The 72,089-nt window shown below is 38.2% G+C and overlaps 1 protein-coding gene and 2 pseudogenes across 2 annotated transcripts; 2 read left to right on the top strand and 1 right to left on the bottom strand.

Moving 5' to 3' along the window:
- Positions 1–428: 428 nt before the first annotated feature.
- On the top strand, positions 429–2,953 carry LOC143553913 (pentatricopeptide repeat-containing protein At3g23020-like; annotated as a pseudogene).
- A 25,688-nt stretch (positions 2,954–28,641) lies between these two features.
- LOC143553914 (ATP-dependent zinc metalloprotease FTSH 1, chloroplastic-like) lies at positions 28,642–32,734 on the top strand (annotated as a pseudogene). Its single transcript, XR_013138916.1, has 6 exons — positions 28,642–28,664; positions 29,341–30,476; positions 30,829–31,075; positions 31,664–31,847; positions 31,940–32,111; positions 32,393–32,734. The product of XR_013138916.1 is annotated as an ATP-dependent zinc metalloprotease FTSH 1, chloroplastic-like (transcript).
- Positions 32,735–37,490: 4,756 nt separating this feature from the next.
- On the bottom strand, positions 37,491–44,643 carry LOC143553915 (serine/threonine-protein kinase BSK1-like). The gene is made up of 9 exons (XM_077043801.1): positions 44,332–44,643; positions 42,004–42,139; positions 41,712–41,845; positions 40,700–40,805; positions 39,800–39,885; positions 39,544–39,732; positions 39,234–39,398; positions 39,033–39,146; positions 37,491–37,948 (listed from the first exon to the last, which is right to left on the bottom strand). Exons 1-9 carry the CDS (start codon positions 44,617–44,619, stop codon positions 37,706–37,708), a joined length of 1,461 nt encoding a protein of 486 aa, XP_076899916.1. The 5' UTR covers positions 44,620–44,643; the 3' UTR covers positions 37,491–37,705.
- Between the last annotated feature and the right edge of the window lie 27,446 nt (positions 44,644–72,089).

The raw sequence follows: 72,089 nt of genomic DNA, 5'->3' as shown, positions 1-72,089 counted from the left end.
CGGTTTAAAAGCTATATGAGTTTGATGAGACCCAAGACCCGTTTATTTTTTTAACTATAAATTTGGTTTTGTAATTATAAATAATATATATCTTTTTTAAATAAATCATATATTATTTTTAGTATATCCTACTTTTTAGGATTTTTATATCAAATATTTGGTGAGATTAGTTTTAATTTAATGAGATGTTATAACCCGTTTAAGAAATATATGGGTTTGGTAAGACCCATACCCATGAATTCGGGTCAAATGCATGAGAAGCCTCCATTTAAAAATCAAGGAAATCTGGTTACTCCAAACAAAGAGGAAACTACCCGCACATAAGATTTTTATGTCTTCGATTATATATATTATAGATACATTCCCAAGCAGTTGATTCAGATACTGATTCATCAAAAAGTTTTCTGAAACAATAATTAACGTAACCAATGTTTGTAAAGCTTCAACATTTAGAATCAACATGCATCCCAATTCTCCATCCACTTAAACCCTCAAAACCCAACAACAACAACAACAACAATGGCGGCCAAGTTTCAATTCCTCTTCCACGTCGCCAATTCATCAAGAAACACCATAACCCACCTCCAAAACCACCTCAATTACACAAAAGACAAGCTTTTGTTAAACCAAAACCCAACCCAGATGAAATTACAAAGGTGCACACCAACTGTTCGACCAATGTCATGAGTCAAAATGAGGTTAAAATGTGCACACCAAGTGTTCGACAGAAGTTCTGAGTGAAAATAAAGTGGTTAAAAAGGTGCAAACCAGGTGTTCGACGAAATGGGCGAGTTATGGAGGGTGTATTCCGGCTATATTACGTGCTTTGGAACGAGTTGATAACTTTGACGTTGCGTTTAAACCGTGGGAATTTACTCTAACCAAGAAGGAAAGAACAATAATCTTGAAAGAGCAAAAGGATTGGCAAAGGGCTATGGAGATCTTCAACTGGTTTAAAACGAAAGGATGTTATGAGTTGAATGTAATTCATTACAACATAGTGATTCGCACACTCGGTAAATGTAAAAAATGGGACGAGCTCGAGACGTTAAAGGATGAAATGGAGAAAAGTGGAGTTGAACCGATTAATTCCACGTATGGAACGTTGATTGATGTTTATAGTAAGGGCGGAATTAGAGAGAAAGCAATGTATTGGTTAGATGTAATGAACAATAAAGGAATAAAACCCGATGAGGTCACGATGGGGATCGTTGTTCAAATGTACAAAACCGCAGGCGAGTTTGAAAAAGCCGAGTCTTACTTTAAGAAATGGTCGGTCCGCCAAACCACACCAACAAAGATTCAACCTTTAAGCGTGTATACGTATAATACCTTGATTGATAATTATGGTAAAGCCGGAAGACTAAATGATGCGTATGGCACGTTTAACCAGATGCTTAAAGAAGGTATTGTTCCAAACACGGTTACACTCAACACGATGATTCATATGTTTGGTACTCATGGTCGGTTAGATGAAGTTACATCATTAATGAACAAAATGGAACAGTTTCAGTGTGTACCGGATACACGAACGTATAATATACTCATTTCACTTCATGTTAAACATGACAATATAATTATGGCAAAAGGGTACTTTAAAAAGATGAAAGAAGCGTCTCTTGAGCCGGATCATGTGACTTACCGTACACTTTTGTATGCTTCTTCGATAAGATGTATGGTTCCCGAAGCAGAAGAGCTGGTAACTGAGATGGGTCAAAAAGATCTTGAAATAGATGAATTCACACAATCTTCGGTTACACGAATGTATATCGAATCGAGTATGCTTGAAAAAGCATGGTTGTGGTTTAATCGGTTTCATATTAATGGGAAAATGAGCCCCGAGTGTTACTCCGCGAGTATTGACGCGTTTGGAGAACGCGGTCACATTTTGAAAGCCGAAAATTTTTTCAAATGCTGTCAAGAACGAGGAAATTTAACAGTGCGCGAATTTAACGTGATGATCAAAGTGTATGGAGTTAACAAGAAATACGATGACGTGTGTCGGGTATTCGATAGTATGAACGAACACGGTGTGGTCCCGGATAAATGCAGTTATAATTCAATAATCCAAATGTTTGCAAGTGCTGATCTTCCAAAAAAGGCTACATTTTATTTAAGGAAAATGCAAGAATCTCGGTTGGTAACCGACTGCATACCGCACAGTGTGGTTATTTCAAGTTTTATTAAATCAGGTCAGTTAGAAATGGCGGTTGGTGTGTATGAAGAAATGATTGAATCTAACATAAGTCCGGATGTGGTTGTTTATGGCATGTTGATTAATGCGTATGCGGATGTTGGAGACGGTAAAGAAGCGTTGCATTATGTGAATCAAATGAAAGACGCGGGTTTGTGTTTAAATGGCATTATATGTAATTCTTTGATTAAACTGTATACGAAAGTCGGGTGTTTAAAAGAAGCAGAAGAAGCATATTATATGCTTAAAAAGTTAGACGTAGACGAGGGTGCAGATTTTTATTCTTCCAACTGTATGATTGACCTATACACCGAACGGTCAATGGTCAAACCCGAAGAGGAAATTTTTGAAAAGTTAAGAAGAAACCGGACCGCGAACGAGTTTTCATACGCAATGATGTTGTGTATGTACAAGAAAATTGGTAGCTTTGATGAAGCTTTTGAGGTTGTGAAAGAGATGAGGGAGTTAGGCTTTTTGACCGATTTGTTAAGTTATAATAATGTTCTTGAATTGCATGCGTCGGATGGTAGATTTAAAGAGGCGGTGATGATATTCAAGGAGATGGTTGATTCGGGTGTTCAGCCAAACGAGTTGAGTTTTAAATCGCTTGGAGTTGTTCTTATGAAGCTTGGTGTTGCAAAGAAAGCGGTTAAGAGTCTTGAAGTTAAGTGGAGAGATGATAATGAGAGTGGTTTGAAGGCATGGTTAGACATTCTAGATTCAGTTGTTGGTATGGTTTATTTTGATATTAATGATTAGTGAATAGTGATGATTTAGTTGTATTCAAAGTTCATAATTTAGGATGTAGGATTGTGTTGTATGTTCATATAAAATTGTTTGTTGTATCATTATAAGTTTGTTGTTTTAAACTAATGTAACTTGATATATATTTTAATTGAGTTTCATAAATGTTGTGAAAGAGGGTGGCTTTGAATGAGAAGTAACAAGGCAACATGTGTTCAAATTGAACCTAATGTAAATGAGATGTATCTTATGGAATACCCATGGTTAAGACATCTTGTACACAACACAAGTGTATGTTTGATCTAGTCAAACACCATTCGTGGAAGAATTTAGAACATGTTTTGAGGTCGGTGAAAACTCTCTTCATCATATATTCTATTCTATTATACTTACGTTCTTGGTCTTCAAATTGGCCACAATAAAGTTAAATATACACATTAAACTTGCTACATAATGAATATAATCATAATGATTATTGAAGAAACACGGTGCCTATCCTCAGTTATGGGTCCTAGATCCAATGAGTATACAAGGTAAAATACGATAACTATTATCACAGTATGAGCACAACTTCCCAAAGTCCAATGTCTGGAATCTGCAAAACAAATACCGTGAGTCTCGTTACAGGAAGGACAAGAGGGGGGGTCTTCCTGTAACCACCCTGCGGCGTGAGAATCAGTAACGTTCGTAAAGAGAGAAGTATTGAAGTAAACAGACTAAGAGTAGTCAGAGTATATGTGAGTTAGAATACCAGTGAGTGAATGAATATCTCATGCAGGTTGACAAGGTATTTATAGCCGAAGGATGTAGGAAGGTGACTGGGCCAGCTATCCTCTTCTAGAAGATCTTGATAACTATCTGGATGCGTGTCCTCTTATGATAGGTTGAGCTATACGTCCCATGTGCATGGGTATAACAACCTAGACACGCGTCACCTAATGATAGGATGAATTGCACCCTAGCCATGTGCACGGTTATAACAAACTGGCCAGGTGTCCTTCTTCTATTGGTGGGCAAGTCACATACTCCTCAAGCAATACTCGTGGACGTTCTTCTGGAGTGTAGTTAGTTGTTGACATCTGTCCCGTTGGCATTGCCTTCTGATCATTTTGGCGGACAGATGTCCCGTTCTGCGGATGACCTCTGAGGGTGCCAGGATGCTTCCGCACGTGTTACGATGATGTTCTTCCTTTCCCAGGATATGCGGGTGATCCGAATGTCCCGCGGGCGATACATGAGAGGTTCTTTAATGACCCGCGGGTGGTACTTAAGGGTATTTGGGTCTTTTTGGTACTCTACCTCTATAAGTCCCCCAGTCCAGTGTTTCTTCCGTGTGAAGTCTTTATGCGGGTGAAATTCTGGACTTAATGTATTTCGGGGGGTTTTGGATTTTGAAGTTAGGTAGAAAATATCTTCTGTTGGTATAGATAATCATGAAAAAGGACAGGTTGATCACTCGCAAGCGCGTGAACAGATGATGGAACGTTTATGCCGGCTGTCACTGTACCCGACATTTATGCCGGCTGTCACGTGGCGATTGGTGATTAGGCGATGAGTTTCTCTCTCCACTGTTCATATCCCATCGCATTAATTGCGATGGGTATTAAAGGAAGAGAAATCTTCTAATCAAAGTTTTATCGCCTTTATTTTCTAATTACCTTCTTTTCTTTCTTTCTAATAAAGCATTGACTTTCTCATATATCCTTTTACCAAATTCTTCTGCGATGTCGAACGTTCAAACTGAAGTTGACGAGATAGAAATTTCATGGGACTATTCAGAATACGAGAGGCTGCTAGAGACCTATGGCATTCCACCGGAGTGGGAGCCGGAGTTTCCTTCTCCGGGCTCTATAGCCAGTTTATCTCCTCCTGGTAAAATGGCTGTTTATGCTGATTATTTCAACTGTGGGAATTTTCGTCTTCCCTTGACGAAGTTCTTTATGAAGGTATTAACTGCCTACGGGATTCATTTATCCCAGCTACACCCACGTACTGTAATGCGAATTCGTCATTACGAATTTGTATGTATAGCACGTGACCTGGTGCCACATCTTGACCGTATTCCGGTTTTTTACCGACTTACCAACCGTGACGGTTTGTATTCATGTCTAGGATTCTCCGACCGAAGCATTGGGTATGAGGTTGAGAAGGTGTCCGCCGATTGGCGTAGTAAATTCTTTCGGATTTCTGAGGACGTGGTGCCTGTTACCATGGTCCGTCGTCCGGTTAACTCTCATCTTCCGGATGTTGTTACGGCTGCCCATGAAGGACGCGATTGGTTCCGCACTCTAATGGCGAAACCAACACCGATGCGAACACTACCTGAGGAAGCCCTGGTGTGGGCAGGCATGAGCCGTTTATGGGCCTCGGAGTTTATGGAGCCCATCTTCGTTGACTTACATGAATGTAAGTTACCCCTACTATTCTTTCTTCTTCTTTGAAGTTTTTTATGATTAAATTCTTATCTTTTCAGGTCGAGGTTCTATGCCCAATGCCCTTTTTAAGGACAAGGGTTGCGTCCGCCAAAGCATCCGGGATGCGGGCGACCAACCTATTCTTGAGAAAACCAAATCCCGATTCCTTTTCCCAAAGAAGGTGCGGGCTGAGCCCATTGTTTCTGACGCAACCTTTGAAACAGGTGCGTATATTTTAAATCCTCCCGCTTAATGCTTGCACTTCCGATGGGACGATCGCCATTCTATTATCGAGTGATGATGATGGCGATGCCTCTGATTTTTCCACCTCTCGAGAAGAGAGGGATTATGATGGCGGTGTCCCTGAATCTTCTGTCTCCCATTTATTGGCAGAGTTAGAGAAGAAAAGAGCCTTTTCAACTTTTCAAGTGATTCAGGCGGCTGCGAAGACTGCGAATGCTGAGGCGGTACCTTCGAAGAAGAAACGAAAAACCCATCTTCCCAAGAAGCCACAATACAGTCTTGTTGATCGTATTGACACGATAGACGGTATGTGTTCTTCTTTAAGTACTTTATTATTTTTAAGTTCTTTTAGTTGAGTGTAGCTTTTTGTGCATATCCACTAATCTTACCAGAAGATGTGTCTGAGAGGTTGCCTACTCCAACTCCTCAAATGGAAAGGCAACCATCTCCTCCTCCAGAAAGGGAAGTGGAAGACCCGCATTCTACTCTTCCAAGTAATATTAACATGGAAGATCAACCGACCTCTCCTCCGACTGAGACTATTACAGAAGAGAGGGAGCCGACTCCTCCGGTTGATACTTCAGCGGAAGGACCCCACAACCAGTCTAGGACTGATAATCGTTTTGATTATCTTTTCCAGACTGGGAGTATTACTGGTGACCAGCAGACCAATCCTGCTGTTAATGAGGAAGGCTTTAGGACCGATGAGTCTCCTCCTCGACCTCCTCCTCAACAATCATCATCTTTCCCAGTTCGCCTAGAACCTTCAGGTTCCCGCTATTATGGGGCACGAACCTGGGAGATAAGCATGATATGTTTGTCCCTCCATGGGACATTACCAATGGGTCTCGGTTTACTGACTCCGAGACCTGTATGAGTTTTGTTAAGCATTGTACACCACCTGCAGAGATGGCATATCAACGTGACCTCTCCCGCCACGACCTTCATACGAATGTAGCTTATCATCTGGCTAACGCTTTAGCTGGTAGTCAGGAGGTTTTATGTGAGTGGCGTACTCTAGGCGGGAAGGTGGGAGAAGCTCATCGGCCAGCTGAGGCCGCGAAGAAAGAAGCTGAGGAGCACCGTGTTGCGGCCCATACTGCTAAATGAAAGCAGGCCGATGCGGAGAACGCCCTTAAGAGTGATCAGGATCGCAATGCTGCCGCTGCTCTTCGATGGAAGGAAGCTTGTGAAAAGCAAAACTCCCTTCTTGAGGCTGCTCGGGCAAAGGCTCAAAAGGAAAGAGATGACTTGGCTCGGGCTCAGAAAGCAAACTCGGCCTTGTAAAATCAAGTGACTCTTCAAGGCACTCGAATCCAAGAGCTTGAGGCGGAGCTAAATCTACAGAGGGAGCAAACTGAGCTTAAAGACAAAAGTGCCATTGAGGTCCAAGTTGCTTATGACTCCCTCCTGCAATATCATGAGGAAACGGTCGCAAGATCTCAAGCGCTCCAGGCGCGAGCTGAACGCGCGGAGCAGGACCGCCAGTGGTTCCTCACTCGGGGAGTTGATGTTGTAAGTTTTTTCCTCTTGAATGTTCATTGCTTACTTCTCATTTTCGATATTGAAAACTTGTATTTTTATTCTGACAGGTCGTCGGCCATATCAAGGGAAGTAAGGAGCTTACTGATAGCTTTGCCAATCTGATGGCTGCCTCTTCTTCACTTGGGCGCGTAATGGGATTTCATGAGGGGATGAATTATGCTCAACGTAACCGAACATTTAAAGATCATCCGCTTCATGGCCTTGACGTCAAGCAAGTACGTTCTATACGGGTGAAAGAGCACGATGCCTTGGTCTTCCCTTTGCAAAATATTCTTCTGGAGTTTGCGTCTGCCGAAGATGGCGTGCAGCAGCTGAGGAGTTACTTAGGCGATGACTCTGAAGATGATTCCTCAGAAGATACATCGCTGAAGGCTCCGGAAGGCGAAACGACCTCAAACCCTTAGGATAGGTTTAGGTGTTTCATGACTTGTAGTTTTTCTTTCCACGTATGTAATATTTCTTTTGAATATTTAATGAGAAAGAGCTTTTTGTCTTTTGCGAATATCCAATTGTTTTAAAGAAAATACCTTGAGAAGATATTTTTGAATTTTGAATTTTGAAAGTTGGATAACTTGTATGACGTGGCGGAGAGAGAAATTTCTGGTGACAACTGACAAGACGTGTATGACGTCTTTGACAATCTGTCTACAATTTCTAGAGTCTCCCGCCTGACGTGTCAATCATCTGGCGGTCCGCAGTTTTTCTCTCCTCTGGCACACCATCAATCGCATTAATTGCGATGAGTATAAATATACCGCTTGAGATTTCATACAACTTTTATTGCTTTCAAACTTTTCTTCTTTCAAACCTTCAAGATATAAAACTTTCTAGGATTTCCTTCTCCTTCATATTAGATGGCCGGAGAAAAGAAAGGTACTCCCACCATTGGTGAAGTTATTGTAGGCCTTAAACAGAAGGATTTTGATGACTTTGTAAATGTCTACGGTTTGGCCCCTGAATGGGAGCCAGAATTTCCGGCAAAAGGTTCTGTTGCCACCAGTCCACCGCTTAAGAAGATGGCTGTATACATAGACCATTTTACGACCGGAAATTTCCGAATTCCGGTGACGAAATTCGTCCAGTCAATATTGACGACTTATGGGATCCATTTATCCCAGGTCCATCCTTTTGGGATGTTAAGATTCGACACTTCGAATTATGTTGTCAAGTTCGAAACTTCGAACTGTCCGTCGGCATGTTTGTCGTATTCTACAAAATGACCTTCCGCGATGGATGGTATAGTTTGGCTTCCACCGAGAAGAACGTTATAGGCACGGAATGGATCCGCAGCCTTCATGGCTGGAAGCCTAAGTTTTTCTGGATCCGGGAGGAGGTTATTCCATTCCCGATGTCCCGTCGAAAGGCGGAAGAGACCATGCCAGTGGTTCCGGCTGCTGCCCACGAGGGGCTTGCTTGGTTTACAGCCCTAACTGCCACTCCAACTCCCATGCGCCCGATCTATGAGGGGGCAATGGTGAGTGCGAAGATGAGTCGTCTATGGCCATTTCCTTCCTTGGTTTCTCTTGTTTTAATATACCTCAGATTTCTGACTGTTATTATTACTTGTGTAGGTGAGGGTTCCGCCTTCAGAACTTTGTTAGATCATGAGGGGGGAATGATGGTGCGCCGCTCAATCGATGAAAGGGATGTGCCTTTTCTTGGAGCACCCGCCCTAATTTTGTGTTTCCCACTGCGTTTCGCTCGGAACCAATATTTTCTGAGGCGATGTACGCCAAAAGTGAGGACTATGTTGAAGAATGCATTCAAAAAGGTGAGGGCTTTATACAACCTCGACCTGTGACTGCTATTACTTCTAGCAGGGTGATTGTACTCTTTTCGTCCAGCGAAGAGTCATCATTTTGCGAAGAAATTTTTACAGTAGATGTTAATATCGTTGTGGACTCGATTGCAGGTCTTACCCGCCATAGAGCCAATACTAGTCAGGCAGCGGGTCAAGATGATGTTGACACTGCTGCGGGAGGGGACCATCCCCAACTTGATGATGCCACTACTAAAGGTGGACATCCAGTTGCTGATGCGGACGTTTCAAAGGTGGCTGGCAAGCGCAAGGTGAATCCTACCAAGGCCGCTCCTAAGAAGAAGTCTAAGAAGGCGAAACCTTCTACTTTGGAAACGCGTTTGGACCAACTTGACGCGGACGATCCTTCGTTAGGTAAGCAAAATCTTTTTATTTGTTAACTGTTGTGAATTAGAATGTGTCTAACCCACTGTTAATGTTCTTCAGTGAACCTGGATAACCTTTCTGAAGGTGTTACAGGTTTGAATGGTTCAACTTCTCTTCCGCCACCGCCACCTCCTAACACTGCTAAAGATCCGGTTATTGTGGCGGATGATTCTCCTCTGAAGAATAAGGAGGTCGACAATACTGAACATGTCAGTATGTCACCTTCTTATAATGTTCATCACTTCAAGGATCAAGGAGGCGTGAGCATGTTTCCTCACGCTCCTCAGACTTCTCCAGCTCCTCAGGAGGAAGATCCTACCCCGCATCAACCGCGTTGGTCCTTAAGTCGGGATTCCATATTCCGTGACGTGGACCTATGTTTTGAATATTTGCGGGAAAGTCTTCCTCCCGGTGAGAGGGATCAACGTCGCCGTAGTATTCGCCAAGAATTATTGAACTCCAATTCTTATTATTTGGCGAATACTATTTCCACTAACCAGGAAATAACCAAGGACTGGTTGGCGATGAATGAGCAATGGGACGATCTGGCGGCCTATGCGTCCGAGGCCAAGGAGGAAGGTCTTAAAGCTATAAACGAGGCCCGAGAGGCCCGCCAGGCTCTAGAGGTGGAGAAGGTTGCTCGATCCGCTGCCGAGGATGCCAGGATTGCTCTCCAGAAACAATTGGATGAACAAGCCAAATCAATGGATGAGCAAGCCAAATTGGTGGAGGCTCTGCGAGCTGAATCGGCGGCCAAGGACAAACGTTTTCCTGACCTTAATGCCAAGAATCGAGATCAAGCCTTAGAGTGCGCCGGTCATAAGATAGAGCTTGTCCAGGCCAAGGCGGACCAGAAATGGCTATTGGCGGAAGCGATCCCCAAGGCATGTACCTTGTTTTTGTTGTAAATAATCTAAGTGTGTAGAGTTACTTATGCATAATTGTTTCAACAGGTCATCGTCGATGTTCGGGCGAGTGATGAGCTTGGGAACTGTGTTGCTGTTCTTCTGAAGGCATCCAAGCAAGCTGGCCGCCAACTGGGTTTCAAGGAAGGTTACCAGTTTGGTTCAACTTCCAGGATTCCTGAGGAGTATATTTTGGTTGGCCAGGATACTACAGCTGTCCTTAAACAAAAGACAAAGGATTTTGATTATTTGAAATTTTCTTTGACGGAGCAGATATCCGAGCTTGCGGATAAGGAGGACAACATCAAGCAGCTAAAATCTCTTCTTAAGCTTGACGAAGAAGATGAAGAAGATGCTGAGGATGTGGGAGGAGAAGGTGCGGGACATAATGATGTCGCACCATAGATAGATTTTTCTTTTTCTTTGTAACTAAACTCTCCATGTCTTGTAATCCCTTTTGTATGAATAAAGAAGGTTTATTTTTATATCCGGTACACTTTGTTTATTTTTCATAATATAAGTGTTTGGAGGATCTTCTTTGTAGGCCAATAAAGGATTACATAACAATATAAGTCTTAAACGACTGAAATGATATAAATGAGGCATAAGCCGAATTACAAGAGGTGAAATTACATAGGTTATGAATATCTAATTAGGCACGCAGGCCAAAAGAAAAAACAAACTATATGTAGCATTTATTTAGTTGGGCCCCATTCCAAGTTCTAGGGATCTCAGTCCCATCCAACTTTTCTAACTTTTAGGCACCTTTAGATAAAACTTTCTGAATTTTATAGGGTCCTTCCCAAGTTGGGGCCAACTTGCCCGGAGGCTCCTGCCAGGAGGCTTCATTGTTGCGGAAGACAAAGTCTCCCGCATCGAACTCACATCTTTGGACCCGCGAGTTATAATACTTTTGCAACTGGCGTTTGTAATTGTGCTCGCGGATCGATGCTAGTTCTTTCCTCTCCTCGAGTAGGTCAAGGTTCATCCGGAGTTCATGATCATTTTCATCGATCAGTAAAACTCGGGCGGATGGAATTCCAGCCTCGGCTGGAATCATGGCCTCTGTGCCATAGGTTAGACTAAAAGGGGTTTCAGAATTGATAGAATTCTTTTGGGTGCAAAAGGCCCATAGTACATGGGGCATTTCGTCGACCCAGCCCATCCGTTTAGTCCCTAATCTTTCTTTGATTCCTTCCTTTATCGGCCGGTTGGTTCTCTCAACCTGACCATTCGCTTGCGGGTGGCTACATAGGTGAAAATTTGAGAAATGTGTAACCCTTTTAACCATTCTTGTAGCCCACTGTCCGCGAACTGAGTTCTGTTATCGCTATCGAGTTCTAGAGGAAGACCAAACCGGCATATTATGAATTCCCACAGGAATTTCTTAACACTTGCTGCTGTTATGGAAGCAGCCGGTTTAGCTTCCACCCACTTTGTGAAGTAGTCGATGGCTACTATCAAGAATTTGACACGTCTGGGGTCTTCGGGGAAAGGTCCCATTATGTCAATCGCCCATTTCTAGAATGGCCAAGCCGAAGTGACTGGAACTAACTCGTTCTTTGGTCGTAGCGTGTTAGGAGCATGACGCTGGCATGAATCACACTTTCTGATCTCATGCACAGCTTCCAAATGCATTCCTGGCCAATAATATCCGGCGTTCATTAGTTTTGCTACGACCATGCGCGGGCCAGCATGAATACCACATATGCCTTCATGAACTTCTCTGATTAGATAGTTCGCGTCTTAGGCATCTACACATCGAAGTAGTGGTCCGAGGAAGGAACGTCGGTATAAAACACCGTCATGTAACTGATAGTTCAAGGGTTTGTGCTTTATCTTCCGGGCCGCTGCTTTTCCTTCTGGGAGTGCTCCGGATGACAAGTATGCTATAATGGGTGTCATCCAGGATTCTACTCCTGTCACACCCTCAATTTCCACATGCGGGGTTTTACCGCGAGGCGCATGACAAACCAGGATCTCAATCATTAGTTACAACAAACAACGTCTAAATATTTTAAACAAACTTTATTGTCCCATATTTGGGAAAACCGTTCAGAGTTAATGTCTTAATGTTTTAATATGCGGAAGCGTAACATAACGGGAAACATCCCTAAACAAAACCAAATAGTCTAAGGAGCCCAAAAACATGCGCAAGCTATAACATTATTAAGTAAAAAGGATCCAACTTATGATGCAGTGTCTATTGGTGATCATGAATGCAACTCCTATCCTTGCACTCTCAACGACCTGAGAAAGACATGCTAAAACGGGTCAAAACGACGGTTGGTGAGTTCACAGTTGAGTTTAAAAACAAGTTTGTCAAACAAACCATTTAGTAAGTAAACGGTGTAAGCAGTAAAGCATGAATAATGTATGCATTAGTAATACCACTAGTTAATTAGGCTAGCAATCATGTTACATTAGTGTGTTCCATTGTGACCGAGGCTGACTTCTTAGTTTGTTTGCCACCCACGAAGTCTAATATAAGACTAGTGTGTTTCTAGTAAATGAGACGCCCGACGACTCCCTCAACCGAGAGCCCCGTCAAACCCAGTAGTACTACCTTTCATTACCCAGCCAATATACAATTGTTAACGGTACAATGTGCATGGAGGACTTCAGTAAAGATTCACAATGTACACAAGAGGTATTAAAAAGTTTACAATTATTCAAAAAGTTTGTATGCTGCATGCTTTCCCCCCAAAAGGAGTAAGTAAAAAGTGGGGTAGTGAAACTCACCTCAAATGCGGTTCAAATTGTAAGTCAACTTCTTAAGTCAAGTTGTTCTAGTACCTAAATCATACAAGCACTATAAGTATTTGCTAAGCGATTCCTAGAACCCTTAGTATCCAAACAATTCCCTTGTTTATTTGAAGTTTGACCAAAGTTTGACTTTTTGTTGACTTTGACCAAAGTTTGACTTTTGTTGACTTTGACCAAAGTTTGAATTTTTGTTTGACTTTTGACCAAGAGGTCCAAGTTGTTGGCCGTTGACTAAAAAGTCCAAGTCTCGATGACCGAAGACTAAAAACTGAGTTTTGTTGACCGTTGACCAAAATGTTGACATTTGACCAAAATGTTGACCGACGATCAAAAATATTGATCGACGGCCCGTTGATGACTCTTGACCAATTCGTTAGACTTAGAATGTTTACATTATGTTCCTAGTCACAACTTTAACAATAATCAAGTAATGTGCACTTAGTCATTTTTCATGCAATTCTATGACTAAGTCCAACTCCTATTACGTTCAACATTTCACAAGTAAGACTAACCACTTAGTCAATTAGTTCTAAGTTGACCCATAAAGTCGAAATTCAAATTAGCATAGTCAATATATTACAATTTATAACTATTTTAATTAATCAATATATTGATCATCCTTAACCAAATTTCAATCATCCAAAACCGATTTTTATCACCAACCAAAACTTGAAATTAAATTACCAAATAAATCACACATATACTCACAACTATTAGGTATAACATAAATTTTTCTCATAATTTTAAAATTCACAAAAACATACAGAATATTCACACACTACATCAATCTAATTTTTACCTCTATTTCAACACAGCACTACACAAATATATGTCAAACATTATATATTTGTCCAATTGATGCAAGACCAAATGAATTAGATTCCTACTTCAATTTACAACATACTAGAAGTGGAATCATATCCATATCTATTTTCAACATCAAGTTATGCAATTTAAAACATAACTCCGAAACTTTATCTCTAAATCATGTTTGCATCCCGACTTTATAAATTAATAAAAAGTATTCAAACAAAATCCAAAAATTAAGATTCTCGACTCTCTGAAAACTAGATTCAAAATAATTGTTCATAAAATCAAAAATCGACCAGAAACACAAACGTATCATCAATTTATTCACCATACAATCTAAGATACAAAGTCTGCCAGCAAGCAGATTCAAACCACAATTCACAAAAGTTTTATGATCCTAAATCATCAAAGATCATTCTTACACAATCAAATTTCATGTCTTTCTATTGTCCATTTGATTTCACGAGAAAATAAAAACAATTATACTTTTAAAAGATTCAACTTCTAGACTAAAACACATACAAATTCTTTTGACTCATAAAACTTTGATCATCCCCTTTCTATGATCCAAATCATTTGGATACAAGGTTCATATTTATAAAATAAAACATAATAACCTACTCACTTGTTTATTCCAAATGTTTACTCCCCTTGCTTCCCAATAATCACCAAACATTTTGTGTATGAAAATGAGATTGAAAGAGAGTGTTTGCAAAACAAAGTGAGAGTGTGTGTGGGTGTGTGGTTCACGGCCAAGCAAGAGAGAAAAGGGAAAGGAAAAGCTTTGGAAAATCAATAGTTTATAACCTCTTTTGTATTAATAAACCTTTATTATTGATTTAATGAAATAATACCTTAGGTTATTTTTATTAATCCATATGTGACATGTTACATATTTTATAAAACATTTCCTATGTATTGTAAGCTAAGGTTCCATTTAAATAACCAACATGTAACATGACATATAATGTAACTTGTTTAATCACCTAGCTTTCTTACAAATCACATAATCATGTAACAACTATAATATAACATATTGATAGTATAACATTATACTTATCATATACAGTACATACCACATACCATATTTATTATAACATGCTCGACGAGTTTATTGTTCTAGTTATAATTAGCCACTTATTCTTGTTTAGGTCATCAACGACACATTAACTTAAATGTACGCATACATGACACCACATGTACAAGAGTTCATATACATGACACCACATGTACAAGAGTTCATTAACATAGTTAGCAGAACTAACTGAGTTTACAGGCATAGTCAACAAGGTTTAACTGTGTTTAGTTAACGGAGTTAACCTGAAAATTGCCAGTTGTCACATCATCCCCTTGTTAAAAGAATTTTCGTCCCGAAAATTGTAAAATGTCGCTCAAAGGTTGGAAAGAAAGAGAGGAAAATAAAAAAATTCCAGATTGTCACCTCATCCCCTTGTTAAAATAAAATGTGTCTCGAAATTTAGATCGTACCTAAGGTTTATCATTGGGTTTGAATAAGTGAGGATACTTTTCTTTCATCTAATCCTCGCGTTCCCATGTGAACTCTGGTCCACGTCTCGAGTTCCAACGAACACGAACAATAGGGGTTTTGTTGTGTGTTCGGGTTTTTACCTCCCTATCCATAATCTCAACAGGTTCCTCCATGAAGTGTATCTTTTTATCAATCTCAAATTCCTCTAAAGGAACTATGAGAGTTTCGTCTGCCAAACACTTCTTAAGGTTCGACACATGGAAAACGTTGTGTACCCCACTGAGTTGTTCTGGTAATTCCAATTTGTATGCCACAGGGCCAATTCATTTAATAATTTCGAATGGTCCTACATAGCGCGGGTTTAGTTTTCCACGTTTCCCAAAACGTATAACACCTTTCCAAGGTGACACTTTCAAAAGCACTCTGTCTCCAACTTCAAATTCTAGAGGTTTCCTACGTTTATCAGCGTAGCTCTTTTGGCGATCTCGGGCTGCTGCCATACGATTTCTGATTTGCACAATTCGTTCATTCGTTTCGTGTACTATCTCGGGTCCAGTTAGCTGGCTTTCACCGACTACTACCTAGCAGAGTGGTGATCGACACTTTTGCCCATATAGAGCTTCGAAAGGTGCCACTTTAATAGTCGTGTGATAACTATTATTATAGGAGAACTCAACTGAAGGTAAGTGAGTTTCCCAATTCTTACCGAAATCGATGACGCAAGCTCTAGGCATATCTTCCAATGTTTGTATCGTTCGTTCACTCTAACCATCAGTTTGTGGATGGTAAGCTGTACTCATATCTAGGCGTGTTCCCAGCGCCTTTTGTAATGACTACCAAAAATCCGAAGTAAATCTAGCATCTCGGTCGGATATATTCGAAATTGGTACTCCATGACGAGCGACAATTTCTTTAATATAAATCCGAGCTAACCTATCCATCTTATCGGTCTCGCGAATAGTTAGAAAATGTGCTGATTTTGTCAGACGATCCACTATTACCCAAATAGTATCGTATCCATTAGGAGTCTTAGGTAATTTGGTTATAAAATCCATGGATATTTGTTCCCATTTACCCATTGGGATCACTGGTTTCTGAAGCAAACCAGATGGTTTCCTATACTCAACCTTTACCTTAGCACATGTCAAGCACTTTGCTACATAGTTAGCAATTTCTTCCTTCATGTCAGGCCACCAGTAGAGTTCTCGTAAGTCCTGGTACATCTTATCTGAACCTGGGTGCACAGAATACCGAGATTTGTGTGCCTCATCCATGACTAATTCACGCAAATTCCCATAGCGAGGTACCCAAATCCGGCCGTTGTAATACCGAATTCCATCGGATTCAACTTCGGATTTCCCATTGATTCCATGCAAGGCTTCAAAATCAAAATTCTCTGCTTTTAAGGCTTCAATCTGAGCCTCTCGAATTCTGTCCGGCAATCCTGTATGTATAGTTAACTACAATGCTCGAACTCTTCTAGGCTTTAGGTTTTCCTTACTACTTAAAGTGTCAGCTACTATATTAGCTTTTCCTGGATGATACTTAATAGCACACTCATAGTCGTTGAGAAGCTCGACCCATCTCCTTTGCCTCATATTGAGCTCTTTCTGCTCGAATATATGCTGAAGACTCTTATGGTCAGTGTAGATGGTACACTTTGTTCCATGGAGATAATGTCTCCAAATCTTTAGTGCGAAGACAACAGCTCCCAATTTTAAATCGTGAGTCGTATAATTTCGCTCGTGGACTTTCAATTGTCTAGAAGCATACGCTATAACTTTCTCGCGTTGCATAAGTATACATCCAAGACCTTGGATGGAAGCGTCACAATACATAACAAAATCATCGACTCCATCTGGCAAAGATAGAATCGGTGCGCTACAAAGTTTTTGCTTAAGCGTTTGAAATGCTGCTTCCTGCCCCGCTCCCCACTTGTACGAAATGCCTTTTTGGGTTAGATCAGTGAGTGGTTGTGCGATCTTTGAGAATCCTTCAATGAACCTTCGATAATAACCAGCCAAACCAAGAAATTGGCGAATCTTGGTCGGCGTCTTTGGGTTCGGCCAATCCTTAATGGACTCAATCTTAGCTGGGTCAACATGAATAACTTTGGCGTTAACCACATGACCTAAGAATTGAACCTCTCGGATCCAAAATTCGCATTTCGAAAACTTTGCGAAAAGTTGCTCTTTCCTCAGAAGTTCCAGAATCAACCGTAAGTGCCGTTCATGATCCTCCTTAGTCTTTGAGTATATCAAGATATCGTCAATAAACACAATGACAAACTTATCTAGATATGGTTTACAAACGCGATTCATGAGATCCATGAATACTGCGGGTGCGTTCGTTAACCCAAATGGCATAACCGCAAACTCATAGTGACCATAACGAGTGCGAAATGCCGTCTTTGATATGTCCTCCTCCCGAACTCTGAGTTGATGATAACCCGATCTAAGATCGATTTTCGAATAATAACCAGATCCTTGCAACTAATCAAAGAGATCATCAATATGGGGTATAGGGTATCGGTTCTTGATCGTAACCTTGTTAAGCTCTCTATAGTCGATACACATCCGGAAAGTTCCATCCTTCTTCTTTACGAATAACACAGGAGCTCCCCATGGTGATGAACTCGGACGAACAAAACCCTTGTCTAACAAGTCTTTCAATTGTTTCGACAATTCCTCCAACTCATTAGGAGCGAGTCGGTAAGGTGCACGAGCAATAGGAGTTGCTCCCGGGGTTAATTCGATCTGAAATTCGACCTGTCTGTGGGGCGGAAGACTAGGTAGATCTTCAGGAAATTCCTCAGGAAAATCCCTGACGATAGGAATATCCTCGATTCATTTCTCTTCCGTCCTCGTGTCGGACACCATTGCCAAAACTGCTAAGTGTCCCTTACGTAACAACTTTTGAGCCCTCATCATCGAGATAACACCCATGGCGGTACCACCCTCTTCTCCTTGAATAGTTAGGACTTCTCCATTAGCGACTAGAATACGAACTACCTTCTCGTGACAACCTACTGCGGCTTGATGCGCGGACAACCAATCCATACCAATGACCACATCAAAACTACCGAGTTCAATTGGTATAAGGTCAATGTCGAACGTATGAGTAGACAATACTAATTCGCATTCCTTAAGAATCTGGGATACCTCAACGGTTTTCCCGTTGGCGAGTTCAATTAAATAGTTCGATTCTAAAGTTGATGGATTGTGTTTTATTAGTTTGCAAAACTTAATAGAAATAAAACTTCTATCTGCCCCGGTGTCAAATAAGGTTAGGGCAGGACGCCCATTCAACATAAATCTACCATTAACAGTAGAAGAATCGGATAGAGCCTGACCTGATCCGATCACAAATGCCCTTCCTCTTCCTTCTCCACCGGAGTTTCAATTTCCACCATTGTTGTCTTTACCATTGTTGTTTCCTCCATTGATCTTATTCTTGACTTTCGGACAATCTGGCCTGAAATGTCCTTCTTGTCCGCACTCGTAACATTTCTTTGATTTCACTTGAGCTTGTGGTTGCTTATTCTTAAGTTCTCCCCGACAAACTCTTGCTTCATGACCCAGCTTTCCATAACGTTGACAAGCTGCTTTTTAACACTGACCGACGTGGTGCAGATTGCACTTGTTACACCTAGGATGTCGGCCCTGATAACCCCCGTGATTCTGGTTAGGGTTAAAGTGATTGTTGTTCCGGGTAGGTTCGAATCGTTTGTTCTGACGATGCTGAGTGTTGTTGGAATATGGTGCTTTGTTCCCATGACTGTGGTTGTTGTTGTTCTCCCACTTACGTTTGTTTTCACTTAATCCTGCAGTCGATTTCTTTGGTGGTAATGCCCCTTGCTTGATAGCTTGTTCGGTTAGTTTATGAGCTAAACGAATAGCTTCTTGAATCGTAGTCAGCCTGGACAAAGTTACCATTCCCTAAATTGTGGTACTAGGCCATCAAAATCAGCTAGCTCTTCTTCAGGGTCACCCCAGACCCAACACTATCAGTTGGCCGTTCTTCAGAGTCCTCCTCTGGTTCCTCCTCAGGATCCTCTTCAGGTCCATGATGCTCCTCCAACTCTCTAATTCGATCAACTGCTAGACCCAGATGGCCTGCACTCTACCAACCAGTTCAGCAACTTCAGTTTTCACCATGTGAAAAGCTCGTACCATTCCACGATGGTATTTCCCAAGTTGCATGTTCCTATCTGTCAGCTCTGAAATCATGATCTTAGCCATATCTAAATCTCTCCTCAAATAGTATATACCCAATCTGTTATCTTCCATTTTACTACGTTGGCACTCCGACGAAGCCATCACAGCAGCCACCACTTGCAATTCATGACACGGAAGTACAGGAAGTGTAGGCTCGGTTTTCGGATCATTAGGTAATGAGGGGTTAGTTAAACTAGGCATAGGTGGGACATGCTCCTTCATCACGAGACTAGAAACATAAGTCGGGTACCAATCCCAAGTCATCTGTGTCCTGAATAAGTGATCGTGAGACGATTCACCTAGAGGTGTTGCTCCTTCCGGCAATTCGGTACGATTCCTCTTCATTCCTATTGACAAAGGCGATGTAGGATAAGTTGGTGACAACGGCACGTTACTTTCGGTGACGGGTTCCTTCCCATGAGCACGATCGGGTTGGATGAAGACATAATGCAATATAGGCGGGTGCACGAATAAGTACCCAATATGGGTGTGTTGTAACTATCTTAACAAGTACAGTCATAGTTAGGAATGAAACCTAGTTCACTTATCACTAACTAGAATGCAACCTAATTCACTATAACTAATGGCTATGATACCAATCTGTCACACCCTCAATTTCCACATGCGGGGTTTTACCGCGAGGCGCATGACAAACCAGGATCTCAATCATTAGTTACAACAAACAACGTCTAAATATTTTAAATAAACTTTATTGTCCCATATTTGGGAAAACCGTTCAGAGTTAATGTCTTAATGTTTTAATACGCGGAAGCGTAACATAACGGGAAACATCCCTAAACAAAACCAAATAGTCTAAGGCGCCCAAAAACATGCTCAAGCCATAACATTATTAAGTAAAAAGGATCCAACTTATGATGCAATGTCTATTGGTGATCATGAATGCAACTCCTATCCTTGCACTCTCAACGACTTAAGAAAGACATGCTAAAACGGGTCAACACGACGGTTGGTGAGTTCACAGTTGAATTTAAAAACAAGTTTGTCAAACAAACCTTTAGTAAGTAAACGGTGTAAGTAGTAAAGCATGAATAATGTATGCATTAGTAATACCGCTAGTTAATTAGGCTGGCAATCATGTTACATTAGTGTGTTCCATTGTGACCGAGGCTGACTTCTTAGTTTGTTTGCCACCCACGAAGTCTAATATAAGATTAGTGTGTTTCTAGTCAATGAGACGCCCGGCGACTCCCTCAACCGAGAGCCTCGAGGGGGTTTGTCAAACCCAGTAGTACTACCTTTCATTACCCAGCCAATATACAATTGTTAACGGTCCAATGTGCATGGGGGACTTCAGTATAGATTCACAATGTACATATGAGGTATTAAAAAGTTACAATTATTCAAAAAGTTTGTATGTTGCATGCTTTCCCCCCAAAGGAGTAAGTAAAAAGTGGGGTAGTGAAACTCACCTCGAATGCGGTTCAAATTGAAAGTCAACTTCTTAAGTCAAGTTGTTCTAGTGCCTAAATCATACAAGCACAATAAGTATTTGCTAAGCGATTCCTAGAACCCTTAGTATCCAAACAATTCCCTTTTTTATTTGAAGTTTGACCAAAGTTTGACTTTTTGTTGACTTTGACCAAAGTTTGACTTTTGTTGACTTTGACCAAAGTTTGACTTTTCGTTTGACTTTTGACCAAGAAATCCAAGTTGTTGACCGTTGACTAAAAAGTCCAAGTCTCGATGACCGAAGACTAAAAATTGAGTTTTGTTGACCCTTGACCAAAATGTTGACATTTGACCAAAATGTTGACCGACGATCAAAAATGTTGACCGACGGCCCGTTGATGACTCTTGACCAATTCGTTAGACTTAGAATGTTTACATTATGTTCCTAGTAACAACTTTAACAATAATCAAGTAACGTGCACTTATTCATTTTTCATGCAATTCTATGACTAAGTCCAACTCCTATTACTTTCAACATTTCACAAGTAAGACTAACCACTTAGTCAATTAGTTCTAAGTTGACCCATAAAGTCAAAATTCAAATTAGCATAGTCAATATATTACAATTTACAACTATTTTAACTAATCAATATATTGATCATCCTTAACCAAATTTCAATCATCCAAAACCAATTTTTCTCACCAACCAAAACTTGAAATTAAATTACCAAATAAATCACACATATACTCACAAATATTAGGTATAACATATATTTTTCTCATAATTTTATAATTCACCAAAACATACAGAATATTCACACACTACATCAATCTAATTTTTATCTCTATTTCAACACAGCAGTACACAAATATTTGTCAAAATTTATATATTTGTCCAATTAATGCAAGACCAATTGGATTAGATTTCTACTTAAATTTACAATATTCCAGAAGTGGAATCATATCCATATCTATTTTCAACATCAAGTTATGCAATTTATAACACAACTCAGAAACTTTACCTCTAAATCAGGTTTGCATCCCGACTTTATAAATTAATAAAAAGTATTCAAACAAAATCCAAAAATTAATATTCTTGACTTTCTGAAAACTAGATTCAAAATACTTGTTCATAGAATCAAAAATCGACCAGAAACACAAACGTATCATCAATTTATTCACCATACAATCTAAGATACAAAGTCTGCCAGCAAGCAGATTCAAACCACAATTCACAAAAGTCATGATTTCTACATCCTTATGATCCTAAATCATTAAAGATCATTCTTACACAATCAAATTTCATGTCTTTATATTGTTCATTTGATTTCATAAGAACATAAAAACAATTATACTTATAAAAGATTCAACTTCTAGACTAAAACACATACAAATTATTTTGACTCATCAAACTTTGATCATCCCCTTTCTATTATCCAAATCATTTGGATACAAGGTTCATATTTATAAAATAAAACATAATAACCTACTCACTTGTTTGATCCTAATGTTTACTCCCCTTGCTTCCCAATAATCACCAAACCTTTTATGTATGAAATGAGATTGAAAGAGAGTGTTTGCAAAACAAAGTGAGAGTGTGTGTGTGGGTGTGTGGTTCACGGCCAAGCAAGAGAGAAAAGGGAAAGGAAAAGCTTTGGAAAATCAATAGTTTATAACCTCTTTTGTATTAATAAACCTTTATTATTGATTTAATGAAATAATACCTTAGGTTATTTTTATTAATCCATATATGACATGTTACATATTTTATAAAACATTTCCTGTGTATTATAAGCTAAGGTTCCATTTAAATAACCAACATGTAACATGACCTATAATGTAACTTGTTTAATCACCTAGATTTTTTACAAATCACATAATCATGTAACAACTATAATATAACATATTGATCGTATAACATTATACTTATCATATATAGTACATACCACATACCATATTTATTATAACATACTCGACGAGTTTATTGTTCTAGTTATAATTAGCCACTTATTCTTGTTTAAGTCATCAACGACACATTAACTTAAATGTACGCATACATGACACCACTTGTACAAGAGTTTATATACATGACACCACATGTACAAGAGTTCATTAACATAGTTAAAAGAACTAACTGAGTTTACAGGCATAGTCAACAAGGTTTAACTGTGTTTAGTTAACAGAGTTAACCTGAAAATTGGAAGTTGTCACAACTCCCGTTTGGATCACTACCACTTGGTGTTGCGGAACAGACGGGCGATCTAATATTTCTATGCGGATGTCCTTGGCAAAATGTTTGAAGTTTGTTGAAGCCAATTTACTAAGAGCATCTGCTGATTTGTTCTCGCTTCTCTTTATGTGAATGACCTTGCACAAGGAGAACTGAAGCATCAAATCTTTCGCTTGTGATACATATGAAGCCATGATGTCATTCTTTGCTTCATATGTTCCGTTGATCTGTCCCGCAATCAACATGGAATCCTTGTGGGCTTCCAAATATTTAACCCCAAGCTTTTTGGCTATCTGTAAGCCTGCCAAGAAAGCTTCATACTCTGCCTCGTTGTTCGTACTCTTGAAATCTAACTTTATGGCGTATGTAAACTCATGGCCTTCGGGATTGACTAGCCTGAGGCCTGCGCCAGATCCTTCACTGCTTGAAGCCCCGTCCATGAACAAAGACCAAATTTGTCCTTTTTTCGGAGGTGCTTGGGGTTGCTGCTCGATCAAACATTCTTTTTCTTTGTGATGCGGGACTTCTGTTACGAAGTCCGCCAACACATGCCATTTGATTGCTGGCCTAGGTTTGTATTCTATTGTGTTTTCACCTAGCTCGATGGCCCATTTGGCCAATCGTCCAGACAATTCCAGTTTACTGAGGACGTTTTTGAGCTTGTACCCGGTTAAAACGTTGATAGGATGCCCCTGAAAGTACCTGCGGAGACGTCGTGCTGCATAGACCAATGCTAAAACAAGTTTTTCCAACATGGAATATCTTGTTTCCGGGTCTGACAGTGTTCCGCTGACGTAATAGATCGGTGTTTGGACGTTTTTCCTATCTATCAGGAGGACAGCCCCAATAGCAATGTCTGATGCTGATAAGTACATCGTTAAAGGTTCTCCCGCATAAGGTGCTGTCAACGTAGGCAATTCCATCAAACATTTTTTAACCTCCAAGAAAGCTTGTTCCTCTTCCGCGGTCCATCTGAACTGTGCTTTCTTGAGGCAATTCCATAGTATTGATACAAAAGGATAAGACTTGGCTGCATGATTCGCCAAAAAACGATTCAAAGCAGCCAATCGACCATAGAGTGTTTGAACTTCCTTGAGAGAGGAGGGAGAAGGCATGCGGGCTACAGCTTGAACTTTATCCGGATTAGCTTTGAAGCCCGCACCCGTGACAATTACTCCGAGGAATTTTCCTTCCTCCATCCCGAACGAACATTTAGCCGGATTCAGCTTCATGTTGATGCTCCTCAAGGTTTCGAATGTCTCTTCGATATCCCTCAACATCTGGTCTTCCTTAACACTTTTGATCACAAGATCGTCCATATACACTTCCAAATTTCGACCAACTTGTCCTTTAAACGCTATATCCATCAACCGTTGATATGTGGCACCCGCATTCTTCAATCCGAAAGGCATCATTTTGTAACAAAAAGTTCCTTGATCGGTGCGGAATGCTGTTTTGTCTTCATCGCCCGCAGCCATGCGGATCTGAATATAGCCTTTGTAGGAATCCAAGAAACATTTGAACTTGAATGGTGCCACAGCATCAACTTTGAGATCTATTTCGGGCAAAGGATAGCAATCCTTGGGACACGCCTTATTAAGATCCTGGAAATCTATGCACATCCGCCACGTCCCATTGCTTTTGGGAACTATAACCGGATTGGTGACCCAGGTTTGATACTGAATTGGTCGGATGATTCCAGCCTGTAAGAGGTCCTGAACCTGCTCATTCATTGCTTTTGTTTGTTTTGGACCCATCTTACGTTGTTTTTGAACAATTGGAGTAAACATAGGGTTTACCCTCAGCTTGTGTTCCGCAATGCTTCGTGGGACACCAGTCATGTCCGTTGTGTGCCATGCGAAGACATCAATATTTTTTGACAACAACTGTTTCAGAAAGGTCCTTACTATTTCGGAAATAGCAGGTCCAATCGTTACAGTTTGATCGGGAAACTTCTTGTTCAAAACCCACTTTTCAGGCTCAGTTCGTTGATCCTGTTTTGGAATCTTGCTGGGTTTTGAACTCTTAGTTGCATAGCAATGTCGATTGACATGAATTATTGCCACACCGGTGGGCGTTGGAACTCCTACCGCACCGTGAGCAGTTGACGGATAAGCATTGAAGTCACCAATGGCTTCTCATCCAAGGATAATGTCATGTTTCGATGTTGCTGGTAGAACTAGGAATTCGACCTCCTCAGACCTTGAATGAGTTCCATCGCTTAGGGTGACTGTGAAAGAGATCACCCCTCGTGGATGCATTATTTCCCCTCCAAACCCCGAAACTGAAGCATGGATGGGTTTAAATCTTTCTTTGTCCTCATCATCAAGTTGTTCAAAGCACTGTTCGTACATGATATCCGATGTACTCCTAGTGTCAAAGAACAAATATTGAGAATGGTAATGACCGAAGAGGGCGGTAATGATTTGGGGGTTCTTGTTATTGGGTCCGCCCTTCACTCGTGGAAAAATTACTGGTTCATTTTTCCATTCCTCTTCGTCATAATCTCTTCTCTTTCCTCCCGTCTTTCGTCCGCCTTGGATCATATGGACGTTCAAGTCCTTGACTTGTTTTTTGGATGGGCCCTGGTTGTCCCGCATAGGGGCTTTACCAGTCTTGGACTTTCCATCTTTCACCAGGTGTCCTAGCTTACCGTACTTTACAGCCGCTTCAATTTCGCTTCTTAAAGCATTGCACTCATTCGTATTATGGCCAATGTCATTATGGAACGAACAATGCTTTTTATTGTAAAGGAACGATCTCCTTGTAAGCTGTTGTGGCTTTCGAAAATTTACATTCTCAGTGGTGAGAATCTCGGCAGGAGTTTTTGAAAGAGAAGTACATTTGTTAGGATCTCGACTTGCTGGTCCTGCCTTGTTCTTGTTGCCGATGAGAGATCTTGCATCAAATGGTTTTAATGCCTCTGTATTTGGCTGAAGTCTTGACCAGATTGGCCCCTTTGCCTGTTTATTGGGTCGTGGAGTTTGAAACTCAACTTTGAATTTTTGTCTTAAACTGTTGTTCCCCAATGTTTTTTCAGTATTGGCAAATAACCTCGCTGCGGTCATAAGATCATCCCACTCTTTTGGCATTCCATCCCGGCCAGTGAGTGTGCGGATCAATTCGTCACACTTGACGTTTTTGAAAAAAAGCACAGCGGAGCATGTCTCTGCTTATCCCGCCAATGTTCAGGCTTTCGTCATTGAACCTGGTGATGAAAACTTCTATGGACTCATTATCCCGGTGGATAACATCCAGAATTTCTGATTGGTCACGTGTATGTTTCTTCTGTTGGCTGAACTGTTGTGAGAACTTCTTCACCAGATCATCCCAACTAGAGATTTGACCATCAGGGAGTTTTTCGAACCATTCCCTCGCTGCCCCTGTTAGTGTCAATGCGAACATATGACACCAATAAGGGAGCGTCCATCCGCTCACTCCGCCTACCGCCACAAAGTTTTGCAGATGGTCACTTGGATCAGTCGTGTCATTGTATCTACCTATCGTTGTAGGTATTTTAGCATTGACAGGAAAGGGTGTTGTCGCAATGCTAGCTATAAATTTCGACTTCTCGGCAAAGGCTGCCGGACGGTATGGCTTGGTGAAGTCTTCCTCAGCATCGCTGTGATACTCGGTATGACGGACGACATCAAGCGGACGACTGCTTCTTGCCCTTGAACTCATCCTGCTATTTCCCGTATAGAAACTATCTTCCGGGAGATAGGTTGAGTCATAACTGTCATATTCGTCCAAATAGGAAGGCATCTGCATGTCTATGCGAGGACGAGGGCGTAGCCGTCGTGGTTCAATGAACTCTTGGTCAGTTTGTTGGCTATAACGAATTTCACTTCCTCTCACCGTTGGAGGAGGAGAAAGAGATCTCTGAGGAGACTCTTCGTAAGTCAAAGCACGGGCATGATAACGTTCATTACGTACCCTACGTTCATATTCAGCCACCAAAATTTCTTGTTGTACGCGGAGCCATTCGTCCGGAGACAACAGTCCTCGAGATCTGGACTCATGACGATGAGATCTCGCTAGTTCAGAATCTCCGGAATCGTCTTCTAGATCCAGAACTGATCTAGTATGGCGAGTCTTTCTCGTAATTCGTCCTTGACCTGACAAATTGGAACCCTCCGGAGCCGTAACACGTCCCAAATCGGTGGGAGTTGGTCCGAATGGTGCAACAACACGCTCAAGGGTACGACCTTCCAGCGTTGCACCGGTGGCACGTGAACCCGAAGCTAAGCCACGTGCAAAAATACTGGAAGCAAAACCTTTAGGTATTTCAATATTATCGACACGTGGTGTTTGTACAGGAGTTCCCGTCGGCCCCTCAGGAAGTTTACTCATACTTTAAACAAACCGAAAAACCAACGAAGAAAAAATTGTGCAGTTCTAACACCAAAACGGATTGCGCCAATGAAGAAACACGGATCCTATCCCCAATTATGGGTCCTAGATCCAATGAGTCCACAAGGTAAAATATGATAACTACTATCACAGTATGAGCACAACTTCCCAAAGTCCAATGACTGGAACCTGCAAAACAAATACCGCGAGTCTCGTTACAGGAAGGACAAGCGGGGGGGGGGGGGGGGGTCTTCCTGTAACCACCCTCCGGCGTGAGAATCAGTAACGTTCGTAAAGAGAGAAGTACTGAAGTAAACAGACTAAGAGTAGTCAGAGTATATGTGAGTTAGAATACCAGTGAGTGAATGAATATCTCATGCAGGTTGACAAGGTATTTATAGCCGAAGGATGTAGGAAGGTGACTGGACCAGCTGTCCTCTTATAGAAGATCTTGATAACTGCCTGGACGCGTGTCCTCTTATGATAGGTTGAGCTATACGTCCCATGTGCATGGGTATAACAACCTAGACACGCGTCACCTAATGATAGGACGAATTGCACCCTAGCCATGTGCACGGTTATAACAAACTGGCCAGGTGTCCTTCTTCCATTGGTGGGCAAGTCACATACTCCTCAAGCAATACTCGTGGACGTTTTTCTAGAGTGTAGTTAGTTGTTGACAGCTGTCCCGTTGGCATTGCCTTCTGATCATTTTGGCGGACAGATGTCCTGTCCTGCGGATGACCTCTGACGGTGCCAGGATGCTTCCGCACGTGTTACGAGGATGTTCTTCCTTTCCCAGGATATACGGGTGATCCGAATGTCCCGCGGGTGATACATGAGAGGTTCGTTAATGACCCGCGGGTGGTACTTAAGGGTATTTGGGTCTTTTTGGTACCCTACCTCTATAATTATCAATTACCTAAAAGCATTTTCAATGGAGAGATTGATTAACCGTATTATGTCCTAATTGAAGAGAGAGAGAGAGAGAGAGAGTCCAGATGAAGGAGAGATAAATAAAAGTGTTTCGTAATTTTGATATGTTTTCTTTTAAGAAAAAGATAGGAGAATGGAGAGAGAGGAGAGAGAAGAGTTTAAGTGCGTTAGTGAGTGAGTAGAAGAGAGAGATAAAGGACATGACTGAATTACGTGGTCGAATGTGGTTGTGCCACGTCAACATTTTTAAAAAAAATTTATGTTATTACTTAAGAAATTATGTTTACGATTTAATGTCAGCACCGTCAATACTTCATATTATTGTGAATGAGTTCTCTCTATTATATAAAGCAGTTGTAAGTGATTGTGAGTGGGAGAGATATGAAAACTTTTGTTTATAAGTAAATTTGGAGAAACGTTGTTGACTTTCTGTAATTTTTTTAATGTTTTTTAAAAGTGATTTTAAGTAGAGAAGATAGAAATATAGTGTGTTTTAGTATAATTATTAGGGGTGTTCATTGTTTGGTTCGAAACCATGAAACCGGCCACGGTTCGGTTTCATTGTTGATTTATTTTTTTAAGTTTTGGGTCGACCGGTTTCAAAAACTTCAAACCGTAGTGAACGATTTGGTCTATGATTATACCGAAACCAAACCGTTAACTTCTTGTTATTTTGATATGTGTTTTAAATAGCTTGTTTTTAAACTTAGACCGCAGACAAATTGTGTTTAAACATGTTTGATATGTGCAAATTATTGACAACTTTACTATAAATAATATATCATACCTTATATTGCACAATTTGTATAAAAACCCCAAAGGATTAAACCGGAAACAAGCCATTACTAATGATTTGGTTTAGTTCGTTTTAAGAGTTCTACAATTTGGTTCGTTTTAAGAGTTCTCCAATCAAACGCCACTCTAGCCGCCGCTATATTATTATCCTCCACAATCGGAACACCGATTCAGGCCTTAGTTGACACTGACTCACAGTTACCACCTCCCACTCAAAACCCACTTCAGGCTGAGCTTGTTAAACAAAACCCATCAACCAATTCATCACCTTTTGCACAATCCAACGTTCTCACTGCACCATAACCCTCAAGTACTGACCTTCCTGAGGGTAGCCAATGGCGCTACAGCGAGTTCTTGAATGCGGTCAAAAAGGGTAAGGTTGAGAGGGTTAGGTTTAGTAAAGACGGTGGGGTGTTGCAGTTAACCGCCACGGCCGGCCGGAGAGCCTCCGTGGTGGTACCCAATGACCCGGACCTTATCGATATATTGGCGATGAACGGGGTGGATATTTCGGTGTCGGAAGGCTAGGCCACCAACGGGCTGCTTGGGTTTATTGGGAATTTGTTGTTTCCTTTGTTGGCATTTGGTGGTTTGTTTTTCTTGTTTAGACGGTCGCAGGGCGGGCCGGGTGGGCCCGGTGGGATTTCGGACGGTCGAAGTCCAAGTTTCAGGAAGTTCCTGAAACGGGGGTGTCGTTTGCTGACGTGGCTGGGGCGGATCAGGCGAAGCTGGAGTTGCAGGAGGTTGTGGATTTTTTGAAGAATCCGGATAAGTATACTGCTTTGGGAGCTAAGATTCCGAAAGGGTGTTTGTTAGTGGGCCCGCCTGGAACCGGGAAGACGCTTTTGGCCCGGGCTGTGGCGGGTGAGGCCGGGGTGCCGTTTTCTCGTGTGCGGCTTCTGAGTTTGTGGAACTATTTGTGGGTGTGGGTGCGTCTAGGGTTAGGGATTTGTTCGAGAAGGCTAAGTCGAAGGCGCCTTGTATTGTGTTTATTGATGAGATAGATGCGGTTGGTAGGCAGAGAGGGGCGGGTTTAGGAGGTGGGAATGATGAACGGGAGCAGACGATTAACCAGTTGTTGACGGAAATGGATGGGTTTTCGGGGAATTCGGGTGTTATTGTTTTGGCTGCAACTAACCGGCCTGATGTGCTTGATTCGGCATTGTTGAGACCGGGAAGGTTTGATCGGCAGGTGACGGTTGACCGCCCGGATGTTGCTGTTAGAGTCAAGATTCTTCAGGTTTGTCCATCTTTTGTTGGTTAACTTTAGTTTATTATTTGCTTTTGTTGTGATTGCACGACTTACTTGAATTAGTTGAACATGAAAAACGAATCATAGATGAGTTTAGGGCTGTTCAAAATCTCACAGTTTTATTGAAAATACTAGCTCGAAATCGGCTAATTTACTCTGGTTCGGTTTGTAAATAACTAATCACTTATGTGCCATTAGTTCTTAGATGGTAATGCCACTGATTTTGGTTCAAAGATTCCGGTTCTTGTTATCTTTCAAGGATTAATGTGAATTTACGCATATCAAACCTCAAAGTTTAACATCTTTAGGAGATGTAATATAACTTTGTTATGTGTGACAGGTGCACTCAAGGGGAAAGGCACTTGCAAAAGATGTGGATTTTGATAAGATTGCTAGGCGGACCCCGGGATTCACCGGAGCTGATTTGCAGAATCTGATGAATGAAGCCGCCATTCTTGCTGCTAGACGTGAACTTAAGGAAATAAGCAAAGATGAGATAGCAGATGCTCTTGAGAGAATCATTGCGGGTCCAGAGAAGAAAAACGCGGTCGTCTCTGAAGAGAAAAAGAAGCTTGTTGCATATCATGGTAACCAAACATATACTCTTCTTTCCACTTTTCTATAAGAATGGTATTTTAGACATTTTACATACAATGGCAACCAAACATGATATACCTTTTACACTTTGTGAATTGTGTTCGTCAATCACCACGAGAAATGGCATTGTTTGCTTTGAAAACGTTTAATGATAAAGTTATCCATTCATTAGTTGTCCGTCACTTCAACGTTTGATCTTGTGATTTTAATGCATGAAAAGGGTAATTTAGAACATTTTTCTAAATGTTATAGGCCATGTAGATTGTAGCCTATCGCGTATCATGGTAATCTGCAATTTTTCATTATATGGAAAATGTTGAAGCTATCGCCTGATGTTATCACTGTAACTAATGATGTTATCGTTCTGATGCACAAGGGTATTTTAGTCATTTTATAGGGAACATAGTTGTAAGTTTGCATATCATAGTAGTCTGCATTTTTTCATTAATCATTTATATGGAAATTTTTGAAGCTGTCTAGCTCCTGATGTCATTGTTGTAACTATTGATATTTTTTTTCGATGAACAAGGGTATTTTAGTCATTTTACTATTACTGAATTCGCATATTGATTTTGCAGAGGGTGGTCATGCACTAGTTGGTGCCTTGATGCCAGAGTATGACCCGGTAGCAAAGATATCAATCATTCCTCGTGGTCAAGCAGGTGGTCTTACCTTTTTTGCCCCTAGTGAAGAAAGGCTCGAGTCTGGTTTATACAGCAGAAGCTACCTTGAAAACCAAATGGCAGTCGCTCTTGGTGGAAGGTATAACACTCATTCCAGGGGAAAAACCGTCTTTTCATTCACTTTTTTTAATCTTAAAAAGTAACCCATTCAATACTGCGTTTACATCACAGGGTCGCTGAGGAGGTTATTTTTGGAAAAGAAAATGTTACAACCGGAGCATCAAACGATTTCATGCAAGTATCGCGTGTGGCAAGGCAAATGGTTGAGAGATTCGGGTTCAGCAAAAAGATCGGCCAGGTGGCAATAGGCGGTGGTGGCGGTAACCCATTCTTGGGACAACAGGTACTGGTTTTTATTTTTATTTTGGTAACTTTTCACAATAGTAACCAGGTTTTTTAATTTTCTCATAAAATCACTCCGTTTTGTTTTTATTTTTCTAAAGTCACTTAACTTTCGTTAGGTTCTTTAAATTCTATGTAATTTTGACACAAATGAGACATATGAATCTTTGATTAATATTGTGTGAAGTTTTCGCTTTTTATTTGAACCGTTTGAGATAAAACATAACCAAATAGGTCGGGATTGTAAATATTTTTGTTTCTAAAATGGAAATGATTTTGCAGATGTCATCCCAGAAAGATTATTCAATGGCAACTGCAGATATTGTAGATGCGGAAGTGAGGGAACTTGTTGAACGGGCATATGAGAGGGCGACGACTATAATCACAACACATATCGACATCTTGCACAAGTTGTCTCAGCTCCTTATCGAGAAAGAAACGGTTGATGGTGAAGAGTTCATGAGCCTTTTCATTGATGGCAAAGCTGAACTCTACATTGCCTAGATTCAAACACTTTTTTATGTGTGTTATCTAGTGTTTGCACAAACTTGATTATAGTTATCAAAGTATATACTCACTCTAAATATTTTGAAAATTGTAAAATTAACTCTTTTTTTTTCATTTTGTAGCATTTCCACTTGTTGTTTTCAAGTTATATCATTTTTTAATGGTGGTTATATTTAAAAAAAATGAAAAAAAAAGCAAGCATTAGCAAGTTGCTACAAACTCAAAATACATATGAACCAACAAACCATACAAATATACAATGAATCATTCAAAATTAAACTACACCATTAACTCTATCTTAGAGATTAAATTTTTTTATCTATTTTGTGCCTATAAATAACTTAATGTAATGGTAGCTCAAATGTAAAATAAGTTGTCAACACGCGTCGTCCAGATACACCAACACATTTTACGACAAATTGCTTATATTACCACAATGCTATGCAAATGCATGTCCATCTTCTCCTCTCGCCAACTGGGCTTAAGAGGCTAAAAGAGATGGGTCCACCATAATTTCAGTCGATCATTATTTTTTTGTAACTAAAACCACAACACCCTTGTTAAAGAGTTGGTTAGTTAAAGCCCATACTACGTGGCCGTGACGTGACGCTTTAATTAACTAAATCACAACACATAGTCTAAGATGGGAACACCTATTTCCTCATGATCCCCACAAATCATACATAATCTTAAGTTTTAAGTTATAGTTGCTTGTTATCTCACATCATTGCAAAATATAAAGTTTTTACAAAATTAGTTCTTTTGTTGGGTCTTGAATCCCTTTAAACATTGTACATAACTAGGGATGGCAATGAAACCCGAACCCGAAGGGAAAACCCGAAACCCGACTTAAATGGGACGGGTAATACCCGAACCATTAAGGTTTGGGATTAGTTTTGAAATTTTTCACGGGTTTGGGACGGGTTTGGGATTTCTAATATACCCGATTACCCGATAACATAAACACATTTACCCGATTATATACCCAATGTACCCGATATAGCTTATTATATTATATATATATACACTATATTCCAAATATATTATTTGTCGAAACTTGTTTATGTCAATTATTTGTGACATTTTATCTTTATGGTAACCATCTTTGTAATCGATTAGTTATATTTTGTCAAAATCCGGTAGAAACCTAGCAGGTTTTGAGCCGGGTATACCCGACGGGTATTTTATCAAAACCCGATAAGAAACCCGAAACCCGATGGGTAATTACCCGATTAAAACCCGACGGGTTTGGGATGGACTTTCATAACCGGGTATGGGGTTGAGAATACCTAAACCCGACCCATTGCCATCCCTATACATAACTAATGCTTTTCTCATTATTACAAATTATATGCTAATAGATTTGCTATACTTCATCTTTCTTTAGTATGGTACTTTATTTTTAACCTTAAGAGTGACGCGTTTACTAAGTTCAGAATTTTCCTGGCGATACTTGTAGTTATTAGATACTACTTGCATCAAATTCAAGATTTGTTAGACATGACAACTTTTTGTAGAGATGTTCAAAACGGTTTGGGACTAGGAACCGGAACCGGTTCCTAACCGGTTCTTATATTCAAAACCCCCTTTTAAACCGGTTCCAGGCTCGAACCGGTTATGGAACCGAACCGGTTCTCCCACCCTCGGACCCCTAACCTATCTAACTGGTTCTTACCGGTTCCTACACTGTAACCGGTTCCAACCGATTACAGTGTAAAATTTTTTTTTTTTTTTTCGTTTTTCATTTGCGATTTGGATTCTAAACTACGATTCGTATTTGTATAGCATGAAAAATAAACAAAACAATTAACATAAAATTCATTTTATTTACTTTAAGAAGTTCAAAAAAAAAAGGTTACATGTTTTAAAATCTTCAAAAACAAACTAACAAAACATTAAACTTATAAATATAAAGTTGTGACATATTATTTCTAGAAAAGCCTTCTTGTTCGTCGTAATTATTGAGCGGCGACTTCTTCCTCGGAATTAATTGTAGAAATGCCTTCTTGTTCGTCGTGCACTCGAACATCAAGTGGTGTTTCATCTTCGAGAGTGGTTACGTGTTGAATACGATCGATTGAGTCCAAGTGATCCTTTAAGCAAATGCACATCTCCACCGACTCCGAATTTAGTCTTGTTCTTCTCACCGATATTACCCTGCCACTAAGAGAAAAAGCGGATTCCGAAGCTACCGTAGAAGCTTGGACGGTTAGTAAATCACGGGCCATGGTGGCAAGAATCGGAAACTCGGTTTCCTTTACCTTCCACCAAGCCAAAACATCAAAAGTGTCATATTCCTCTTCGGATAAACCGGTAGAGTAATCATTTGCACTATACCTTCCTAGTTCGCTTGAAGGGGTGTTACCCCTTTGTTTTTTAGCCGTTACGTTGCGAACGGTGTTCATAAGGCTAATCATGGGATCTCGTACTCTAGTAGCACTTGAACTTGATGAAGACCCCCCCGGCATAGGCATGTGTATGTTTGACCCATATTTATTTAAATAAAAGTCATACATAAATTTAAAATTCAAGTTAAAATAATTTTTTGCCTCTGTTGAAAAGTTTGGGTCAATTTCATGCATATCTAAGGCTGAAAAAATTTCGTCTATCATACATTCAACCCCCGTAACATTTAACATTGGGTTTAAAGCGGCGGCGCAAGTAAAAACCGGTGGCAATTCAAGAAAGTATTTTTTTAATTTAAACTTCATTGGTAATATGATGTTTGAAAACATTGGACTTTTATTTTCAAATTCTTTAAGATTGTTAACCATTAAAAATAACTCCGAAAGAACCAAGGGACTTGTCGGATAATACGTTCCCGATAGTTTCGTAGTTGATGTTTTAAAAACTTCAAGAAAAGTCGATAAGTCATTGATAATTTCCCATTTCTCATTTGAAAAGGGGATTGCCAAATCATTCTCGGCAAGACTAGAATGAAACATTTGTAAAGTTTCTCTTTGTTCCAAAGCACTTTGAAACATTATGCAAGTGGAATTCCATCAATGAGGTACATCCCAATTAGCTCCCAAAGCTTTTCTTCCCGTATCTTTACAAAATTTTCTATAATCCATTTGTCTTTTTTACTTTTCTTAAAAACTTCATGTATCATTAGTCTAAAATCGTTTATAACCGATGTAACCTCATCCGAAGCAAGTCCGTCTTGCACGATTAAATTAATGATATGTGCAACAAACCTTGAGTGAAAAAATACACCATTGCAAATCGGCGTATATTTTAATTTTAATTTATCAACCGCCGATGTATTATTCGACGCGTTATCAAATGCCATTGAAAATATTGTATTTTCTAGTTTATAAGTTTTTATAACATAATCTAAAATTTCAAACAAATTATCTCCCGTATGTGGATACTCAAAGAGTTCGAAAGCAATGGTGCGTTTCATCATTTCCCACGATGACGGGTCTACCCAATGAGCGGTGACACAAAGATAAGATTCGGGTAGACCATGTGGAGCCAACCAAACATCACTAGTTAAGTTTATTCCCGTATTTATATTTTCAAAATATGCAATTAGTACCTCTTTGGCCTTCTTCCACAATTTTAAACAATAACGTTTAAGAGTATGACGACTTACGTGAGTGTATTGTGGTTGAAGCGTATCTCGAATCATGGCGGTTAAGCGAGGGTTGTCGAAGTGGCTAAACGACAAAGCTTCTTGAATCACAAACTTCGCCATACGATCTTGAACTCGATCAATTTGGTATGTAAATATTCCGCCTTCACTATCCATTTGCGTTTGTTGCGAATCGACGTTCTTTTTCAACGCCTTGCAATACGGTTTTTCGATGTGTTTCTTCAAATTTGAATTCGAAAGTGGGTTTAAATAAACCCCACAAAACTTGCACCGAGCCTTCAATGAATGGTCACTCAATTCAACCAAATCCCAATTGCACCAAATCTCTTGATTACGATTATGAGGTACAATACGAACGAAACTTGGTTCGGCGTTGGAACCTTGACCAACCGATGATTGTGAGGCAGCCATAACAACAAATATGAATATAGAAGAAGAGAAAACAAGAGATTAGAGAACTCAAAACGTTGTAATAGCGTTTTTTTGTATTTTTTTGCGTTCGGGTTTGCGTTTTGAGTGTTGTGATGAACCCATGACACCAAATACCTATTTATACTAGTAGTGGGGTGCTTGGGGGAGCCAAAAAATGGCTATTTTTGACCCCAACGGTCAAAAAACGGCAAAAAAAACGATTTCCAACGGCTTAATCGATCCAACGGCTAGAACCGGTTCCGGATGGAACCGGTTAGGAACCGGTTCCGGTTCCTACCCGCCCCCACTCAGAAACGCAAGAACCGGTCACGGATCATCGGGTTGAATCAGATAGGGTCCGGTTCCTACCAAAAACGGGTAGGAACCGGTTCGGTTCCGGTTCGGGTCCAGGAACCGGTTTTTTTGATCAACTCTAACATTTTGTATTCCTTAAGCTACTTTACTACATAGCTATATAAGTTATTTGCAAAGTTACTTTCATGGTAGCTTTTGAAGTGTCATGTTTTCAATGTTTATAATTTATGTTAATCTTCATTTGTTCTAAAAAGTTATAAACAAATATGTTCAAACCAAACCAAAAACGAACAAATATTCATTTTTTATTTTTATAGATTTAACGAAAGAGAGTGGCCTAAGATAAGACCGACTAAACCAAAGAATGGGTTTTTCGGGTCAATTCAACTGAATTGTTATTTATTTTTAGCGACTCCTAAACTACATCTACTAAAAAGACCTCTAATACCAAGTTGTGTAGATGGGGACGTTCGGCTGTATCCCATTATTCTCGTCTTCACAAGCCAGGAATCGGGCCGAGAACATCACTCTGCAGTGCACACACACACACCCTGAATTTCATACTATTTATATAACCGTAAGTTTGATAAATCAATGTACAAGTTTTACTTCCTTCTCACACAATCCAGATAAAAAAAACAAAAATTAAAAATAAATAAATAAAAGAAGACAGGTTATTCATTCCCACCACCACTACTTAACCACAATAATAATACTCATGACATGCTTCTTACAACAACATAAGAGGACATAACATAATATAATCATTTGGTGCGTTTTTTGTCTTCAAGAGTCGCAGCTTCATTCAACATATCAACTGCGTCTTTCTGCATGTCCAGCTTGGCAAGCGCAACAACCTGCATGTAAAATGCAGTCGACCAATCAGGGTACACGCACTGCGCCTGCATCGCGTCACGAAGGGCGGCATCGGGTTGGTCACACATTAGGTGGCAGAGGCTGCGTCTTGCATACACGGTTGGTGATATCATCGTGCCAACATCAATGAACTGCACATTAAAGTCAAAGATAGTTTCAGCTTATATTTAAAAATTAATACATTTCTCGTATGTAAGGGTTTGTGTTATGAGGTTAAAGTGCAAGAATTAAGAAAGGTATATTGGTCATTGTACTAATAAAATGGGTGAAAATGAAACATTTTTTGAAGTGTTTTGAGCAATATTGACCCGTTTGAGTTTAAACATAACCCAAATCGACCCACCCACATGAAGTTTCAACTAAATAACAAATTACTAAAAAGGCACTCCCTCCATCCCATTAAAAGTGTCCATATTTCCTTTTTTATTTGTCCCATTACAAATGTCCACTTTGAAAATTTATTTGCCAATTTCCAAGTTTACCCTTAAACACACACAACTAACAATAATAAACAATATTTATGGACCCAATTTTTAAGGGCATTATTGTCATTTGGTGAGCAAAAAAAATAATAATTTAATCTACCTTAAACTTTGTGTTTTTCAAACTAAGACACTTTGACCGGGACGGAGGGAGTACTACTTTTTCTTTCAGAAAACCAAAAGGAAGATAATTTCATATGTACCCTTTCATATATACCCCTCAAAACTTGACATAATTACCAAACTAACAAGTATAATATCAAACATACCCATTTACATATTTTGACATAATCCCCTCCTCTTATGCACAAGGATTTATGTTATTATGTTAACGTGTAGGAAAAAGAGAAGGGTATAATGGTCATTGTCTTAGATGAAATGGGTAAAAATGAAAACTTTAAGTGTTTCGAATGGGTATATTTGTAGGAACAAAAACATTATTTGACCCGTTTGTGTATAAATATAACCCAAATAGGCCCATTTAAAAGTAAACGGGTCACGATTGTCACTCCATTCACTAAATCTTTTTGACACTAGTGATAAATAAACTAGTTATGAAACACTAGTACAGTCGTATCTTCTTTAAACACTGAAGCAATAACAAATGAAATCAAGGAAGAAGTTTGCAGACTAAAAAAAATGTTAATTACTCAGATAGTTCCTGTGGTGGTTTTCTAGTTAAGTGGACGTGAAATGGCTAAAATACCCTTAATTATTAAAACAAAATAAGTACCTGAGAGTAACAATCAACTGCAGTTCTAAAATCTTTATCACGAAAAGCTAGATCCCCACGCTTCCTCGCCTCCAACATATCCCTCATTTGTTGGGTCCACTCTTGAAACGAAAGCTAAAAAAAACATCGTCATCAAAACACATACATCAGGATCATGAAACAAAAACATTTAACTAAATCAAATGTTTAAACTGGATTAACCTCATTAGTGCCTTCATCATCTTTATAATGTGTCATGACTAATATCTGATGAATGGCTGTCAGATCCATCCTTGAACATGCATCACCCATTGGAGAAAGCGGATGTGGCGGTGTGGATGGTGCTTCTTCGTGTTTTGGGATCCCGAGCATTTGATAAGACGGGACCTACAAATGTATATTATTTACATTTACTATTGACTTTATCAAATCAAATCAATAAAAAACAAATGTATATTATCGTTTACACCCTTGTTATGCTTCATCAATAAAAATCAATTAGTCAAAAACAAGAATGAAACTAGTTACTGACATCTGGTTTGTTCTGCAACGGAGCGAGTGTTGCAACAAGTTCTTTAGTATTAGGTCGTTCCCTTGGTTCATACTGCAAGCAACGTGAAGCAAGATCAAAAACAACGGTTGCTTCTTCGGTTGAAAAGTTCCCCTCCAAATGTGAATCCATCAATAAAAGAATGTTTTTGCCACGAATCATTTCAAGTGCCTGCAACAAACATCAAATGTCCAAATAATTAAGTATTAAAAGTTATTTATGCATTGATGCAGCTTACGTGACTCGGAGGAATATGTTTTCCACTTAGAAGATCCAAAAAAACGGTCCCGAAGCTAAAACTAACACTTTCGGGAGTAACCCTCCCTATTTAAGAAAACAAAACATAAATATTAGGTGACAATGCTTATAATTATCAAATTTGGATGATATTTTAACTCACATGGATAATATTTACTGGTAAAATAAATAAATTTAGGTAGATAGAAATATGTTGTATGGTGAAAAGAAGTCAAAAGTTTTTACAGCCAACTAGATTGCTTTATTTAGAAAAAACGGATAACTATTTTGATGATAGTTTTGGACTTTGGAGATTATACATAATAAAAATCAATCATTTATGAACTCCAAAAAAATGTAGGAGTGCTAAACGAGTCGTGTTCGCAAGTTGGCGGTTCCAACTCAAAACGAATACGGAAATCATGCTAGACATATGAACACGAACATGACACAAATGTTTGCGATTGACACAAACACGACCCATTTAACCAGAATTTTTTTTTTATTTTTCACAAATTAGTACTATAAAATCACAACTTTACAACAAAAAATACAAATGTACATAATCAATTTCGCTTTTCAGTTTTAAATGCTGGCATAAAATATCCAACCAATTTAATCTATAGTATAAAACGCATTTAAAATAACAAATCGTTAAACGGGTAAACCCATGAGCCAAGCGAGTTGACAGGAAAACAACCTGTTTAGCTAAAATGGTTCAAGTACTAAACCAAAACCCATGTCAAAAATTCACTCCAAAGGTTATAAAAATTGATCTATAATTTTCTGATCAGGGTCAAAATAATCTTCAAAAAAGTTTTATACTTGTAGACGCGGTAAAAAACTGCTGCAACAAAATTAATTATAAAATTCATATAAATGTACGTTTGAAACAATGTACCGTTTCTTAGATACTCAGGAGGAGTGTACGCAAGATTCGTGCTGTAGCTTTTTCCATCTCGACTGTTTTTCATCAAACCAAAACATGAAAGCCGTGGATCACCATTCTGTCACACATTCCAATCAACTTATCAAATTATTTTTATCAACACCAAAAGGGTACTCGTGTCAGGTAGTCAAAGATATTATATTTCAATACCATGGTGTAAAAAGGCGTTCCGAGGCGCGCCTCGAGGCTTACGCCTCGGCAGCCTCGGTGGAAAAACGCCTTAGAGGCTTAGCCTCATAAGGGTATAATGAAACCTAAGCCTCGACCTTTGCGAGGCGGTTCGAGGCGGTCCAAGGCGGTGAGGCGTCGAGGCTTAAGCCTCACTAGAAGTTGTAAAATATGCCATTTTTTTTGTTTTTTGGACTTTTTTTTGGTTGAATATGGTATTAAGGAAGCCACAAGGCACTTCTCAACTTCCGACGGCTTATGCCGGCGCTAGAAGCATGCCGAAAACCTACCGGAAAAATTAAGAAGAGCGGCTGCAGGAAGTAGAAGCTGCGTGAAAAAGCGTTTTAGCCTCTTAGGTTTAACAAAGTATCGGTTTTTTAATATTTAACCTGTTATCTAAAACAAGTTTACATTTAGTCCCTAAAAGTTGTAAATTTTTACATAAAAAGTGTAAAATTAGTTTGTGTACCTTAACATTTAACCAGTTTATCTTCACTAGTTTATATTCGATCCATAAACTTATAAACTTTTACATAAAAATTATAAAACTAACATTATTTATATAGATTATATATACATTTTTAATTTTTTAACGTTAAAAAGTGTGATTTATAGATTATATATATATACTTTTTATTTTTTTTTAATTATGTTTCGAGGCTTACGCCTCGGTCCGCCTCAAGGCTTACGCGTCGAGAGTCTTAACAGAAAACGCCTCGAGGCTCATTTCCGCCTTTTTAAACCTTGTTCAATACAGAACATATTAATAATATACAAATAGGAAAAATTACAGCACCTCATCAAAGAGAACTCTATATGCATTCAGATCATGATATAATGGACGCCCTTCGGTACTGCAGTAATCCAATGCTTCAGCAATACATAAAGCAACTCGTAAACGCATTGCCCATTCGATTGTTTGATTCTCCCCTGTGAATTATATCACAAAGGTATCCATTTTAAATAAGATACACAATAATCAATTGTTAATGATTATTTCAAAACTATTACTAGCACAATAATAATATTCTAAAATCATTAAATAAGATGATTTTAAAAGTTGTACAAATTAGAATATGAAGACATACAGTGAAATAGATGTTTGGCTAGAGTATCATTAGGCATATACTCTGCAACAAGTAGCCTTTCATCCCCGTCACAACAATAACCGATCAAATTCGCCACCCTCTTATGCCTCAGTTTTCCAACTCCCCATGCTTCATCCTTACAAAACAAAAAATTAATAATCATCATTTTCTATTAATTATCATGAAAAAAGCTATCCACTTTCAAACCAGATAACAATGCTAAACTTTGCACAAAAAGAAGTAATTTATATTAGATCTATGAAGAACAAATAGTAATCTTACAACTTTAATAACTAAAGATTCAAGTACCAATAAATCATTACGCATAAAACAAAAATTCCCAAATCAAACAAATTTTCAAAAAAGAGCAAGAAAATGTAAATCAAAGTAATGAATTTGAGTTGCAAGCTAAGGGGACGACTGGATATGTGTTTTGAAAGTGACGCTACAAATCAATATTTAGTATAATACTACAATTTGCACAAAAAATGATTTTAACAAAAATAATGTTGGCTAAGATGGTTTTTTGGGCATTTATAATAACACAGGTTGTTCAAAATCACTACTTTAATAACAGAATTTTAAGTACAAATAAAACAGCCACCCAAAATCAAGCATGCTTTTAAATAAAAGATCGAATGAAAATTCTTTCTTTACATAAAATGTAATGAATTTAAGTTGCAAACTAAGAGTGCGAGTGAATATGCATTTTGAAAGTGATTATCCCAATCATATTTAGTGTTTGAAAATATGACAAAATACCCTTATTTCATACATAAACTCTTTAAATAATCATTATTTAATGACCAATCTACACCATCTAAAGTGATTATTATCGGTTGAAGCAGTAAAAACCTGTCCAAATATTATCTTTGATAACTTATATCGCATACTAACATTCAGAAAACAAATCCAAACACCTCGCTACATTAAAACCCTAAAACCCCTCAATAACAAACTACAACAATCCCAATGCAACGCCCTGCTTGCGGTGCGCGCATATAATGTATATATGCGTGAACCCTCAGGTGGGCAAAAGTAAAATTGCACTAATTTTGACATTATTTTACTAATCTCATGAAAATAACGTTAAAAGTGGCGGAAGGTTAATCAGGCATCATGTGGTGGCGTTGATAGCCGAAAGACAAGGGCACATGCACCAATCAGCCGGTGTCCCGATGATTGAGTGCTATGTGCCTTATGTCCAAGGCTTGATGCAAAACTACTATCGAGCCGGGGGTCTCACCGGAAGCAGTCTCTATATCCCTATGGGATAGAGGTAAGGCTGTCTACATCTTACCCTCCTCAGACCCTACCATAGCATTGCTATTGGTGGGATATACTGAGTACGATGATGATGATGATGATGATGATGATGATGATGATGATGAACAATCCCAATGCACAATTAATCAAATCAAGAATACCAATTTAGCAAACCTAATCAACCACATAATGGCATTCAAAACAGAGCCACACAACACTAAAGCATGAGATCAATATCGTACCGAAAAATAGAAATATACCGTTACCAAAAATGAGCAAAACCATATACCGATATTGTACAGAATACTCTACCAAAATTACCGAATTTTTTTGTTCGATACGGTACCATTGAAAATACCGCAACAGAATGGTACCAATACCAAATACATAAAAAAAAAATAATACTACCGGTACCGATTGTGTTCAGCCAGTACAACAGTATACCCTAAAACCTTCAAATAATAACAAACCACAATCACCCAAATGCACAATTCATCGAATCAAGAATACCAATTTAGCAAACCTAACTGCATAATGCCATTCAAACAGACCACACAACACTAGGGATGAAATCAATATTGTACCGAAAAATAGAAAAATACCAAAAACGAGTAAAACCATATACCGAATATTGTACCAAATTCTACCCGTACCAATAAAAATACCAAAACAGAATGGTACCAATACCAAAAACATTAAAAAATTAAATACCCGTACCGGTCCTAAGTCAGTACAACAATAAACCTAATCAACCACATAATGCCACTCAAAACATACCCACACAGCACTAGTGATGAGCTCAATACTGTACAAAAAAATAAATAAATAAATACCGACACCAAAAACAAGTAAAACCATATACCATATATTGTACCAAATTCTTCTATCCGGTACCAGTACCATTGAAAAAATACCGATAAAATACCGGTCCCCATATCAATTGTGTTAACTCGGTACAACAGTAAACCCTAAAACATTATGAACCCAATTACCCAAAAGCTCAACTACCCACAAAATGGCACTCAACAGTAAACCCTAACCCCCAAATCCCCAAACCCATACCGCAAACTGTTTCGGATCGGGCCACGCCATTTTCGAGAACTTCTTGACCGCAATCCACCTCCGATTCTGCAGCCTCCCTTTGTACACAACATTCGGCGCCTTCTCGCCGCTTTCGGACACAATAAACTCCGCACTAAAGTTATTAGTCGCCCCCTTTAAGTCCACCAACGAATACTCTGAAAACACCGGCACGCCGCCGTTATCTCCGGCGAAAGCCGCCACCTTTCCGTTCGACGGCGGGTTTTCTGATCTGGGTTCTTTAGAAAAACAAGAATTGCAACAACCCATTTCGCCAATTGGTTGCTTTTTGCTATTTTCAGTCAAGAACAGACATTTCAAGAAAAGGGTGTTAAAGGGGTTGAATAAAAATGGGATTTTTTTGGGTTTGGGAAGTGGGTTTTGGAGGAATAATAAGAAAGATTAGAGATTTTGTAAAAAGTGTGAGTGTGAATGTATGTATGCACTCGTGTGGAGAGAGCATCTGAAAGGCGGTAAGAGGATGAAAGTGGAAGTGTGGAACCACTAGAGAGAGGTTTTGTAATATGGATATTTTGATTAAAGACAAATTTAGGAAGAAAATCTTGAGATTTGGGGGAGAGATTATTATATTATTTGTGATGTTAACATGTTTTTAAGGTTGGATGGTTTTAACATGGTATAAATTATTTGATGGTTGACAAAGAGAATTTGATTAAAACTATCATTACCCTTGTTATTGTAAGGCTGAGGGGTGTGGGGCTTCAGCATGGGCGCGAGAGGCCATCCGCTCGCGCCCCGGGGCGTGAGCACCACACCACCGAGGCGCGAGAGGGGCGCGAGCACGGGAACCAAGGCGGGCGCAAGGCCGGTAGCGGGAGGAAAATGGCGTAAGTGGCTTGGGAATGCGTGAAGGAGCCGTTGGGATGAAGAAAAGAGCTGTTGGGCTCTTTAATTTTATTAAAAAAAAAGTTTTTCCTCTATATAAACCTTACCACACCCATTATCACATACCACACCCAAAATCACATAAAATAATTACCACAACTTCAAAAAAAACCCAAAATCAACCCATCTTCAAAACCTTTTTTTTAAAAACATGGCTGGAAATTGGTACCCAAACCTACATTCAGATTATATTGACGATTTATGGTCGTCACCGGACCAACCGATGTTTTATTCGGAGCCGCAACAATCATCCGGCTTTCAACCATCCAACATACAACCGTCTCCTAACTTTGTTGTTCCGGAGACACAAGAATCACACGGTGAAGCTGCGGGACAAAGAAGACGCGTCCACCGGAAAAAACAAGTTGCAACGGACGGGTCGGGTTCGGCTTCGACTCCGAGGACGAAACGTAAAACCACTCCGTGGTCATCGGATGAGAAGGAAGCCCTGTGTCGGGCTTGGATAGTCATTTCTGAGGATCGGCGTTGCGGTAATTGTTTTAACGTTTTTAAAAATGATTTTTAATAAAAAAGTTAAATGACTTACAGATTTATTTATGCATTTTGCAGCCGACTACCAAAAGAGCAAGGTCTTTTGGACAAAGGTTAGGGAAACGTTCTATTCGCTCGTTGGGAGTACAGAGCGGAACGCCGATATGATTTCGGGTCGGTGGTCCGAAATCAGAAAATTTGTCGGCTTGTTTACTAATCTTTTCAACAGGAACGCCGGTCGTATGAGACCAAGTGGCAGTGATGATTTGGCGGTTTACAATTTCACTGTCGAAGAGTGGAAGCAGGAGTGTCTACGGAGGTATGGGACGGTGAAGACGTGGGACGATGTAAAGTTGTGGGAGAGGTTGAAAAGGTGTGCCAAGTGGGTTGAGCTGGTGGCGCCCGATCATGATGCGGAAGTAGGGCCGAAACGGACTAAAACTAGTTCGTCTGGAGCGTATAGCACTTCTGCCGCGTCGGATTGCCGCGTTGGATTCGACCTAAACATTGCGGGGGAGGAAACGTCTTCACCGCCGAGGAGGCGGCCATTGGGACGGGACGCCAAGGGGAAAAAACCGGCTGAGGGGGGAGCCGTAAACATCGTCGATCTTGTTGAATCCCTCAATAAATTCAACAAAACCATGGAGGTGGTCTCTAATGACAAAAAGGAAAAAAGTCGAATGAGAGATTTGGACTTCCTTACAAGAGACTTCAGTAACCTAAATCCGGTCGATCAAATGCTGATGGAAAAGCAAAAGGAACGTATCCGAAAGAGGTTGATCGAAGAAGACCAAGCCGAAGAATAAGAATAATGTTTTTTTAGTACTTTAATTTTTATTTTATTTTTAGATATTAATGTTTTTTTTTAATGTGTGTTTTTTTTAATAATTTATGAGTTTTTTTTAATAATACGTTTTTTGAATATATTTATAAAAAAATAAAAAAAAAAAAATCCGCTGGAGCCCCTGCTCGCGCCCCTCCACACCAGGGCCAGGGGCTCCAGCGGGGGCTCCAACACCCATCTTATCCAGTTTCTCTCTCTGCCACACGTCACAATATTATTGGCTGGAGCCCCCACTCGCGCCCCCGTTAGAGCCCCCCACACCCCTCAGCCTAAGTTTTAATGAGTTAGTTATACTATTATAAATTAGATTAAAAATTCGTGTATTAAATTTGTTATTAAATAAAGAAAATATAAACTCAATTTATGTTAAATTGAAATCAATTTTCTTTACTTTTGCAAGTTGTAAATTTACCATACGAAGGGTGGAATGTGAGGTAAGAGAAACGAAAACCATGTGAGTGGGCCACGTAATTATGATGTGTGGCGGTGGACGTATGCTTTCCTATTCGTCTCGTATCTCATATTTTTCATTCTCTTTCCGTAGACATTAGCAACTTTTCATTTTTATATTCGTCTTGTATCTCATATTTTTCATTCTCTTTCTGTAGACGTTAGCAACTTTTCATTTTCTTCCATTAAACTATTAGTAAAACTAGATTAGAACTTGTGTGACACACTGGCTGGTCAAAAATACAATAAAACAAAATAAAGAAACATATATACTGATAATAAGATAAATAATGGGTTCATATTATATAGATAATTATTCTACTACTTTTAGTAAAACATATAAATTACAAGTCTTTAAATATTTCCTTAACCTTGGTTAGTAATCGTAACAAATGTATCGGAAAATTTTAATATATATCAATTAAATTTGGCAATTTGGATTTTAATAATCTCAATTTAATGCAGTTGGCCGATAATAATCCTAACTTAGAAAATAACTGTCACCGGTCCCAACTTTCATACTATTTGTTTTCATTGGGCCTTCGTTAAAAAAACCTAACGGCGTTAAGTTTTTCAAATTTCAGATTGATATTTAGGGCTTTTGATCAAAATGAGAATACGAATGATTGATTCAAAAACTTAACTCGAAAGGGTGCTCAAACAGCTTGATTTTTGTTAATTAAAAATTTAAACACCGGAATTGAAGCATCCTTTAGTCGTTTGGACCACCGTTTTGAGGTAAATTTTACATCAAACGAGATGTATCCTCATTTTGATCAAAAACCCTAAAATATCAGTTTGAAATTTGAAAAAAAACTTAAAGTCGTTAAGTTTTTTTCAACGGAGGTCCGATGAAAACAATTTGTGTGAAAGTTGGAACCGGTGACAGCTATTTCTAAGTTGAGATTATTATCAGCCAACTACATTAAATTGAGATTATTCAAATCCAATTTTCCATTAAATTTCAATAACTAATCAAATGTATCAAAAAAATTTAAGACTACCTTAAAAAGGTTTAATTTATATTTTTCTAAGTACGTACTATTGCAAATTTATAAAAATAATTTAAATGTCTTCGTGAATGGCCCGTTTACAACTTGACTGGAAACCATTATAATAACCACATTAAATTCTTTAACCCGTTTACTAAATTGGGTCACATGAAAAAAAAAATGAAAATTTTCTTCGCATATTAAAAGTTAAAAACCAAAAAGAAAACAAACATTTTACTTATAAAGTTATTGTTTTTTTCGTTTTTCCATTTTATTTTATCTGACAAGGAATTCACATTAAAATATATATATATCTACAGTTAAATATAAAAATACTATTAGACGCAAAAAAAATGTAAGTAACTATTCAGATCATGCTCGTTTGAACTATACATGAATCCAAGCCGGTCATTTAAAATTACTTACAATTAACTGTATGATAGGGGTGATATAAAGTTGCATTATGATGTGCAAACTAGACTGGTAAGATATTTGGGAGGGGTTCTTTTTGTTATCATGAATCATTTTTATTATCCTTATGTTTTCCTTAAAGACAGCTAAACTTAATATATACATATATATATACTAGCTTTTGAACCCGTGTAGTATACGGGATTTATCAAATAATAAAAATAAAAAGATCCATGATATAAAAGAAGTGAACAGAATTATAGGTAAAAAGAAGACAAAATATATAGTATAAACAATAAGAAGTCTAAAATCTCAAATTTACATATTTGATTTTTTATATATAACATTTGCAAAAATTGTTTTAACCAATAACCCGTGAATAACTATGATAAATGAGATGAGAGATTAGAGAATTAAAAAAGAAATTATAACCCATTTTTCAAAACTGTTTTGTCTCATGACCCATGGATATGTAGGATAAATAAGATGAGAAATTAGAAAACTGGAAATGAAATTATAACCCATTTGTTAAAATTATTTTTGCCCATGACTAATGGATAGTTGAGATAAATGACATGATAAATTAGAGAATTAGAAAGAAAATTATAACTCATTTGTCAATATGGTTTTGCTCCACAACCTATGGATAGGTAGGATGAATGAGAATAGAGATTAGGCCTAGAATAAATATGGGATTGCCACATCAACCTCATTATTTTCTTTTATTACTATAGTTAGATATATATATATATATATATATATATATATATATATATATATATATAGGATGAGTATCATTACAGAATTCTTAAATTATTTAAGAACTTGAAAGAACCTTTGAAAACTAACATTTTTTATAAAAAATTTTGTATGTTAATGATAGTTGAGTGTAGATTTATCATTTTTTATATGTATATTTACGATTACAATTTTGAAAATTAGTTTTTATACATATCTATGTTTTGTTTTACACCTATGTAAATTTGTTAGTACATAAATTTTACACATATGTAAACTTGTTATTTATAAATGTAATAATTTTTTTTATATAAAATATGATAAAACTACTCTTAAATAATGTTAATATATAAAAAAATTTAAAAAAATTTTTGGTTGTTTAGAATTCCTAAGAGTTTTTAATCTTTTTAACACTACGTGAATATCGATCTTCGGCCACACATGTGGTCTGGGCGATTTGCCACACTTCGGCTTAGATGTGTGGCTAAAAGGTCTTTGACAATGTTTGAAAACCTTCCAGAATGTTTTGGCCACACATATTATTCTTCATGTGACCATTCTATACCTACTCAGGTACTTTTCGCCACACTTTTAAAAAAACTAGCCACATTATAAAAACGTGTGGCGAAATGTGACCTACAGTCATAGTTTGTTTAATCTTTGATACATGTGACCAAAAACACATGCATTAGCCACAAACTGTGACATTAAACTAGCCACATATTTTAATAGTGTGCCCAAATGTGACAAACGACTACTGTATTGATAAGATATGTGTCTAAAAGGTAAAAGATATAGCCACTAATATTACGTTGTGTGACCTAATGTCACATTTTCTAGCCACATTTTTAATAAAGTGGCGAAATATGACGAATAACCATTGTATTTATTAGTAATGTGGCTAAAACGCTTAAAATATATGGCCACTTATACGAGGTTGTGTGACCAAAGAGTAGTTTACTTTTATTTTTCCTAAGTTTTTTATTGTCACGGATACACTTATTATGTGTGGCTATAAGTGAGAAATTGTCACACTTAAATATTTTTAAGTGTGTCCAAATGTAATTAATGGCCACTTATACGAGGTTGTGTGACCAAAGAGTATCTTAGTTTTATTTTTTATAAGTTTTTTATTGTCACAGATACACTTATTATGTGTGGCTATAAGTGAGAAATGGTCACACTTAAATATTTTTAAGTGTGTCCAAATTTAATTAATGGCCACTTATACAAGGTTGTGTGACCAAAGAGTATGTTAGTATTATTTTTTCTAAGTTTTTAATTGTCATAGATACAGTTATTATGTGTGGCTATAAGTGATAAATGGTCACACTAAAATATGTTTAAGCGTGTCAAAAACGTAATTAATGGCCACACGTTGATTTGACAAGTGGCGACGTCATCATTGCCTTTACAGTTTCTTGTGCCGCCAAATTCAAATTGTCAGGGAGATGTACCGCCGGGTTCCGTTGGTGTTTAAATACCAGTCACAATCATAATCACAATCCACAAATCACAATCACAACCCATAATCACAATCCACAATCACAATCACAATCCACATTTCTTCCGATTATAATTTTCGATAATGGCTTTAACATGGGTCGAACGTGCACTGGGTGCTCATGCCCCCATCTACTACGACCCCACATTTTTCAACATACGATTCCACTTTTCTTCCGGCGCTGTCCGGAGGAATCAAAGGGTGAGGTATGTGGACTATGTCCACCCTCACACCTTCACGTACCAACAACTTAACTGAATGGTTAGGTGGCTTGGGTACACGACTGCTGATTATTTCAGCATTGATATGGTAGTGACGGGAATCGAGGTGGCATACATCGAGTTGAACGACTTGGAACACTTCAAGGCGGTGTCCTTTTATGGGGCATTCCGTAGTCAGGTGAACCATCGCCTCCAAAGGCTTAGGGACTCCACCTATACCTCGGATGGCATGTACGAGAGGATCATGCCCTCTCATACTCCAGAAGAGAATCCGGATGTAGATTCGGATACGGAATCTACAGGGAGGTCTACGATGGATGTCGATGTAGATTCTGAGACGAAGTCAGATGCTAGGAGCTAGTTAGTTTTATGTAATTTGGTTTTCTATATTAATGTAAATGTTATTATTGTAAATGTTATTATATTTTGGTATTAATATGTTATGTGAATTGATTAATCATATTAAAAAAAAAATTTTAATACATAATCACTTATATTATGTGAATGTTATTATTGTAAATGTTATTATTAACTGTAAAGCGTGGAGCGTTTCCAAAGCGTGATATATATAACTGGTGGCTGAAATTTAATGACTGCGTTTTTTTAATACATAATCACTTATATTATGTGAATGTTATTATTAACTGTAAAGCGTGGAGCGTTTCCAAAGCGTGATATAAATAACCGGTGGCTGAAATTTAATGACTGCAATAAACCAACTATAAAACAACAGACTTTAATGCTTGCAATAAAACTGGTGGCTGAAATTTATTAGGCTTTAATATATATATGTTATGTGAATTCCAAACTTGGCCCAGAAAAAATCCAAGGTTCCACAGATCTAAAACTTCCCAAAGATCTTAAATTTTGATAAAATCCCTTCCAAAACTCAATGCCATCACCAAATCTAAGGTTACTGGTGATGACATTGAGTTTGGAAGGGGTTTTTCAAAACTGAATTTTTTTTGTTCAAAGGCTTCTTCAAAGTCTAAGACCCACATATGCTTTGGTCAAAGATCTGAGTATGGAGGGTACAATTTTGGTATGCAGGTTAGTGAAAAGAAGGGCATAATGGTCTTTTTTTATAAAATGAGTTGATAATGTTTTGCAGGAAACCAGCTGTTAAAAAGTATGTTGAAACATAACCAAATAAAGGTTGTGCAAGAAACAAAACCATCAGACGAAAAATGATGACTGTCACCGATTGCCGGTTTGGGCGGTTTCGCGGTTTCCAACCGAACCATGAACACCCTAGACAACATGATGCATTTTTGGGCTTTCTTTGTATTAATGTAACTTTGATATAGCACGAGTCAGTTATGAGTGTAATGACTTTATTGATCTTACTATGATACACTACAAGTCAATTGTGACTTTTATCGATGTAACATGATGTATGTTTGAACTTGACACCAACTGGCCAAAATAGCCAGAAGATGAAATGAATTCAACAAACCGGCCTGTATAAGTAGTAATAGTATTAAAAACAACCAATATTTTTTTAGTTTGAATTAGTAAGTACAAAGTAAAGAATGGTGATATCGTGTATCACAACTAAATTTAAACATTATTTACATCTAACTAGCCGAACGAACACAACTGTTAGGTCGACAACCCCGACATCGGTGTCAATCTCCATTACGAATAGTTGTAGGCTTTTTCCCGGGCCTCCAGCAATCATCCGGGGACTCATTACGAAGCAGTTGATTTGGTTGTACAAGTGACAATGTATACCCTCATGAGGTAAAGTTACCGTACTAAATTCCTCATTGACCTTATCATACGAATGCCTATAATTCTTGGGTGGAGTCATGAGGACAACATGGTTTTTTCTATCCAGCTGATCTTGAACATAAAATACCTGGCGTGCTTGCGAGGCCAATATGAACGGATCATCCTTGTGGCCAAATTTGTTTAGGTCGACCGACGCGTAACCAAGAATATCATGTTTGACATGTTTACGGTCAACCCATTGGCACATGAAGACCGGAATTCTTTTAGTATGATAATCTAGGACCCATATCTCTTGCAAAACCCCAAAAAAAGTTTTGTCCATAGGTCACCACGTCTTTTTTGATGTGCATGTCATCCGCCTCTACACCAACCCCGCCGTTCTGGTAAACTCTACCATCATGAGATTTTGTACGAAATTCAAAACCGTTGATGTCGTATTTGTAAACGTTGCGGTGTGCTCCGTGTGCAATCCACTTTACGGTTTCCGATATAGAACATGGGGAGCCCGCTAGCTCTCTTTCAACATGAATTTCATTACAAGGATTAGATTCTTCACCTACATTGCAGAAACTATAAAAGAATTTTAAAAATTATAGAAGACTTAATAAATTGATCTACCTTGTCGCATAACCAGTCACCAAACTTTAAAGTATGCTCCTTCTCCAGCAATGCTTGTCGTTTACCAGGCATTTGGTTTTTCAAAGAGGTCTTGTGTTGTCTGCAAGTAGGAGTATAATATATTATGAATTAATATATATATATATATATATATATATATATATATGGGTGCAGTTACTGTACGCTAATGCTTTAATGTACAGTATATTCTGATTTAATATATGGGTGCGTTTGCTGAGCGTTTATGTTGATTTAATATATGGGTGCGTTTGCTGAGCGTTTAAGTTTTCTATATACAGTAACTGCACCCTATATATATATATATAATTTAGAGTATATATGTTAGTAATACTTACTCAATATACGGCGCTATTTCAGGCGTATTCTGTAGCACATAGAAATGTGCTCTCTTGAAAGATCAGGAGAAACTTCAACTGATTTAACGCCTGTGACAGGAATTGTCTCCCCATTATCATCATGCTTATCATGTGGAATACCAACAGTACTCTTGATGTTTTTTTGGTATTCGCTCAGAAACTCGATTGTTTCTTCCGCAATGTTCTCCTCAGCAATGCACCCTTCTGGATAAGTTTTGTTTCGCGCATGCCCTTTGATAACCTTCATACACCTTTCAAAGGGATACATCCAACGAAAGCATGGTGGCCCACATAATTTTCTCTCTCTTACAAGGTGTACGGTTAAGTGAACCATGACATCAAAAAATGATGGCGGAAAGTACTTCTCCAGCAGGCACAGTGTAACTATTTGCTCTTCCTGCATCTTATCAAGCTCTTCTACAATGATTTCTTTGCTACAAATTGACTTGAAAAAAAACAAAGCCTGATTATAGCATTTCTCATTGGTTTTGGCATGTTGGACCGTATTGCAAGGGGCAGAAACAGTTGCATAAGCATGTGATAATCATGTGATTTAAGGCCTTGTAGTTTCCTTTCTTTAAGATTCACCAAACTAGAGAAGTTAGAACAATACCCTAGTGGAGCCTTCAATTTACACATTGTTTCAAGAAACATGTCCTTTTCTTGCGCTGATAATGTGAAGCATGCTGCAGGCAGTTCTGTATTGTTGCCTTTTGCTTTCGGTTGCAACTCCTTTTTAATCCCTAAAAATTCCAAATCCTTTATAGCTACCAATCCGTCTTTTGTCCTAACGGGAATGTTCAGCAACGTCTCGACAATACTTTCTGCCACATTCTTTTCAACATGCATCAAATCAATACAATGTTGGACAGGTAAATACTTCCAATAGCTGAGTCGTTGGTACCATATGTTGAACTTCTTTCAATATTGGTGCGGCGTTGTGTTATCCCTTTTCCTCTTACTCACACTTAGGGATTCAGATCCCTTTCCCCATTCATTGTTAATGTTTTTGACCTCGTCGTATATCTCTTCCCCTGTCATAGGCTCTTTAGCGGTTCTCATCTCCTCTTTTCTGTTGAACGTCTTTTTTTGTTTTCTGAAAGGGTGGTCATGTGATAAATACCTTCTGGTGGGCAGCATAACTCTGCTTCTTTGTGTGATAAAGTCAAACACACTGAGTGTCGCCCCGACACACCACACAACCTTTGAATCCACTACAAGGGCAACCACATAGTGTACCAAGAGCAGGGTAATCATTAATCGTCCATAATACAACTGCACGTAGTGTAAACATTTCTTGTTTATATGCATCATATGTTGGCTCCCCGACCTCAAATAAAGATGCTAGATTGTCAATTAAAGGCTGTAAAAACACATCAATATTGTTTCCTGGCACTCCGGATATTAATAAAGAAAGCATGATGAATTTTCTTTTCATACACATCCAAGGTGGAAGGTTGTAAATGACTGCTAAAACAGGCCAGGCACTGTGGTTTCTGTTGCCTCTATGTACGTCGACCCCATCAGTGCAAATCCCTAGACGAAGATTTCTTGGATCGCTTCCGATGGTATCGGAGTACCTGTCATCTATGGCTTTCCATGCTGGTGAATCTGATGGGTGGCGTAAAACACCGGGTTTATTGGTACTCGTGGCGTGCCATGTTAAATTCTCTGCTGTGGTCTTTGATTGAAAGAGGCGCTTGAATCGTGGATAAATGGGAAAGTACCACAATACCTTAGCGGGCGTGTTTATGTAAGTTTTGTTAGTCTTCTCATCCACCTTCCACCTTGACTTGTTACAAACTGGACATGCTTCCAAATCCTTGTAATCCTTATAGTAAATAATGTAGTCATTGATACACACATGTATCTTTTCGTATCCTGAGCCCATTGCCTTCATCATCCTTTTGCCCTCATACATATTATTTACCATTTCGTTATCTGCAGGTAGCATCTTTTTCAACAATTTCAGAAGTTCATCAACGAACTTATGAGGTACCCCGTGCTTAATCTTCAAGTTGAGTAGTTGTACTAATGCAGACAACTTGGTGAAGTCAAGACATCCTTTATAAAGGGGCTTCTCAGCGTCAACAAATAGTTGTAGAAACTGTTGATACTTCTTGTCGCCTTTGAAATTGTCTTTTGTAGCATTTACCATTTCTACAGTTTCACAGGCATCTGTTGGAATGTTGGTGTCAACAAACCCAATATTATTATCATAATTAGTTGGAATGCAGGTGCAGGCAAACCCAGTATTATTATCATAGTTATTTGGAATGCAGGTGCAGGCAAACCCAGTATTATCAACATAATTAGTTGGAATGTTGGTGTCGGCTTCTCCATGTTTTATCCAAGTAGTATAATTCTTATCAATTCCAAACTTGTACAAGTGATGTTCTACCTCGTCTACACTAAGAGATACGTGGTTCAAACACCGAACACATGGACATGAAACAGAAATTGGTGGTGATGTCTCCTTGCAATTACGAACTGAAAAATGTAGAAATGCCTTAACACCATCTCTATATGCTTTACTACACATGTCGCCTACTGATATCCAAAACTCATCCATCTTCCAAGAATTTTTTTATTAACTGTGTCATCGACGATGTATATATATATATATATACTAATTAACGCCAATAAATGTAACTGACTAAAAACAAAAATATTTTGTACTCACCTGAGATTAATGAAGCTGTTTGGTAGGATTGAGATTGATGAGAGTTCAACAAATACACTAGCAGATCATTTATTAGGGTTTGGTGAGATTGTGAGATATTATTTGGTCAATACTAATTGATTTGGGAGTCTTTCAGAAGATAACTCGATTAATTGGCGGGTAAAAATGAAAATTTCAAACTTCTAAATTTCGTTACATAAATATTAGAAGAGGTTCTATTACGTTCTCAGGGTGTAGCTCAAACGATTGAGGTGCTTGTGATTAAACATAGATTGCAAATATCGTGGGTTCGAAACTCAGGAGGGAACATATTTTTATTGATTTTTGATAATAACCTCTTTTTAATGAAATATTATAATAACCTCTTTTTAATGCGTGATTTTGGAAACACTCAAACTAAACTATTCATTAAGCCTTTAAATGCGTTCAGAAACATAAAAATACATCTTAATAGCTGGTCTAAAATCATAACAAAGTTTGTTAGCTTTTAATTACAAAACTAATTAAAAGCCCTAAAAACAACAAGAAGCAAATAAAATACAATATCTTCACTTTTTTTCTAATTCAATCCTTGAAGCTACACTCCTTGCAAGTTGATCCTCTAATGACTTATTTGCCCTTATCAAGATAGGAATTGTGTCTGCACATCTTGTGCACACATCAGATCTTGTGGACGAAATACAATCAGACCATGTAAAGAAATCACATTTTTTTCCCTAAGTTAAAAAATATAGAGTTTAGGGTCTACAGTTGTAGATGAATTCCAACTTTATTTGCAATTTCACTAACCTGAGATGCACAATTGTAGAACCTCCGACCTGGATTTTTGGTGGTCCTTGATGTTCTTAGAATGGCTTATTGACCACAAAATCAATAAACCTGAGATTGATTGCTTCTGTTACTGGATGTGGTGGTCCGCGATGAGATTTCTTCCATGGTGAAAAAGGAGTTTTTATTGAAAGGAGTTGTTGTACAGTAGCGTTTTGGGATATTTATATATGTCTTTGTACAGTAGCGTGTGGCAAGCGTAATTGTCTCTTTTGAAAAAATATATACCATATTTTAAGCTAATTGATTACACGCATTTTTAACAAAGAAATATGAGAACCATTAATCCATATTTACCATTCATCAAAAGATGCCATACAAAAAGTACCATTAATTACAATACATCACAAAAAAACCAAAACCACCAAAGCTAACATCATCATCACTCCGCCTTGTCCACAGTCTCTGCCCCCATCTCCTTAAAACTCATGTTGGTTGACACCGTAGTTATGGTGTCAACCAGGGTCTCACACACTAAGTCGTAGCATTCAGACTGTTGTTGCTGATAATCAGCAACCATTGCTCAAAACTCAATGTCGTCTTCCCACAACATGAGGTTACAGGATTGGAAGGTGTTTGTTTTTTCCCAAGCGAGTGTAGCCCTAATCGCTTCGACTTTCTTCAACAAAGAGTCGTCTTTCTCTTTCTGAAAATCCATCGTTTTTTTCACTATGGCCTTCACGGTTTTCTCAGAAGAATTCATTTTTATTATCTTTCTGAAACTGTTAGTGTGATTGAATAACCAAACTTAATGTAGTTAAGTTTGATTTGTAGTAAGATACAGTAAGATCTAGTAAGATATAGCTTAACTTTAATGTAGGCTATCATTACCATAATATTTTTACCGGCATTTTTGACAGGTGACATATAATTGTGATCAATTAATTCTGACAGGTGATATAAATGCAAGTAATCTCTAGATTAAACAAAAATACATGAGACAAGTTGTTGCGTTTCCCAAGCGTGGGACACCCTTTTGTTTTTTTAATACAGTTACTATTCGTCCGGTGCGTTTCCCAAGCTTGGGACACCCTTTTGTTTTTTTATTACAGAGTTACTATTCGTTCGTGTGCGTTTCCCATGCGTGGGACACCCTTTTGTTTTGTCTGTGAGCCTTTTGGTTATATATACCTACACCACATTTGTGAAACTCATATACCTACATAATTTTAAATTGTTTTTTTTAGTTAATAATGGATTGCTCGTCATCATCATCATCCGGATCCTACAAGGCTGCCCTCAGAAGACGAATTGAGGCTCAAATCGAGGTAGATAAAGCTTGTCGGGAAACTCTTACTGAAGAATTTGTAAAGACTAGGAACAGCTTGGATGCCAGGGATCTCATTACAAAAGTTCTTACTCGGATGCCCGCTAGTTGTATCCGAGATCTTGCTGTTTTGTTTATGGTTGATGTAGGACAGAGAGAGCTTGACGAGTTAAAACTTTTGGGCAAGGCAATTCTTGAACTGAATTTCTCAATGGAATTTAAGTTGAAGTTTCTTATGTCACTCAGAGATTAGTAGTAATAAAATTTGTATGTTTGTGATGGTGTGTTTATATGTGTGTTTTGGTAATAATTAAATTTTTATGTTTGTGTTAAAACATTGATTCAACATGTAACTATTAACTTAAAGTGCATTACAAACTGATAACAGAAGACTAGAGATCTCCATAAGTCCATATCATAACAAGTATCTTAAAGTACATAGCATGAAATCATTCAAACTTTTTGTTGCCTTTTCTTAAGTTCATCAATCAACTCTTCTCCGGTTAAACGAGTGTCGTCATTTTCATGGAATAGCAGTGCATTCTTGATAAGAGTATTTCTGTGTTGGTTTGTATCCGAGATGAGGATTTTGCACAAATACTTTAACCTCAACCCTTTTAGTTGTCTTTGTTGTTCAGGGCCTTCCTTTTGGAGATTACACCCCCATGGTCTCTTCCCATCATATTTCTCCATGTGTCTCATAGCAAAAATACAAAAATCTATTCAATTACTTTTTGTTCTCCATCTCATCTTCAATCTATTGATTGTTGCTACTTGGATTTGCTGAGTAATGGGGGTGTTTGATTGTTTTAAGATACATGAAAAAAACGTTTCTCTACACAAAATAGAAAGCAATTTAAGTATTTTGACAATTTTTATAACAGGTATGTATGTTTTTTGGGTTAAAGGTATATATGTTTACCAGTATATCATGAGTCTTTCTGTATCTTTCTTCAAAATTCTCTCTAATTTCTTTTGATTTGTCTTCAAAGCTTTTGAACTTTGCATCAGCTGGTATTTCTTGATTTGCACTATTGTCAAGTAATTCTATCACTCTTATTTGAAGATTGAAGGTAACCACAAAGAAATGATCGCGTTGTACTATTGGCACGAGCACTATAGCAACCTCCTTGAGTGATAGAATTCCACTCCTTGCCATTTCTCTTTCGATGTTGTCTGAAAACACATCCAGTCTTTCTTTGTTTGTGAAACCCCTTGACTCAGAATAATGGTCACTTGTCTGTATAATAATTAAAATGCAGATGATTAAAGCGTTTATTATACGTTTTCTAATAGTGCAAACAAAATAGATTAATTTGTACCAGCACATTGCTTGAAGCAAAGAATCTGAACGGTGATGCTGCAGATTTTTCTTTTCTTCATAGTTCATTAAATAGCTGAATGCATCCATTTCATTGGCGGCTATATAAATGCCAGGACAGAAGCTTTCACAGACCACCTTGAACGATTCTGTGTGAGTGGACTTGTAGACCTCCTCCCAAATGTCTCCAAGACAAAAAAATATATACTCTAAAATTATTTCTTCATCTCCCGTGACACCAGCAGATACGTCAACCTCTCTCAAAAGATATGGAGAGTTCAGTATATCTGGGCTATCACTTGTTGACAATCCGGTGTCAATTGTTAAACATAAAACAACTCACATTAAATTTGACTGAAAATAATTGTAACTATAATTAAATACCTTCAACCCCTTTTGATTTTTATTTATAATTAAATACACTCTTTTAATGTCGCAAGCACTGTATTAACAACTTCATCAATATCTGCGCATGAGACATTGTTTTCTTGACCTGCATCACCTGCATCATTTTTTACGACAGCCAAAGACGTAATATGTTCAACTGTGATTATAATTAAGCTGGTATATAATTAAGCTGGTACATATATGATATACCTTTCTGAGCAGCCACTGGACCACCAAAACCAACATCTGAATCAACCGCATCACACAGATGTAATAAGTTTAAAATAACAGCATAAGTGTTTTAAGAGCGTTTTAATTATACTAATAATTAATTTAGCCCAAATACCTTTCTGAGCAGCCACTGGACCACCAACACCAACATCTGAATCAACTGCATCACACAGATGTAATAAGTTTAAAATAACAGCATAAGTGTTTTAAGAGCGTTCTAATTATACTAATAATTAATTTAGCCCAATTACCTTTCTGAGCAGCCACTGGACCACCAACACCAACATCTGAATCAACTGCATCACACAGATGTAATAAGTTTAAAATAACAGCATAAGTGTTTTAAAAGCGTTTTAATTATACTAATAATTAATTTAGCCCAAATACCTTTCTGAGTAGCCACTGGACCACCAACACCAACATCTGAATCTTGTGTTTTAGGGACCACATTATTAGTGAATCTGTTTTCCCATTCACAACATCTAGCAAATATATTCTCATTTTATCGATGTCTATCCTTTCCTTTACGGACCACTCGTTGATCCCGGAGCAAATTTTATCAAATTTCTTCAACTTGTTATCCATTGCCTTATTCCAAGACTGTAAAAAGAAAATATAGTTATTGTTAATTCAAAAACATTTTCAATTTATCCCAGCCAGTTGTAATGGAGTTAAATAATAGTCAACAAGCACGATAGGCATTTGCAAACTTAAAGGTGAATAATCGCTTACATAATCATCCAAATCTTGTTCAGCTGTTTGATCGGCATTATCTGTTTCAGATGCACTTTGACCATCTATTTTTTAATTACATATAATGTTGTATTACATAAAATGCATGTAGAGATAAGAGATATGAGAGTTTTTTTAGAAGAAAATAACATGTTTAATACCATGTTCTTGTTTCTCCTCAGCTGCAGTGTTTTCTTCAACTCCAGGCTTACCGGCAGCACTAACCATCACAGCAGCGGTAGCAGCAGCAGTAGCCACAACAGCAGTCTCATCAAGTCTCTTCCCGGCAGCACTAACTGTCACAACAGCAGTATCAGCAACAGCAGCATCAGCAGTCTCATCAAGTCCCTTCCCGGCAGCACTAACGGTCACAGCAGCAGCAGCATCAATCCCTTTCCCGTCAACACTAAACGTCACAGCAGCAGCAGCAACAACCTCAGTAGCATCTTCTTCTAAGTAATTTTCCATCTTATTAAGAGTAGTTATTGTTATGTAGTTGACTGCAGGCGTTGTGACGGGAGTCCCAAATGGACCATATTTTTTCTGGTATTCATGCGTGTAAAGCATCACAAGGAAGGTCATCGGACCGTTGTATTGAACGTTGATACCTCTCCATTCTTCCTTTGTCGTTTTCAAGTTTTCAATAACATAGCTGCATCAGTCCATATTTGGAATATCCGAGGTTTTATCAATTGTGGCGATTAATCGTTGATTGACTGTTGTTGATTTTGTCACAAGTCCTATACAGGTGTTGACCAACACAAGGAAATTAATCTTAAACAGTTCACCAACTCCTTGATCCGCGGCCAGTTTGTCTTTCATATGCTTTATACTTATTCTTGCATTTGTCGGGAATTGATTTTTGAACAAATCTGTAGTACATCTTCCCCCAATCTTGGTATACTCTTGCCTAAAACAGGAATCTTACCCATTGGTATCCCCAACACTTCATGTACTTTTCCAATGTTCAATTCATTTAAACGGTTATTATAGTTCATGAGCAACCAATATCCCAAAGTTGTTGGAGTTTGGGTTACTTGAAGTCTTAATATTGACCCAAAACCCATTTCTTCTACACAAGGTTTTTGGGCAATGGTCATTGCCTTCACTGAATCAACAAGATTAATAGGTGCACACCTATTTATCAATTTTTTGTCTACAAATTCAACAAAAGGTTGTCCCCTCTCGGCTAGCTTCTTTTCTTTAATGGCTCTCTTTTTCGGACGCTGAAAGTCCGGGCCAGAGGTGCTGTGTTCCACCTGTTTCCGCTTTGACAACAACCTGTCGATTTTTGTGTCAAGGTCTGAATCAGAGTCGGCTTCCACAACATGTTTTGTTTTCCCCACCGGAGCAACTTTTTTAGTCTTCCTTTTATCAGTCTTGTTTTTTTCGACAACTGAATCACATACATACAATAAAACACGGGGGTAGGGGATAATAACACGAATCACAAGGAAACAGAAAACTCTTATCAAACATCACAATGATAAATTCTCATACCAAAGCCATAACACGCTAATCATACGCATATAATATGCTTTAATATTATACATAGATTTAAAAAAACAAGGATATGTATTACAATAACAACACGCTTATCAAACGCATTAATACATAAAAAGATTCAAACAAATGCTTACATTTTAAGATTAAGTAAACCTAAAACGCTAAAAAAATCATAAATTAACACCTGTTCCATCTTCATTCTGAGACCTATCGTGCTTTTGCTTCGTCCTTGGTTCCGTTCCAGAAATAGATGAGTTAGGGTTCTTCATTTTGGTTCTGTTCCAGAATAATTAAACCACTCGAGCTTGTGCTTGTGCTTCACAGTAGAAACGAATCGTCGACGGTTTTTAGGAATATTGACTTACGAGGTTGAATCTTGGGAATATTTTTTCTTCGTCCTTAGTTCTGTTCCAGAAGTAGATGAGTGACTTACGATGGTAATTATTTGACCCTTTTAAAAGAAGGTGCGTGCTTTTAAATTTTAATAGTACGGTTAGTATTGTATAGTAACAAAATATATATATATATAATATTAGTGGGTGGTGGTGTGTTCAGGTGGTCATGATGGTGGTGGACGGTGGCAGAGGTGCGGTGGTTCGTGGTGGCGGATGTGTGATGGTGAGTGGTGGTGGTGGGCAGTGGGTGGTGGTGGCGGATGTCGGTGGTGGTGGTGGGTGGGTGGTGGTGGTAGTGGGTAGTGGGTGGTGGTGGTGGATGGGTATAAATAAATGGATATATATTTATATATAATATTAGTCGGTGGTGGTCGTGTGGTGGGTGGTGGTGGAGTTTGGTTAGTGGTTGGTGTTGGGGGTCATTGTGGCGAATGTGGGCGGTGGTGTGTAGTATGATTGCGGATATGTAATACATGAGACAATGACAGTGCTATCCCGTATGATAAGCATGATGATTGGCCCAATTATGACGAGACGATGCTAATATAACTACCTGGGTTGGTGGTGGTTATCATATTAATGCTGCTAACCTATATATACGGTTTGCTTACGCCAACCCATACGATGGTGACTGTAGCTCGTACGACGAGCATGACGTCTATGATGATGATCACACATATATATGACGAGGACCAATTATATGTACCTATATGACAATAAGCCATACAGGCGCGCGCGCGCGCACACACACACATATGTTGATGATGATGGTGACACCGATGTTTAATTACATGTAACCCGTATGATCGACGACGACCATGATAACGTATACGATGGTCATACTGATGGTAGAATGTACGACTGATGATGTCGTTTGATGACGACAACAATTCATAAGATGGTGCCGACAGTGATCGCTAATATTGGGCGTTTTGTTTACGATAACCCATACGATGCTGACTACATCCCGTACATGGCAATTGGATGATGATGATGATGGAGATGTGTGACGATGATGACGACACTGATAGCGAGATATATGTTACCCGTATGATCAACGCCGACTACGATAGCCTATACAATGACCACGTTGATTACCCGCACGTCTGATGATGATGCCATTTCATGGTGATGGTGATCGATGATTATTATGATGATAACCACTATAATACATGATAACGATGATAACTTTATGATGTTGATCATCATCATAACACATATGGTGATGATGATAACCTAGAAGATGATAATGATACAAAACTACATATGATAATGATAACACTAGAATGTTATGAGCCTCTCTATTACGAAGTTGTAAATCTTATCCAGAAAATCTTACTAACGGTTAAGATAATACTTCAATAATGGATAAAATTTCAAATTTATTTAAAAAATACGATTTATTAAACGAACTCAACTTTTAACGAAATTTAATACCGGAATGTTAGTTAAAAAAACTAAAAGTAAGACTATGTTTTATACTATTTTTTTAAAAAGTTATAAAACAAAAAACCAAAATATATAAATAATTAAATGTGTAGAAATAAATAAAACCAAAATTCAAAACCCTTTTAACTTCAAAACCCTAAATCGACTTCTACTTCGCTTTACTGTAATTCGTATACATCGCTTATCCTGGTAAGAACATAAAAATGCCACGTCTCAATAATGGAGTTAAGTTCCTGGTAGATATCGACAGCGATTCCATGAGTAGGATGGTATGTTAATGTTATCTGGTTAATTTTTTTTTTATGAAACATTTTACAGTTTTGCAACATATACATTCTAAGAACATTTTTTGTGTTACTTATAGCTCATTCCTAAAGCTGTTCAACCAATGTTTGCTGACATGAAATCGAATCCCGGCTGTTGTTTGATTTATGATCAAAGTGGTAGAATGTTTTCTGTTGTTATAATCAAAGTACTTGATGACTTTTATCTTGGAACCGGTTGGACTGAATTAATCAGAGAATGTTGTGTACAAGCTGGAACATATGTTGTTTTTGAGCTTAAATCAAGATCTATGTTGAATATGTTTACTTTCAAAAGAAACGTAAATGATCAATTCGGTACTATGATATGTATTCCAGTCAGAAACCGACATGTCCATTACTTGGTAAGTTTTAATTTCTGTTTTTAATGATTGTTTCCAAATTCAAATGTCTTTTAATTAACATGTTTAGTAGGATTTCCCTGAGTGGTATGTGATTCAAGAATTTGGTGACAATTACATGAATTCGCTTTTCGAGCTTATTGCTTCAGATAGATATATGTTTAAAGTTTCATGTCTTTGGGATGTAATGAGTTGTAGGCTAGAGGATGGATGGATTGAGGTTTTTAAACAAACCAATTTGAAAGGTGGTTCGTTTGTTGTGTTTGAAATCATATCAGATAAGACATTTCATATTAATGTCTTTCATGAAGATGGCATAGAATTTATCCTTCCTGGTCCAAATCAGCTGTTTCTCAACTATCAATTAAGCAATCAAGGTAGTTCCTCCCAAAACCCAATTCATCTTGATGAGCAAGATGATGACTCTAAAATCGTCTTCCACATGAACATCACCAAGAAATTGGTAAATTGAATTTTTAAATTTCTTTTTTATTTACAAGTATATTTGAAATTTGCTTTTCACAGCGTCTTCTGCGTCACATTGCCACCAAGATTGATGCCTATGATGGAATGCCAATCACTTTGGTCAATCCCGAAGGTCGTAAAAAAATGAGACTTCATGGTGAACTGTCGGACCTGAAATTCAGATATCAGTTACCAAAATGGAAATATTGTTGTGAGAATTATTAATTAAAGAGTTGTAGGGAGGGATTTGTGTCACCACAAATAGAGACTAAAGCAAGTGTTGGATTCAAAGCCGGTGTTAAAGTGGACAAATAAAAGAGGAGGGGAAAATTGATTGAGTAAATAGAACTTATTCAATGAAACTAGAAAATTACAAAAATGAAACTATCAATTTTGAACAACAAAAGGCCAGTAATCAAGTCCGACAACGGGTTTTCCATCAAGCCTTACAAGGAGCTCTAGGAACTCTGAATAGTTGTTTAAACAACGAGTTACATTTACGTACTATCAGTGCGCCCGTAACCCAATAGTCCGTTTTAGGGATTGGCGACTTACCCATTTAGTGACTTTGGCACTGGATGTTCCCCAAACGGGTACTGTCGGGTCGGGTATTCAAGGTGGAAAATGAAATACAGATTGGTGATAAGTGCAGATTTGAATATGACTTCAATGAAGCTACGTTGTTAGTTTCAAAAGTTGATTAGTGATTTGGTGATGTTTGGAACATTTGGGAAATATTTGGTGACGTGTTTGGTAAATTTTGGAACATTTGTGATTTGGTTGGTTATTTGTATATGTATGGTTGTATTGATACACTTTTTAGTTTATTGTGTTGAATGTTGGTTGGTTAGCTTTTAAATGCTTTAATTTTATAGTTTCTTGTATCATCTATTTTGTTATTCACTCTTATTTTGTTTCATGGAATGTATTGTAATGGTGCCTTTTGTATGAAAACTTTTGATGAATGGTAATTATGGTTAAATCTAAAAATAAAACAAAAAACACTTTGTTAAAAAACACTTGGTTAAATCTAAAAATAAAACAAAAAACACTTTGTTAAAAAACACTATTATGTTTGTAACACGCTAATATACATAAACATATATAAATATCCTAATACGCAATACACGCTTATCCAACCATCTTCTGTCAAAGTGCCTATTTTCAGCCATAGGTTCTCTGCCGTAAAAACTATGCCAATAATCTATTGGTTCTTAATTAAAAGGGAGGAAAAACTCAAAAAGCTCCAAAATATTGGCTCCAAATATTCAAAAACTCCAAATTACATTTAACACTCCAAAAATCAAATTACACTCCAAATTATTAAAAATTTTCCACTCCACAAATCAGCCGACCGTGATTTATACTCCAAATTACACTCCAAATTATTAAAAAACAATTGAAGATGAAGCTTATAGATGAAATAATCGAAGAAGGACATGTGTTTATACTCCGATGAGGAAGCCAACTACGACGACGACGCTCAATCAGACGACACTGAAGGGTACTTCAGCGAGGAAGCCAACAACGACGACGGTCAAGCAGACGAGGTTATAGGGACGATGGTTATCGAACCCCTCAACAGTTTGGAGGCTATCGAAACCCTTAACAGTTTTGCTACTACGAAAAAAACTACATGGGGGTTGACGAGGTTACCTAAGATGCGTACCTAATATGCAAACTCTGGTGGTGTCAAACTGGCAGTGGAGTTTGATAATCTGGGTAGGTTCACTGGCCAAAACAGATCAAAGTTTGCAATTTTTTAGGGGATGTTGTAAGGGAAATAGTTGGCTTGAGACATTTAAGTTGGAGGGAGGTCACGAAGGAGCTTAAAGATAAACTGTGGGAACAAATAACGGTTATTCTTTATTTCTATCTGTGCATTTTATATTTTGAGATGTAATTTACCTTTACTGTATTATATTATGCAGAAATATTTTGAGATTGAGGCTTGTCGCAGGCCTTCTGTAATGAATCGGCTCGGACACCTTCTTCGTGATTTCAGAAGAAAAATGTATGCCAAATACATTATGCCGAACATTGGTAAACCTCTGAAGCTGAAGGCGATACCCAAAGGGACACATGACGATGATCAGGCAAAAAGACTGGGATCGCTTCATTGAGTACACACAATCAGAGCAGTTTCAGGTATAAATCCTCTACTCTGCAAACGTAGATTGATCGACTATATATGGTTTATGTTTTTTGTTTAAATATAATGAAATGATTATAATGTGTGGTTGAAGAAAAAATCGGCTTCATCAAAGGGAGCTCGAGCAAAGAATGTTTTTGATCATCACATGGGACGAGGGGGTTATACCTACCTTCGAGAGAAACTGGTAATCACCGTCAGCTGCTTTCTCTCTAGTTCAATGATTTGTTAGTTATGTGTCTAACGCATGACCGTCAGCTGCTTTCTCTTGAATATTTTACAAGGTCAAAAAGAAGGAAATTGGACCGGATGAGATCCCCGGCCGTGCATTAATGTGGATGAAAGGAAGGGAGGACAAAGATGGTGCATACAAGAATGCTGTTGTCGAAGGCGTGGCAACCAAATTAGTATGTTTTAGTATTAAACTTTTTAAATCATGTTAAAGTCAATTCATTGCCTTATATTGGTGTCAAAAAAACTTGAGTCTGTATAACTTTTCTCAACACTTTATGTGGATACATAAGCGTGTTCACAAGTGTATTATAACATTTGTTTTCTTGCAGGCTCAGCATGAGGAGCAGGTCGCCTCCGGAGCCCTGGCACTTGAACCGTGCATAGATGCCGTCACCTTAGTGCTTGGCAAAGAGAAAGGTGGGTTTTTAAAATGGATTGGGTACAGATTGACAACAGGTAAATATTGGGATGTGAGTCGGGTAAAAGGCTAGTTTAAGCAACGAATTGCCCAACTTGAGTATGAGGCGGTGCAGAGAGATGAAGTGGTGAACAGGTTGACGACTCTACTTGAATCCACGAGTGCTATGCTAGCAAGCTGTGAGAAGGAACAGTTAGCATTTGAGGCCAGGTTCAGACATCTCGAAGGATTGTTGCCGCAAATGTCGGCAAGTCAAGTAAGTGACGTATGCTAGATATTATTAATGCATTCGACATACATAATTGACACTGTTTTTGTCACAATTCGTAGGTAAATCCTGTTCCCAACCAGGTTGGTTCTAACCAAAGTACTAGTGCTGTGGCGAAAAATAAAATGCCAGTACCAGTAAGTATCTTACAGTTTCTTTGTTTTTTACAACTTTCCATGTGATTTTTCATTTTCCATAACCTAATAAATTGATTTGTAGGCCAGTTCTGTGGGAAACATCTTAACCTCAGGTGAGGCTGTGCAACAAGAATCCGCTTCTCAGGTAACTATTTGACAGTTTGATTGATTTGTTTTAATATTAACTTTCCATGTGAGTGTGCTGATTTTGCATAAGTTAATTGTAGACCAAGTCTGCGGATAAAGTAGTTGTCGAAACGGTACCCACTCCCCATATCACAACATCAGTAAGTATTTGACAATTTCAGTACTTTTTATAATTCGTTTCCAATGTGAGTGTGCTCATTTTCTATTACCGAATTTCAGGCCAAGTCTGTGGAAAAAAGTGTTGACCAAACGGTACCCGCTCCCCATATCGCGACATCAGTAAGCATTTGACAATTTCAGTACTTTTTATAATTCGTTTCCAATGTGAGTGTGCTCATTTTCTATTTACCGAATTGCAAGCCAAGTCTGTGGAAAAAAGTGTTGACCAAACGGTAGTCAATCCCCATAGCGCGACATCAGTAAGTATTTGGCAGTTTCATATTTTATATTTTATAACCTAACAAGTCCTAACAATTCCTATTTCTGTTATATTACCAATGAAGCCGGTAGAGAACAATGTTGACCAAGCATCAACACAACTACACCACACTCCGGATAGTAACGGCTAGAAAAAACCATCAGTAAGTATTTGGCAATTTCAGTTTTTTCTTTAATTGTTGATTGATTCATTGAATGGTTTTTAGGTAAAACGGAGAAGCCGTAAAAGAAAAGTTGATGTATCTACGGATGAAGCTTCCCCACCTGCTGAAATAAAGGTATGTACTGTGCGAAACATTGTTAATTTGCTACCAACATGGGTATGTACTTATATATTGACTTCAACTAAGCCATCTTAATTTCACATGCTGGTTTATAGGTGTATGAGTGTCGTTTGTGTGTGCATGACAAGCGTAACAAGGTGGCAAATGGTAAAGTTTATTGGTCACCGGTTCCACAACAGTTGCATGGAAAAGCAATCCTGGAGGATTGCTATAAAGTTAGTATTGATGAAGTCATAAAGGAACAAGCAATTATTCCTTGTGAGACAGGTGAAATTGTAACTGTTGGCAACGCACGTGGTTCTTTTGTTGCTTGGCCAGAACACCTAATCTTATGTGACCAGGAGGTTTGTTCCCTTTTAACTTAACCGAACAAAAATCTATGTTCTTTTTCATTTAGTTTAAAAAATGAACACTTGTGTTCATTTATGTTCGTTTGTTTATAATCTAAAATAACGTAATTAAACAAAGATAAACGAACATAAACGAAATTCCCGCCGAAAGGTTCACGAACAGTTAAACGAACGTTCGGTATGTATGTATGCATACTATTTTGTTCTATTCAATTACAAAATACGACATTAATTATACATATTTGTTTTTCATATTCTGTTGTTCCAGCTACCACCACTCCCATCCTCAAAAGAACCAGACAGAGCTGGCAAGAAGGCAAATGCAAAGTACACAACGATAGACCGGGTGACCAAACAGAAGACAAGGAGCAGTGCCAAGAAAACCGACACATTAGGTAGTATATAGGTAGTCGTTATTTTTGTATTTTGTAAGATATTTTGCATATACATTTGCTTAAGTGAATATTTTTGTTAATATAATTTGTTTCTAATTTTGTTTTGTCATGCTTGCTTATAGCTGTTTTATATTATTGCACAAAAAATAAAAATAATTATATATTGCCTAATTACACACAATTTGGCCACATAGAACACATTAAATAGGTGTGGCCAAAAGTACCTGAAATTACAAAAATTAGAGTCTATAAATGACCATTAGCCACAACATAAACATTTTTGTGTGATGAAAAGTATGATAATAGCCACACTTTATATTACAAAAGCATTATGTGTGACAAACGGTAAAGACAATGGCCACACCACAAACAACAAAAGAGTGTTTGAGTGGCAACTTCACATTTTTAGCCACATTGACAACAACCTCTATTGTCTATATGTTATTATTAGCCACACAGTACCTCACTATGTGTGACGAAAAGTTTGACAATAGCCACACTTTAAATTAGGAAAAGCATTATGTGTGACAAACGGTAAAGACAATGGCCACACCACAAAAGAGTGTTTGAGTGGCAACTTCACATTTTTAGCCACATTGATAACAACCTCCAGTGTCTATATGATATTATTAGCCACACAGTACCTCACTATGTGTGACGAAAAGTTTGATAATAGCCATACTTTAAATTAGGAAAAGCATTATGTGTGACAAACGGTAAGACAATGGCCACACCACAAAAGAGTGTTTGAGTGGCAACTTCACATTTTTAGCCACATTGACAACAACCTTTAGTGTCTATATGATAGTATTAGCCACACAGTACCTCACTATGTGTGACAAAAAGTTTGAAAATAGCCACACTTTAAATTAGGAAAAACATTATGTGTGACAAACGGTAAGACAATGGCCACACCACAAACTACAAAAGAGTTTTTGACTAGCAAGTTCACATTTTTAGCCACATTTACAATAACTTCCAGTGTCTATAAGTTATGATTAGCCACACAGTACTTCACTATGTGTGACGAAAAGTTTTACAATAGCCACACTTTATATTAGGAAAAACATTTTGTGTGACAAACGGTAAGACAATGGCCACACTATAATATACAAAGGAGTTTTTGAGTGGCAAGTAAATATATTTAGCCACTTTTAATGTAATATCCAGTGTCTATATAATATAATTAGCCACACTATTATTAAATTTAAGTGGCCATTGCTTTGCTATATCCACACGGTATAGGTCACAATACACTTAACACAACCCTATTGGCCACATTATTATAAAATTCATGTGGCTGAAACATTAATTCATGTGGCTATATACGTGCAATGGTCACTCATAGTAAATACTAATGTGGCCATTTTCTACCGTTTAGCCACACTTATTGGAGAGGCTTCTTGATGGCCAGCAACTAATGCCTATACCCTTTAGCCACACTTATTACCACATAAGGCCACCAAAAACTGTGTGTGGCCATATCATACCCATGGTGTCGCGACCTTTGGCCACATATGACCTGAACAAAATGTGTGTGGCTAAAGGCCTACGACCACACTTTTTTCGTGTGACTGAAGGTCAATATTCACGTAGTGTAAAGTTCTTAAATGATACTAACCCTATCATTACTCATCTTACGTTTCTAGTCTAATTAGAACCCTCAACAAACGGGGTTCCGGGGGCAGCGCCCCTGGTAGCG

This window comes from Bidens hawaiensis, unplaced genomic scaffold (assembly GCF_021521415.1).
Source record: "Bidens hawaiensis isolate Kalapana, Puna unplaced genomic scaffold, B.hawaiensis_p1.1 tig00017448_1, whole genome shotgun sequence".
NCBI classification, from domain to species: Eukaryota; Viridiplantae; Streptophyta; class Magnoliopsida; order Asterales; family Asteraceae; genus Bidens; species Bidens hawaiensis.
Note: the sequence above shows the minus strand (reverse complement) of the source record. Positions and strands in the feature narration are given on the sequence as shown.

Excerpts from the sequence above, each read along its gene's own strand:
- LOC143553915 (XM_077043801.1), bottom strand. The coding sequence starts at position 44,619 with ATGGGTTGTTGCAATTCTTGTTTTTCTAAAGAACCCAGATCAGAAAAC. Across the intron at positions 39,733-39,799 it reads AACATATTCCTCCGAGTCAC|GCACTTGAAATGATTCGTGG; the intron begins GTAAGCTGCATC and ends TGTTTGTTGCAG. Across the intron at positions 39,399-39,543 it reads CGTTGCAGAACAAACCAGAT|GTCCCGTCTTATCAAATGCT; the intron begins GTCAGTAACTAG and ends ATACATTTGTAG.